Raw genomic sequence first — 72,089 nt, 5'->3', positions numbered from 1 at the left:
CATTTAGGTTGAGGGTTTTAGACGCCCTGCCTCCAAGTAGCGGTGACTCACATTTAGGTTGAGGGTTTTAGACGCCCTGCCTCCAAGTAGCGGTGACTCACATTTAGGTTGAGGGTTTTAGACGCCCTGCCTCCAAGTAGCGGTGACTCACATTTAGGTTGAGGGTTTTAGACGCCCTGCCTCCAAGTAGCGGTGACTCACATTTAGGTTGAGGGTTTTAGACGCCCTGCCTCCAAGTAGCGGTGACTCACATTTAGGTTGAGGGTTTTAGACGCCCTGCCTCCAAGTAGCGGTGACTCACATTTTAGGTTGAGGGTTTTAGACGCCCTGCCTCCAAGTAGCGGTGACGCACATTTAGGTTGAGGGTTTTAGACGCCCTGCCTCCAAGTAGCGGTGACGCACATTTAGGTTGAGGGTTTTAGACGCCCTGCCTCCAAGTAGCGGTGACGCACATTTAGGAGGATTAGGGACGGTGACTGTGGGATGACATCCTGCATTGTGTGATAGAAACATTCCTGGGAAGATATCGGGTCCTTTCTGATGCTAAACGAGACAGGGAGGTCAGGACTAGATCATGACAGCAGTGGACGCCTGGTAACTGACAAGGAGAATGTCGGCCTTCATCCGTGCAGCCGGATGGGGGTAATAAAAACATTTTTGCATGCACGTACTTATGCGTGCGCACACACTCACACTCACATCCACACACCCACACACACGCACGAACACACACATGCTGAGTCAATGGGTTGCTGTGGCGTGTAATTGTCATCTGCCAGTGTCCAAACGGTTGCTTGTCCCCGGCGGCTGTCGTCCTGGGATGAGGACATGTGCGAGTGACACCCACAGCCCGACCATATGGGCCACGCTGTTCAGACCACGCCGGAAAATCCATAAAGCTCCTTAGAGCCCTGGACACCTACATGGGGAAAGAAATACAATGGAGGACCAAGTCAGCTCATTACAATACAGAACGCGTGTGTGTGTGTGTGTGTATGTGTGTGTGTGTGTGTGTGTGGGAGGGGGGGGGTGGGGTAGGTCTGAGGGGGATGTAGTGGCGGGTGGCTACCTGTCTGAGATGATGAACTTCTCCTCAATCTCCGTCCATCTGTCTTAATACTTTTTACAGCGGGCCCCCTCGACCGTATCTCCTTCAGCGTTTCTCTCACAATAATAACCATCCTTTTCCCCAGGCGGCAGAACCGGGACGGCACGTGCGAAAGTTGTGTCCATTAAAGACCTCCATTGCCATCGCCTGTCTAGACCACCGATACACCTCTGAAGGTTTTCAAGGACCCATATGTCACACCCCTGTTACACAGACCGCGGCGTTGCCGGCCATTGAGTCAGCGTTTCCTTTAACTCAGTGAAAGTTGCCATATTCCCTGTGATCCGTTGCGTCTAATGGCTGCGTCAGGGTAACCGTCAGGGTTTGATTCGTCATAATTCCTTAATGTGAATTAAAACAATGAGGGATTGACATGTAAAAATATTTGATTATTAGATTGACATATTAAATATTTGATCATTAGATTGACATATTAAATATTTGATCATTAGATTGACATATTAAATATTTGATCATTAGATTGACATATTAAATATTAGAACACAGTAGATTTAGACCAGCACCCTCAATATAATCATCCAAAACAAAAATGTCATTATCATCCAAGCAAATAAAACAGGAGACAGCAGTCGTATAACGTTGGACACAGCCTACCTGTGTATTATGCATTACGATTGAATCAGTACTAGAAATATGTTATTGTTTGCATCATCGGTGCCCAAGTTAGGGGATGAGGTCTTCCTTTCAAAACCTTAAGTTTTGGATTTATTATATAATGGATGTGACATGGCAAGTACATCTACACTTCTTTAGGGTATAAACAAGCGGTTCATTCCAGTGGAGGAGACAATGCTGATACATATGTGAATATGTTTGGTTTGTCTAGGTCATTGGGAAGCTAAGCTGCAAGTCCTTCTAAAGAAAACAAATGAAATGCTGACTTAGCTTGGAAAATAATTTTCTTATTAGTATAAGTGACTGTTGACTATCATTGGATCTGATCTCTTTCTATAACATAGAATCTGTACAATTCCACTGAGGTTTCATTTTATCATACAAAACATATTTGGAAGTTAGGGGAAATTGGGTATATTATTCTTCTTATGAAACAGCCTATAGAAAACATGTCCAGACTGTTGTTAATCTATGTTGAATTGCGGGACATTGTTTGAAACAACATTGTTTATGTTACTCAATTAAAAAAATCAATAAGCTGGTGGTGGATGTAATTATAAAAAAAACTATAAACATTCGAAAAAGGAGAAAAAATAGGGAACCACTTTAGTGGAAGTTCCAGAAAAACAGAAAAACGAATGTTCATCTTATTCTGATAACTTCCTGCTCTGTTGATGAACTCTGTGGAGATGATGCAAAGTTTGGAAAACTGCAAAGTCTGCAGCGTCTGTTGCAGCACATTCATTGCTTTGTCCACACTGAAATGAATGAGATTAGTTTCCTGCAATGGAATACCTAAATGTACATTTCAACTAGGCTTCAGGGTCTGATCTAGCCTCACCAGACATACAGAACTCAAGGAACATCCAGGCTGCAGAAGGAAAGAAAGTGAGAGAGTGTTCCTGGCCAGTCATTTAGTCTGGACTCTAGTTGATAAACGACCTTGTCTTATTGACTGTGGATTATGGGTGTTTGAGGGATGGAGTCAGAGCTCCACAGCTACAGCGCTGAGGAATGAGCTCTGGAGAACGGCCCCAGCAAATGACTTTAACCCTGGGAGCAGGATGGATTCATCATTAACTAGACCACTGTAGCGTCACAATGCAGACTCTGAGACCTACCAGACAAGGACAAAGCCAGTACTGAACAAGTTGCTTCACCAACCTCTGATTGTCTCTCTCCTCTCTCTCACTGATTATCTTTCTCCTCTCTCCTCCTCTGATTGTCTTTCTCCTCTCTTTTTGATTATCTCCCTCCTCTCTCCCCCCACTGATTATCTTTCTCCTCTCTCCTCCTCTGATTGTCTTTCTCCTCTCCTTTGATTATCTCCCTCCTCTCTCCCCCCATTGATTATCGCTCCACCTCCCAACTGATTATCTCTTTCTCCTCTCTCTCCCACTCTGATTATCTTGCTCGTCTCTCATCCTCTGATTATCTTTCTCCTCTCTTTGATTACCCCCCCCCCCCCACTGATTATCTCTTTCTCCTCACTCTCCTTCACTGATTATCTTGCTCGTCTCTCGTCCTCTGATTATCTTTCTCCTCTCTTTGATTATCTCTCTCCTCTCTCTCCCCCATTGATTATCTCTTCTTTCTCGCCCCCTCTGATTATCTCTCTGCCTGATTATCTCTCTCTCCTCTCTCTCCCCCACTGATTATCTCTCTCCTCTCCCCCCCACTGATTATCTCTCTCTCCTCTCTCTCCCCCACTGATTATCTCTCTCCTCTCCCCCCCACTGATTATCTCTCTCTCCTCTCTCTCCCCCACTGATTATCTCTCTCCTCCCCCCCCCCACTGATTATCTCTCTCTCCTCTCTCTCCCCCACTGATTATCACTCTCCTCTCTCACCCCCACTGATTATCTCTCTCCTCTCTAACTCCCTCTGATTATCTCTCTCTCCTCTCTCACCCCCTCTGATTATCTTTCTCCTCTCTTTCTGATTATCTCTCTCCTCTCTCCCCCACTGATTATATCTCTCTCTGATTATCTCTCTCCTCTCTCCCCCACTGATTTTCTCTTTCCTCTCTCTCTCTATATCCGTCCTTGTTGCCTGTCCCTGTGTTCCCATCTCTCTATTGTCTCTGTGTTGTTGTCTGTCCCTGTGTTCCCATCTCTCTATTGTCTCTGTGTTGTTGTCTGTCTCTCTTCCTCCCTTTGTCTCTCTGTTCCTGCCCCCCCATCTCTCTTCTGGCCTGTCAGTCAGGTTTTATTTTCCAATAAGCTAATGAGAGGAGGCATTGTTAATGATTTCATACATGTCATGCAACACAATGATCTTAATGATTTCATGACTGTGTTTTCACATAGATGCCATCTGATGTGTTTGGCAACTGTTTGGTACTATTGAAAAGCTGTCACTTTTGTTTGGCACTAGTAGGGGAAGCTGTTGTTGAAGGAAAAGCAAAGAAAAATATAGTAACAGGGTAATCAGTTATTAAGCACAACTTCTTCATTAAAGCAACATCATGGTTTGTATACTCTGTGCCTCCCGAGTGGTGTGGCGTTCTAAGTCATATACTGTACATAAGGGGGTGTGGTCTAAGGCCAATATACCCCATGACTAAGAGCTGTTGTTAGGCACAACATATTGCTATCAGACAATCAGCATTCAGGATTTGAAACACAGGGTTTATATGTGAGTGTAAATATAACAGTGTATATTTGCTGTCCCCTCAAAATAACTCAACACACAGCCATTAATGTCTAAACCGCTGTCAACAAAAGTGAGTACACCCCTAAGTGAAAATTTCCAAATTGGGCCATATTAGCAATTTTCCCTCCCCGGTGTCATGTGACTCGTTAGTGTTACAAGGTCTCAGGTGTGAATGGGGAGCAGGTGTGTTAAATTTGGTGTTATTGTTCTCACATACTGGTCACTGGAAGTTCAACATGGTACCTCATGGCAAAGAACTCTCTGAGGATATGAAAAAAAGAATTGTTGCTCTACATAAAGATGGTCTAGGCTACAAGCCAAGACCCTGAAACTGAGCTGCAGCACGGTGGCCTAGACCATTTAGTGGTTTAACAGGACAGGTTCCACTCAGAACAGGCCTCGCCATGGTCGACCAAAGAAGTTGAGTACACATGCTCAGCGTCATATCCAGAGGTTGTCTTTGGGAAATAGACGTATGAGTGCTGCCAGCATTGTTGCAGAGGTTGAAGGGGTGGGGAGTCAGCCTGTCAGTGCTCAGATCGTACGTCGCACACTACATCAAATTGGTCTGCATGGCTGTCGTCCCAGAAGGAAGCTTCTTCTAAAGATGATGCATAAGAAAGCCTGCAAACAGTTTGCTGAAGACAAGCAGACTAAGGACATGGATTACTGGAAACATGTCCTGTGGTCTGATGAGACCAAGATAAACGTATTTGGTTCAGATGGTGTCAAGTGTGTGTGGCGGCAACCAGGTGAGTACAAAGACAAGTGTGTCTTGCCTAGAGTCAAGCATGGTGGGGGGAGTGTCATGGTCTGGGGCTGCATGAGTGCTGCCGGCACTGGGAAGCTACAGTTCATTGAGGGAACCATGAATGCCAACATGTACTGTGACATACTGAAGCAGAGCATGATCCCCTCCCTTCGGAGTGGGCCGCAGGGCAGTATTCCAACATGATAACACCCCCAAACACACCTCCAAGATGACCACTGCTTTGCTAAAGAAGCTGAGGGTAAATGTGATGGACTGGCCAAGCATGCCTTCAGACCTAAACCCTATTGAGCATCTGTGAGGCATCCTCAAACGGAAGGTGGAGGAGTGCAAGGTCTCTAACATCCTTCAGCTCTGTGATGTCTCCAGTGGCAACCTGTGAAGCTCTTGTGAACTCCATGCCCAAGAGGGTTAAGGCAGTGCTGGAAAATAATGGTGGCCACACAAAATATTGACACTTTGGGCCCAATTTGGACATTTTCACTTAGGGGTGTACTCACTTTTGTTGCCAGCGGTTTAGACATTAATGACTGTGTGTTGTGTTATTTTACACCGTTATACATTTACACTATTATACAAGCTGTAAACTCACTACTTTACATTGTAGCAAAGTGTCATTTCCTCAGTGTTGTCACATGAAAAGGTATAATCAAATATTAGCAAGAATGTGAGCGGTGTACTCACTTCTGTGATATACTGTACATGCTGTATATTAAACAAATATGAATACCTTTCTGTAGGGATGCATTTCGGTATTTATTTGCTATTTCCTGTCTGATGATAGGACGGGAGGGTCAAGGTGGAGTCTGGATTGGTTCCAGGAAAAGGTCTCTGGACCCACTGTAGTTACAGTAATTCACTGTTTCCATCCCCGTCCTCACCTCATCCCCTCCCTGGTCAAAGGCACTCAGTCGGGGGACACAACAGGGGTACTCAATTAAATGGAGGGTGGGAGTGATGGCAAAAGTAAATGGTACGCCCCTTCCATTGAACAAGAAAGTTAAAGATTGTGCATATGTATGATGAGAGTGAGTGCATGACTGTGTGTGTGTGTGTGTATGGTGAGAGTTAGACCATGAGTGTGTGTGTATGGTGAGAGTGAGTGCATGAATGTTTGTGTGTGTATGGTGAGAGTGTGTGCATGAGTGTGTGTTTGTGTGTGTGTGTGTGTGTGTGTATGGTTTTCCATGGTTTGAGGTGGCATGTGATCCTATCCCCTCATTCCCACTCCCCTCATCCCCACTTCCCTCATCCCCACTCCCTCATCTCCACTCCCCTCATCCCCACTTCCCTCATCCCCACTCCCCTCATCCCCACTTCCCTCATCCCCACTCCCTCATCCCCACTCCCTCATCCCCACTCCCCTCATTCCTACTCCCCTCATCCCCACTCCCCTCATTCCTACTCCCCTCATCCCCACTCCCCTCATCCCCACTCCCCTCATCCCCACTCCCCTCATCCCTGGTGTCTGGGATGTTTTGGGTGGGCTACTACAACACAGGAGAACTCATGTAACTCACATCAACACATGAACACACTCCTCCTCAACTGGATTGGGCCAGGGTGAGTTTCGTGTCAGTTTGTTATCAGATTCATGACAACACACCAGTGTCCTAACACAGCTGTTTCAGATGACAACCTTATATCGAAGAAATTATTCTCCAAACATGCATGTGTGAATGGAAACACACACACGTACACTTACACACATATAGACCCACAGACAGCTAGTTGGAGAGAGAAAGACAGAGACTCAGGAGACAGAACAGCTCATAGTTGGAGCGTGACTTGCATGATTGAATGAATGAAGCATCTGTTCTCCCTATGGTCTCTGCAATAACAAAGCTTGATTTGACAATCCACAAAGCCATAGAGTACAAGATCCTAAAACGTCAATGACTGGAGCTCTGCCCTCGGCCGTAAAAACCTAAAGCCTCGCCATGTTCATTTTGTTTATAGAGCATTACTATTTAACATTCACAACCTTACATTTCTCATGATATGTTTGTCTGTTCTGGAATGGAGGGAGAATTCCATAAAGAAATTCTCCAAAGTAATTCATGTCATTCCAAAACAATGTTTCTGTGTTGATATTTGAGGTCTGTGTGTTTCTCTTCTGCGGTCAAGATAATGTACTAGAATAGACCAAACAAAGAGTCCGCTGTCATTGAAGGCGTTAAGAAAGGACATTGAGATTCATCAGTGAAGACAAAGAGCGAAGGTCTGGAAGTTTGACAAGGGCAAAAGGGGTTGGGTGGGCTGTAGTTTGCATGTCTGTGTGAGTTTTAGTGTGTGTGGGTGTGTGTATGTGTGTGTGTGTGTGGGTGTGTGTGTGAGTGGGTGTGTGTGCCACAACTTGAGCCAAGGGGACAAATTCCTAAAAAGACTGTGCAAACAGCAGCAACTACGACTACAGCCCAGAGGAAGAGAGAGGAACAAATGTGTTTGTGCGAGTGTTTGTGTGAGTGTTTGTGTGTTGTGCGTTTGTGAGTGTGTGTGTTTGTGTGTGTGTGTGTGTGACACCCCCCCTCTCCCAGCCAGCCAAATTGATTTCAGACCCTCCATATCTGATCCTATTGAATGTATTCTGGTCTCCTCATTCAGCATGGATCACAGTTTGAGAATTATGTAAACTGGATTAATTGTAGGGTCACCAAGTCTCCATAAACAACCTATTTTATCAAGCGATGAACATTAGTGCCAGGTATTTGGTTTCTTAATCTTGGGGTTTAATTCATCTCCATGTGTATTAACCCAGGATGGTCTACACCTCCAGTGTTACCCTGAGATAGCGCTTCCTCTCTGCTGCACAGAAGGCAACACCAGCCTCTCTCAGGCTGACCCCTCAGCTCGTTACAAAGCTGTTGGCTCCCACTGATCTTCAAAAGACCAGGCTTAACGTCCCCCCACTCCCCACTCCTAACCTAATAAACACACTCCAGGTTGTAGTCGTCTGTAAGCGCAGATCTAAGAGCATTTTACCTCTCGAAATCCCACCACGAATCCTTAGAGTGTTAAATGTAAACCTGACTTTCGATCAGTGAACGGGGAAATCTTGATCCTCCTCCAAATAACACCCTCCAATCAACAAGCTAATGGTGGGATTCGTAAGTGTGGAGACGCTAAAGAGAAGCAATCTGTAGCTCATGCAAGACAAAGGCCTGACGGACCAAAATGAGTGGGGCCAATAAAGGGGGTGAAATGTGACGGCACCCTGAAACAGACATAACACTCTGTCCTACTCAAAGGAGTCCGCAGTGTTAGCTCTTTATTTGTTATTATTTATATGGCTGTGTGATGAGGAGGGTCAGAAGAAAGGATGAGCACGGACTAGAAGGTATCGTTGACAGGTACTTACTCATAGGGACAAACAGGAAGTTACACATGAGGGAAAGTGACATGGACATCATGCATTACCGTTCGGGAGGGGCAGTTTGGGGTCCTTTGAAGAGCCATCTGTATAGTACAATATAAGTGTACTGTGAGTTAGTAAGGACTTGTGCGATATGTAGTACTTATAGGAATCACTTGACGTGTGTTTAAAACCTGCTTGGTCTTTTCTAGAATGATTCAGCAGAAGTACTTGCCAGAAGTGAAAAAACATGTCAGGAAGTTTCTGGTTTTCATTATCATATTTGAATAGGACCATACTCATGGTTTTCATAAGCAGTTTTAAGCAGAGTTGCTCCCCTAGATATTATTTATTATACAGTAAATACATTAGTGCAACCAACGTAACATAGCTAAATGTAGCATTCCTTTTCTTTAGTAGCGAGTGGCAATGATTGCTGGCATCTCTGGCCTGCTGGACAACCCAAATCATCTCCATTATTTCCTGGCAAATGATTGTTCAATCCAAATAAACACATATGCCACTTTAGAGCTATTTTAACAACGAATGATTAAGTAGGGCACTTAAATAAAAGTAATAGGGCAGCAGGGCTTGTTTGGGATTCACCAGAGCACGCCTTCATTCTGTTAATAAACATTGCCCACATTGTATTTGTATATGGGTGGTGTTAATAGTGGTCGTTAAAATAAGCAGAGAAACTTTTATTTTGTCAACGATAGTTAATAGTAAATTAACATCTAAATACATGTTCTGTTTGAATGATTTCGGAATCATTTCAAAACAGATTTAGTAATTATTCACCTCTGAATAAAGTCATGAAACATTAATGGATTATGCACATTATTGCAAAGAGATATCAAATTGCAGTTTTCTTTTTGAGAAGGTATGTTCACCAGTGTAAAAGGCTACAGCTGTTTTGTCCTTCATTGTTCACTGCAATGGATCTATCTAGTATTGAAGTCTGTACATACTGTATAGGCTGTATAATAAGCCTGGCCTGAAAATGTGGAGGCCCTAATAGATAATTTATTGATTTAAGAGATGATTTATTAGTGGAGGCACTAATAAATAATTTATTGATTCAAGAGATTCTTGATTAAAGAACTAAATGCAAATATTCTTTGTCATTATTGTATATGATTACATGCGATAATAGGATTAGTCACTCTTGCTGTATAATGATTGATAATGTTACATGCTACTGAGTGACCCTGACTATGTAATACCTGACTGCGTAACTATACGACATCCCATTAAATGTCTGCCTTCTGGGAACAAGTGACCAACACGTGAATATAGAATCAAAGGACTGATCTTTAAGTAATGGCTAAGTAGCTTAACGCCTACTTTCTACAGAGTGTAACTAAGCAACGTAACTAGTTACTTTATGGAAACCTTCCCCAACACGTCTTACGTCCTGAATTGTGTTATAGGCTAAATAGAACAACCTTCTATTGAGATTTACATGGGCTACAAATAAATGCTGTCAGTTATTGAGGTCGGGGAGAAATCTTAGGGCTCTGACATATTCTTGTTTAATGGACCAACCTGGAAAAAGACAGCTTCTGCACTTGTAAATATACAGTACCAGTCAAGTTTGTGCACACTTACTCATTCAAGACTATGTATTCATTTAGACTATTTTCCTCATTGTAGAATAACAGTGAAGTTGTCAAAACTATGAAATAACACAAATCATGTAGTAAAAAAGGTAAACAAATCAAAATACCTATATATTTGAGATTCTTCAAAGTTGCCACCCTTTGCCTTGATGAAATCGTCATGAGGTAGTCACCTGGAATGCTTTTCCAACATTTGAAGGAGTTCCCACGTATGTGGAACGCTTGTTGGCTGCTTTTCCTTCACTCTGCGGTCCAACTCGTCCCAAACCATCTCAGTTGGGTTGATGTTGGGTGGTTGTGGAGGCCTGGTCATCTGAAGCAGCACCCCTCATTCTCCTTTTTGGTTCATTGTCCAGTTGAAAAACAAATTATAGACCAACCAAGCACTAACCATATGGGATGCTGTACAGCTGGAGGATGCTGTGGTGGCCATGAAGGTTGAGTGTGCCTTGAATTCTGAAGAAATCCCAGACTGTCACCAGCACCGCACCGTCACACCTCCTCCTCCATGCTTCACGGTGGGAACCCCATCCGTCCACACATTCTGAATCTCAGAAATACATGATGGCTGGATCCCAAAATCTCAAATTTGGGTTAGTCAGACCATCAGATGATTTCTCTTGTTTCTTGGCCCAAGCCCGTCTCTTCTTATGATTGATATCCTTCAGTAGTGTTTTTTTGCAGCAATTCGACCATAAAGACCGGATTCCGCAGTCTCCTCTGAACAGTTGATGTCGAGATGTGTCTGTTATTTGAACTCTGTGAAGATTTTATTTGGGCTACAATCTGAGTTGCAGTTAATTGCCAATTTCTGGGGCTGTTAACTCATATGAATTTATACTCTGCAGCAGTGCTAACTCTGGGTCTGCCTTTCCTGTGGGGGAAATGGTTTCATCATAGTGCATGGGGATTTTCACAACTAGACTTGAAGACATGTTAAAGTTCATGACATTTTCTGAATTGACTGACCTTCAGGTCTTAAAGTAATGATGGACTGTTGTTTGTTTTTGCTTATTTGAGCTGTTGATGAAGATGTTCTTCTATATACCAACCCTACATTATTTTGAAGTTAAGAAATTACACAAATTAACTTTTAAACAGGCACACCTGTTAACTTAAATGCATTCCAGGTGACTACCTCATGATGCTGATTGAAAGAATGCAAAGAGGGTGGAAAGCTGCCGCCAAGGCAAAGGGTGGCTACTTTGAGGAATCTATAATACGAAATGTATTTTTATCTGTTGAAAACTTTTTTGGTTGCTTCATTGTTTCATATGGGCTATTATTATTGTTATTATTATTGTATATGTTCCATATTATTGTACAATATGTAAATAGTAAAACTAAAGAAATACCCTTGAATGAGTAGATGTGTCCAAACTTATTTTCTGGTACTGTATGTCTTTAATATAATTAACTGCCGGGACAAATGTGAAAGCTTTCTAAAATTGTGATTAATCACGATTCATTTTATTTTAATCGTTGGACATCACTAATAAATATACACATATGCACATTCGTCTTTCCTCGCTGACCTTGAGTGGGTGCTTCGTGGGTTTCCTGACTATAGAGTTGATTTAGTACATACTGAAAGCTCCTCCATTGAAATCCAATCTGTGGCCCATATTACAGAGTCATGAGTGAAACAGTCAACGGCTCTGTCTCAGGAAACCAGTGGAGCTATAACACCTAGAGGCTGCCTGTTTCCTGCACTGGATTACATCTACTTACAGAATGTTACACACACCCGCACCCACACACCCCCTCCCCCACCCACACACACACACAAACATTCACACACACGCATTCACATGTGCTTGCACACACAGTTACAGGCAATTACAAACACACACAGACCTACACGCAGACACATGTACAGACAGCAACACACCTACCATTTCCTTGGCTATATCTCGTGGTTGTAATCCCTGAGAGCTGGCTAGTGTTATGATAATGACAGGGAGCAAAAAAAAACATACCACTCTGAAAAACTGTCAAGACCTTGCTAAGCACCATCCGATCACACACAGTTAGGTGAAGGCTTTTACAGATCTCATATTATGCGTGGGCAGAGCCAAACTGCGCTTACAGCAGCCAGCACCTTTGTTGTTTTCCGTCCAGAGCGGCAATCCTCCGTCGCGGCTTTCCACCATCGGTGTCGGATGAGCCTACCAAAAGGCCTGAGGCCCTCGTTATCAGCTAAAATGACTGTCATTGGCTACCCTTTGTTTATATAATAGTAAGTCTGAGGACTCTAATATCCCCATACCAAATAATCTAATTATTTTTGATGGGCCTTATATTCTTATAGTAACTGGTGTAACCTAGCACATTATAAAGAATGAGTTCATTCTGATTCAAACTAAAAATGGAACGTAATCATGTTTTTTTTCCGCAGACAGCAAGAGCACTAGCTGGTTCGCTACAGCAGCTTTTACCACAATAGTCTGTAATCACTAGTTGTTAGCACTCAGCGAAATACTTTGGATGGTTTCTTGTTGTTTGGTTGACTGTTTGGTTATTAACCCCTACCGCTTCCTAAGGAATGACATATAGCACGTTCCAGGCTGCACAAACGTGCGTATATCAACGTGATGTCTCCTTTTCTCTGAGAGTCTCCTTTTCTCTGAGGGAAATCGACAATACTGCATTACGTTTTCTATCTTGACCCTTCAGGCCTGTCTCTGCCTTAAGCACCCATACAGTAGCTGGATTCATTTACAATTAAGACTGCTCAGTTAAAAGCTATGAGCGTGTGTTTATGGGGGGGGGGGCAGGGTGTAGTCCCGTGATCCTGTGTGTTTGTCACGCTGACCACTTATCCTGCTGAAGAGATTCCCACGTTTCCCCAGTGCAGCTTGGCCATGCCTCAGCCCCGGGCAGTCCCTCCACTCAGCACACTCCCTCAGAGACAAAGAGGGCCTATGTGCCACAGTGTACGTCCCTCAGTGGTCCGCAGCATGCAGGGTTTCCTGAGAAACCCCCTTTACACACACACACACGCGCGCGCACGCATGCACTCACGAGGACATACATGAGCGCACCCGAAACTTCACGCAGCACTTGAATTTTTCACAGGCTCAGACACGTGCACGCGCACCCCCGATTTAACACGCGTGTGTGCGTACATACGCATGCACGCCAGCACACACAAGCAAGCTCGTGCGGAGTAGAGCGAGCGGCGCAGGCACAAAGGTGGCGGTGGGTGGCACTCTTCGGTGACTTTAAGTAATAGAAGTGGACTCACTGTGAAAAGGTCTATTGTGCCTCACTCAGTTGTTCCACGAAGGGAGCATTCCTTCCAAATTGGACAAAAGAATTTTAATGGAGCGGCTAATGGACTGTGATTAGATAGGGAGAGGTAGAGAGAGAGAGGGGGAGAGAAGTGGGGTGTAGAGAGGGGAGAGACTGAGAGAGAGGTAGAGAGGGAAGGTCGTGAGACAGGAGATGTAGAGTGGGGGAGGTAGGGAGACAGAGGATGTAGAGAGGGAAGGTAGAGAGAGAGGAGAGGTAGGGAGGAGAGGTAGAGAGGGGAGGTAGAGAAGGGGAGGTAGAGAAGGGGCAGTCTGAAACCTAGCTGTGCCATGGGAGTAGGGTTAGGGGGCTACCCTGCATCAGGGGGTAGAGTTTCACCAGAGAGAAACGGCCATTGATTACATATTTACCTGCAAACTTTAAGGGGAAAATAGAAGCCAGGTTTGGAGGGAGAGAGACACAGGAGACCAGTCGTATCCATACATTAAACCAGAGAGGGCGTGGGGGTGGGGGGTTCAGTTAGGTAGGTATGGTGGGTAGGAGGGTTTTGCCTTTGACCTGGCTGCAAACAGCCAACATAGACCCATACTATCTGTCAGTCCTACAGCCATATGCAGACAGTAGTCAAGCTAGTCAATGAGCCCTGGTGATTTCCCCAGGAAACCCCAGATAAACTGCCTGGGCCAGTAGCCCCATTTACTGGTCTAAAAGTCCACACATCACACAGGAAAGTCTCACAGAAGGACGGCGCCCGCGCGTTTGGCTGCACACCTCTCATTCCCATGGTGGAGTTCCATGTGTGGGGTCGTTGGGTCAGGGCTTATGTGGGAGGGATTCCTGTCTTATCAGTGCGTTATCTCTAACACCTTTGGGTGCTGACGCTGGACTTGTCAATCATTATCTGAGAAAAAGTTTCTAGTTTAGCTTCTGTTTCCCACCCACCCTGCCTGCTCTTTTTCTCACTCTCTCCCTTTATCTCTCACTCTCTTTTTCTCACTCTCTCCCTTCTCTCTCACTCTCTTTTTCTCACTCTCTCCCTTCTCTCTCACTCTCTTTTTCTCACTCTCTCCCTTCTCTCTCACTCTTTTTCTCACTCTCTCCCTTCCTCTCTCCCTCTCTTTTTCTCACTGATCAGAAAGGGAACCTACTATATTAATTGGAAGAAGTTGCAATCTTCAGAGGCAAACTAATTTAGGTCATGCTGTTTTGTATTCAACAACTAGGCGCTGAACACTTATTTCCATCTTTAACTAACCTAGAATATATACACATATTTATAGTTTTTATCTAAAAACAACAGCCTCCAGTTTCTGAGCTCCATTAAAGAGAGGTTATTTTTCTCTCCATGATGTACTTCCTGTAGCATGTTTAGTTCTCTATCAAGACCAGAGCAATGCCATCTAACCAGCTATCTCCCTCTGCCTTCCAGTTTTACTGGAGTAAAATGACTTCCATGAACCCATGCCACTTCTACACACACATACACACACATTCAGTCATTCTTCTCTAAATTGGATGGAGACACTGTCATGCGATATTTACATAAGTAATACCAGGCTGGTACTCCTGAGAGTAGTCAGTCAACAGAGTGGCTCCTATCTCACTGCACGGCCTGCTGGGTAATTGCTATTTTGGCACTGAGGAGCTACCTGTGTGTGTATTTGTGTGTGACAGAGTATGTTTGTAAGTGTGTGTATGTGTATGCCCTGGACAAACTGCTATTCTATTTGCAGCACACGTCTGGAAAGCTGTTGTGTTTATTTAGATCCAGTGGAGACAGCATCTGTCCAACAGGGCTCTACACTTTCGTGTTGAGGCTGCCCTTGTTTTTCCGTATTTTTCCACCATAAAAGTGTAGGTGTGAGCATGTATGTATTGTTCTCGGACCCCGACACTTTTTGTTGTGTTATAGAAATGCATATTGAGGAAATAAACATATTTTGCCATCAATCTACACACAATGCCCGTAATGATAAATTGGTGTCAGTATGTTGGAAAATCTCATACTCATAAATATTCAGACCCTTTTTTTCATTACTGGACAGATTCTCCCATTCTTCCTTGCAGATCCTCTCAAGCTCTGTCAGACTGGATGAGAAGCGTCAGTGAACCGGAATCTTCATGTCTCCTCACAGATGTTCAATTGGGTTCAGTAGGTGTATGTGTATGTATAGGTCTGCATGTGTGTGTGTATGGGTCTACGTGTGTGTGTGTGTTTATATAGGCCTATGTGTTTGTGAGTGTGGGGGGGGGCCTTCGTTCTAAGCTAGTTGATGAGATTCTCAGTGTGTGCGTATGTGTGTCCATCTGAATAGGTTTATTTCCAGAAACTGTGCTTGATTAAATATGTATGCAGGTGTTTTTAGTACCGACTTGCCTGGGCGTACGTGTGTGTGTGTGTGAATTTGTTTATTTTGATGAAATGTCATTGCCTGTGTTTTTGTGCTGGTTTGAGTGAAGGAGAGAGGGGAAAACGAGGGAGAGCCTGTGTATGTGTGTGTGTGTGTGTGTGTCTCCCTGGGTGCTGTACACAACTCTCTCCTCCACTCTGCAACTCAATAAGACCTGACTGCTGTCATGGTGCAGTGGGACGCCATGGCAACGCCTGCTAAATTTCAATCAGCTCACCTCTGGCCATTACCATGCACAGCACAATCTCACCCCCCCCCCCCCCCTGCCCTCAGGTTCCACCCACACCCAGACAGAGGGAGAGCAAAAAACAGAAAGAGAGAGAAGGATAGAAAGAAAGAGAGGGACCGAAAAAGAAGTTCACGGTTCAGATACTTCCAGGCAGCAGACTTCCTTCCACCACCATTCCAAGGCATTATCAGACTGGCCAGCTATCCACAAACACTTAGGTTACATCCAGGTGAAGGGGTGCTTAAACAATCGAGCAATGGGAACCACCTTAATCCAGTTTAGATCAACACTCTTACCAAATCACACCTCGGTCAACCACACTCACCCATTAATCCGTCTGTCTTCTCGGTCTCATCCGTGTCAAACGTGCCATAGTGTAATTTACTCGCTATCCCTGTGAGCTCTCATTGCAGGTGAGCCTTGTTAAGGGCAAAGCGGGGCGAAGATTTCAATGACTTAAACTCCTTTTCCGACACCCCTGGTTTCCTGATAGAAACTGTATCTGGGACAGACTAAAGATCTAATAATCTTGTCTCCTCTGTCTGCTTCTGTGATTCCCTGGGAGCAAACTGGATCTTTGGGACAAGAGAGCTGTGCAGTATTTGACATCACGCCATAAAAAGACTCACCGACGCCTTAAATCATTTCCTGCAGGGTGGATATTCCTGGCCGCAAATGCCAAACATCTATTTTCTGTCTAATCTTTTAGGTAAAACCTGCCCAAAGTTAAGGCTGATTTGTAGGACTGTGTTGATGGTTAGGCGTTGAATGAATGTGCTGTACTTATGTTTAAACACGTTCCTGACAGGAAATTTTCTCTAGCTGACACCAGATTTACTGGGTCATTAACCTGCTCTTAAAACCACAACGTGATACTTCTACAACAAAATAGGACAGATTAGTTTGATCTTCAATATAGACAAGGATGGGGGGCTGGACTTGTGGCAGAGACACTTCACTGGCAGAATTGATAGCCTACCCTACAGCGTGAGATGGAGATTTTACTTCTCAATATAAACGGTTCTTAAAACTGTCAAGCATCGAACACGAAATATATTAAAAGCAATACAGTTTCAAAGACAAACCATCGACAGTATTGGTCCGGAGTAGCTTAGTTTGTAGAGCACGTAAGGTTGTAGGTTCCATTTCCACGGATGGCGAGTACTTAAATCTGTGCACTCACTACTGTGAGTCTCTATGGATAAGAGCATCTGCTGAATGACTCCAGTGTCGATGTAGAAATGAATTAGGGCTATGAAAGAAGCATCTCCCAGCCTTATGGAGGTTTTGCTTCATCCCTGATGCTGGTAGAGGGGGGGTGAGTGGGTGGTGGGGGGTACAGGGTGATAAAGGGACAAGTCAAGGTGGAATGTAAAGCGCATTCATTCCATGTCCTTCAACAACAGGATAGTACATCTGGTATTGCTGTTTCAACATTGAAATGTGTCTATGCTTTAGTTAAACTTTAAACAGATATTTTGACTGGAAACCACAGCATCTGTGGAATTTGATGACTTGTGTGACTGCCAACACATGAAATGGGTTTGAAGTTTTTATTGAGGAAGGAAATGATTGGAAATAGAATTCACTTCAGGAGATGAGATTAAGGACCGAATGAGACAGGGAGATGCAGATGAAGGATAAGAGTCTGGACCATTAAAACCAGAGTTGGACTGAAGAAGTTGGCTAGGAGTCTCAGAAGATATCATCTTTGGGCTTTAGGAGTAAGGCCAATGTGACAATGAATCTCCCCCAGTTTGAGAAAGAGGATGACCGTATGTTTTAAATAGGTTGGAGATTATGCTTGTTGATTGGCCAATGTTATTTGGTGTTATTCAAGTCTGCTCCTCTCTAAAGACGGTCATTCTTGAGTAACAGCTTAAAGATGCATTCCGGAATTTTCGGCCACTGGATGTAACAGGTCCTTGAAAGTTTTGTTATGGAATTCACTGTATCTGCCAATATGTGTCCAATGTCATCAGAACCACTTCCAGTCAAAGTTAGAATTTCATGGTTAACTGAGATATGATAGTGATTTTATGTCTAGGTCTTATACAGACATAAACAACATACTACACATTCAGCTTAAATCGAATATTTTGAAAAAAGGTCCCAGACTGCATCTTTAAAAGACATGTTGAGTTTATTCTAAACACCATAACATTGTGTTGAGTAAAAGAAAACATATTGACTTCATTCAAAACACCCTGTTGTGTGAAATAAGACATATTGACTGAGATCCAGAGATGTGAGGATCTTCTTCTGTCTACTCTGACACACTGGTTGTTTGGTGGTTAAACACTCTCATACAGCTTCTTTCAACCACTCCACATTTCCTTCTTCTTCTCGAACTCCCACACACCCTGACCTTCAAGGGCTGTCTCTGACAGAATGCCCAGAGAAAACCGCATGAGGCTGGGGTTCGGAGGCGGTAGGCAGGGCCTTTACCCTGGAGGTCAGTTCTCCACAGGGCTCAGGGCTTCAGCACTGCATCAGTAAGTTACGCTCAGCCAGGAATCAGCTAAAAAAAATGACCAAAGCTGTTTCAGCCCAGGGACTGATGGACAAGGGGCAGATGATTTGGGAGTTTTTTCTCAGTTGGAAATTTAAGGAAACTGCTACACACCACTATGGGTTGACAACAGGATTGACTAAGAGTTGAGGTGTGTATGTGTGTGTATCTGTGATTGGCAGACAATGCAGATGTGTAGGCAGTAGGTGCCATCTGGAGAAAACAGAGTGGGCTGAGGAGGGAGAGGGGGAGGGCTACCACCTTTTAAAAAGCGCCTCAGTGTTTCATGAGAGTTTAAAGGAAATTATCAGAGTGTAATCAATCAAGGAACCTGTGACACACATGAACGAAGACCACAAACTTACGCCTCCCCCTCATGTCAGCGACAACCACGCCCGTTCGTCAATAGGCCCCTTCGTTGGCAGCCCCCTCAACTTCGCTGCCATTGCTCGAGCTTGTGAAAAGCGGTTCATTAGGACTCTTTCAAGCTTTATAATCGCTTGGCATGTAGTCAGGGAATACGGAAAAACCGCCATTCAGCTTTTGACGGGTGTTGGACGATCAATGTTGGAACTTAGTAAGTGGCCAATCTCGAGGAATGCCAGATGCTACGCTGACTTTACATTATGTTGATTGAGATGTTTTTCACAAAGCAACCATACCCCAAAGCAAAGACCCAGCAGGACCTCCATGGAGATCCAACATCATATGACCAATATTCTGGCCCATCCACACCATGATCCATCCCGATCCATCCTCTTATCTAATGTCAGTAGTCTTCCTGGTTGCTAGTGGTAAAAATACCCTCACCCTCTCCCGAGACATGAGCTAAACCAAAGCCACACAAGTGGATCAATCTAAACATTGGGGACAAAAACTGGTTTGTACAGAATGAGCTCATCCATAATGAAAAAAACTCACGAGCGATCCAAAACTGCCATTCCAAGCCTTATGGAACTCTGGGGTGGTGTTACAGTTCAAAAGGTGAGATTGTTTTTGTCAAAACAAGTCAGACAATTGCAAAAATGTGTAATTCAGTGAAGAACTAGGTGGGTTGATGAACAGGTAGTGTCTGATGTGTTATTAAAGCTTTCCCACACAGAAAAATGATTGATGATGTAATAGCCCAAGTGAAGGTAATATCTGCTACCCAGAAGGAACATTCTCTCTTGTAATGTCCATGGGAGAACAAGGCGATGGTAGAAAAGGGATTCCGTATTTACCTACTGTTCAAGTCTAAGGTTGTTTTCACACTCAAGGTCTGGGCTATTGTTCGAATCAGTGTTTGATTATTATTAACATTATATTAAAATGTCTCGACTGAAGCATGTGTTCATTTATTTATTGGATAGATTTGTGTCCTTGTGTCCACCCATGATTATCAAGAAGAATAATGTGTAAATAAAATGTCTTATTGTTGTTTTCGCTTTGGTCTCTTATCTACATGAGGGAGGAAATGCTTTAATAACAGTTCTAGTAACACATCAATAGCCAATATTCAGTAGCATAAATTCCCTGTGTATCTGTCTTCCTTTACACTTCCCTAACACAGAGATATCAATTTATGGTATTGCGTGTGTTTCATCAAGTCCTTGTAGTCAAACAATCAATAATATTCAATTTCTCTGGTTGTTAAGCTTTGTTTTGTCTGGTCTGAGTTCTTAGCTGCAGCAAAGCACAGGTAATAAGGGAAAAGGGGGAAATCATACCAAATTTCGGGAACCGCTCCAAACTATTCTGTTGTGAAAACCACCTACGACTAGTCCTGGGGTAATGATTCAGTTTAAGTTATTCTCCCCATTCTGAGTCGTTATGGGCAGCCTTACACAGACAGTGGAGTTGAGGCTAACAGAGTGCTTTTACACTCGTTTACATTTCCCAAAATCTACGAAGAGTACTTGTGCCAACAATACTTTACCAATACTACCAATACTTTCTGATTGGTAAAGTATATAGACAACAGACAGATATGTTACAAGAGATGTAATTAATTTCTTTCTCATCCATCACCAAAACCATCTCCCTCTCTTTTTTATATCTCTTGCATTCACAACGTTTATGTGTATCTTTCCATTTTCTTCTGAATAAGTCAAGAAAGGAAACTCAGGTTCTATTGCTGTATTGATATAAAGGGAGGTCTTTCACAAAATATAATTTCACCCTTGTAATTTACTGGCATACAGTCAAGCAGGGTGGAGCAATGTAGTAGGTAAATTGGTACATTCAAATACTCAAAACAACTTGCAAAAATTATAAATTGTGCTTCCCGCATCAAACTCACTCCTGCAAACTACAACCCCATTTTCAAAAGAGTTGGGATGCTTCATTAAATGCCAATAAAACAGAATGCAATCATGTGCAAATGCTTTTTTCCCCCCATATTTAATTGAAAATAGTTCAAAGACAACATATCAAATGTTGAAACTGAGAAATGTTATTGTTTCTGGAAAAATACATGCCCATTTTGAATTTGAGACCAGCAACACATTTCAAAAAAGTTAGGACAGAGGCATGTTTACCACTGTCTTGCATCGCCTCTTCTTTTAACAATTCTCTCTGTAAGTGTTTAAGAACTGAGACCAATTGCTGTAGTTTTGAAAGTGAAATGTTTTCTTATTCTTGCTTGATATAAGGTTTCAGCTGCTCAACAGTTTGGGGTCTCCTTTGTCGTATATTTTGTTTCTTAATGCTCCAAATGTCTTCAGTGGGTGACAGGTCTGGACTGCAGGCAGGCCAGTTTAGCACCCAAACTCTTTTACTACAGAGCCATTCTGTTGTAATACGTGAGAATGTGCTTTGACATTGTTTGGCTGAAATAAGCAAGGCGTCCATGAAAAAGACTTTGTCTGGATGCCAACATGTTGCTCCAAAACCTTTATATATTGTTCAGCATTAATGTTGCTCAAAATAATTTTACATTTTGATTCGTCAGACCACAGGACAGCTTTCCACTTTGCCTCAGTCCATCTTATATGAGCTCGGCCCAGAGAAGGCGGTGGGGCGTTTCTGTATCTTATATATGTATGGTTTCTTCTTTGCATGATATTTGTGTATGCAGCAACATACTGTGTTCACAGACAATGGTTTTCGAAAGTGTTCCTGAGCCCATATGGTGATTTCCAGTACAGAATTGTGCGTTTTTAACGTTTTTAATGCTGTGCTGCCTGAGGGACCGAAGATCACTGCCATCCAATATTGGTTTTTGGCCTTGTCCCTTTCATACAGAGATTTTTACTGGATTCTCTGAATCTTTTAATTATATTATGTACCGTAAATGATGAGAAACCGAAACGTGATTTTACATTGAGAATTGTTATTCTTAAATTGTTGCACTATTTGCCCACGTGGTCTTTCACAGAGTGGTGAACCCCTCCCCATCCTCACTTCTAACAGACCCATCCTCTCTGGAAGGATCTTTTAATACCTAGGCTAAAACTGAATCATGTTACTGACCTGTTGCAAATTGACCTAATTAATTGAGTGATATTCCACAAAGTTACATTTTTTAGCATTAGGCTACTTTTCCAGTCTTGTGTTGCCTCTGTTCCTACTTTTTTTATTTTTTTATTTCAAGAATTTGATATGTTGTTCTTGTAGTATTTTCTATTGAATACAGGGTTTTAATTGTTGGCACATCATTGAATTATGTTCTTATTTAGCTACATTTTATGCAGCATCCCAAAATTTTTGGAAAAAGGGTTATACATATAGTCAACAGTGAAAAATTTGATTGAGGCTCAACGTAAATTCACGTGTAGTTACGCTAAAATGTAACAAGTTAATTATCACCACTGTCAACTCTAGCTAGTTTTGTGTTGCTTAAATAGCCAGGGTCCTGATTATTTTGACATTAGGAAATGAAACGTTAACACGTGTTAACAACCCTAACGTGTATACAACCCAGCGGTGTCCAAAGAGTTCCATTAGGTACATCTGCTACCAAGCAAACCAGCCAGCCAAGCAAGCAAGGTTCGAAGATACAAAAAATATCGCCGTAGTTTAAATAATATCTAGAGATAAACAACATTTTCCTGGCTACACAACGATTATTATAAAATAACAAAAAATCGTTGATTACTCTAGCTACCTACCATACTTGTCTTCTTTATCGGCAGTCATTGATACATTTTACAAAAAATCTCCCGCACAGCAGCTATGACTCTGTACCCATAGCAACAATGGCAACCGATGACCAACTGTGCGTGACCCTGTTCATTCTACCAGGACCTGGATTCGTTTCTAGCACATGACACACACTGCATGTGATAGAAGTCAACGGAGAATGAGGCGGACAAAGAAAAAATGCATTGATAAAATGTGTAAACGTCACATGTAAGGTCCCATGTTTAATGCGCTGATTGATGTTTAAAGTCCATGTACACATCTTATTTCTCTCAAATTATGCGAACACATTTGTTTCCCCATTCTTTTAAGTGAGCCAAGATAATTTTGCCAAGATAATCTGTGCACCAGATAATGCTTAATGCTTTGCTAAAATAATCTATACACTTGACAGTTGGGGAACCTATGTATAAAAAATTATATTATGTTATGATCATGCAGATTACACAGCATGACCATAACACAAGTGAACATTGTTCTGAGGACAATGGAAGGCCACTCCAAAAGGTCCAGTTACAGCTGTGCTCATAAGTTTGCATACCCTGGCAGAAAATGTGAAATGTTGGCATTGATTTTGAAAATATGACTGATCATGCAAAAAAAATCATATTTTATTTAAGGATAGTGATCATATGAAGCCATTTATTATCACATAGTTGTTTTGCTCCATTTTAAATCATAAAGATAACAGATATCACCCAAATGGCTGTGGTGAAAAGTTTGCATACCCTTGAATGTTGAAAATGGCAATTCAAGGTGAATTTCCCAAACCTGTGTCTTTTTAAATTGCCATTAGTGTCTGTGTATAAATAGTCAATGAGGTTGTTAGCTCTCATGTGGATGCACTGAGCAGGCTGGACACTGAGCCATGGGGAGCAGAAAATAACTGTCAAAAGACCTGCGTAACAAGGTAATGGAACTTTATAAAGATAGAAACGGATATGAAAATATATCCAAAGCCTTGCAAATGCCAGTCAGTGCTGGTCAATCGTTTATTAAGAATAAACATTCTGGGATCTGTTGATACCAAGACAAGGTCAGGTAGACCAAGAAAGATTTCAGCCAAAACTGCCAGAAGAATTGTTCCGGATACAAAAAAAACCCACAGGTAACCTCAGGAGAAATAAGACTGCTCTGGAAAAAAAAACAGTGTGGTTATTTCAAGGAGTACAATACAATGATACTTGAACAAATATGAGCTGCATGGTCGAATTGCCAGAAAGAAACCTTTACTGTGCCAATGCCACAAAAAAGCACGGATACAATAAGCCTGACAACACCTAGACATGCCTCAAACCTTCTGGCACACTGTAATCTGGAATGATGAGACCAAAATAGAGCTTTATGGTTACAACCATGTTTGGAGAGGGGTCAACAAGGCCGATAGTGAACAGAATACCATCCCCACTGTGAAGCATGGTAGTGGCTCACTGATTGTTTGGGGGTGTGTGAGCTCTAAAGGCACCGTGAATCTTGTGAAAATTGATGGCAAAATTAATGCAGTATGTAATCAGAAAATACTGGCAGACAATTTGCATTCTTCTTCATGAAAGATGCGCTTGGGACGCTCTTGGACTTTCCAGCACGACAATGACCCTAAGCACAAGGCCAAGTTGACCCTCCAGTGGTTACAGAAGAAAAGGGTAAAGGTTCTGGAGCAGCCATCACAGTCTCCTGACCTTCATATCAATCGAGCCACTCTGGGGAGATCTCAAATGTGCGGTTCATGCAAGACAACCAGACTTTGCATGACCTGGAGGCATTTTGCCAAGACGAATGGGCAGCTATACCATCTGTACTATTACAAAATACTGCAAGCTGTCATTGATGCTAATGTAGGTATGCAGACTTTTGAACAGGGGTCAGTTAATTTTTTTCTTTGTTGTAGGTATATTAATTAGTTGGAAAAAAGAAACGCGTGAACTACACTACGACGATGGCTTTACGCGGCTCGCAAGAACCTTCCTTGCCATTGTAAAACTTGGCTCATCCCGCGGAAGCATGGGGAAAGATATTGCTTGCGTAGGAGGACGTGAAGGAGTGTGAACTCGTAGAGACAGACGAACAGGCATAACCAAAATACGAGAGACAGCTGGGATTTTTCCAAACAGAATAATGCCTCCATTGTTAGAGGACAAAACACCAAAGGAAAACATTAGACTACTCTTCATCGATTTCTTTCTTCAAAACTGTTGCCTTTTATACTTTATATACTAAATACATAGGCTTTATATTAATGTTTGTTATCACGGCTCCTATTAACTTTAATGAAACACTGACAACAGGGTATTACGAGAATTATATGATCCAATAACACGGGAATATTGCCCACCATTTAACACAAAACTGTTATGATCAATTTCCCAAAGTGGAATTTCGTGTACTGTTATCGGGTCATGGGTTTACTTGTTTCAAAATCCAATAGTCTATCTTAGATTGTATCCGCTAGGTGGCGACCTTGGTCTAGAACGGTTCAGCTTGGACAACGCTGCGCATCACTGGAGACGACATTCGTCAAGGGATCACTACTTGTCCAATGACGAGTAGGCAACGGCGGATAATTATAACATTACAACCAAAATTACATCATATTTGTCAACAGAAATATACTGTTTTGCTTCATATGTATCTGCCTAAACATGACAATAACTTTCGCAACAATTTTTATTTTTTATTTCTAGGATTCTTTGAGTAAGTAAATTTGATGCGAGATCTACACCTAAGACAACAAATGCTGAAAAATAACGCATTTTAGATTAGGCCCAAACTGTAGCAAATGTAATATTCTTTATGAAGAACAATGTGATTACATTATATTGGAAGTTTATTGGTTCTCTGCAACAACATCTCTGAAATGCACAAATACTCCAGTAACAACTTGTCCATTTCCCACTTTTGCACGAATCAGTGTTCACTGGTGTCACTGAAGTGGACAGGGGTCAGTTAACGATTATTTGCCCCTTTTTTCCCGTCCACTGCGTTTCCCATTTGGATTGACTGCGGCGTCAGAGCGCACAGACCCGCCTCCTGGCTGTGTTCGGAGAGTCGCTCTTTCCCTGCTTCAAACACATTATTCCACAGGGAGAGAGAGAGCAAGACCTGTGAGGAGCGAACGAACGACGAGAAAAACCGCAAACGACAAATGGCACTCATGGCCGGGATTTTGTTTACGGTGATCTCTGTACTGCTTGGAATGTCTACGCTGGTTTCTTCGGCACGGATTTACCCCCCAAATGAAGGTAAGACTTGGAATAACAGCGGAGCCGCGTCTTGGACTTTTTCCTTTGCGAGTTTTTACTCCGTGTGAAACGGACCTCCAGCCCGCCGTCCCGTAGTTTACAGCTTTTTTGGAGAATAGCAACGACCTGCAGTCCGCAGAGAAGTAGATAGCACCAATAATTTGCGCAGTATGATATTCTTCTCTGAGAGTGGAATGAGAACAGTTTTTTCTTATGCGTCAAACCCATCGACAGTGTTGTTCGGAAGAGGTCTTCTTGCTATCCAAGTTGCAGAAAGCGCTCGCCAGAAAGCCGGAGCGAATAAAGTCTATATAGGGTACAGCAGGGTTCGAGTGGAATGCTTTTAAAGACGTCTTAACAGGTCTAGGTCAATAAGGTTACATCAGCCAACGTCTTCATCAAAATGTAATTTAGACGAATTCAAATACTATACTTTATACATACAATCATAATTGATTTATAGGGCATGCCTGTGTCTGGTTTGATACAAGGCCGTTGTACAAATGCCCCCTGGGCCATGTTATTTTAGCTCAGAATCATGCTTCGAAAATCGCAATTATGTAGGCCAAAAAAAAGTAATACATTATTTATAATTGTTGATATATATTTCACATCTTCCATTTTCTCGTGCAAAATTTCTATATCAAAAGCTTTCAAATGAAAACAATTGCTGAACAATTAGGCAAGCCCATTTAGATAAATGCACACATTTTAAATTAAATGCACTTCATCACTATCTCCAATGGATATTTAAGCGCATGCAATCATACAATTAGATTTTTCCTTTACTGCGCACAATGGTGGGGGGAAATATAAGGGGCTATTGAAATCGCATTACGGATTATTTTTCCTTTCTCTCTGACGCAAGTTCATTTAGATGTACTTGTTCCACTAATTGAATTCGATTGATCATCATCCAACCCCAGGAGCCGAGTTTAAACAAAACGACTCTCCAATATGTATTTCATAATCAAACATTCAATGGGTTACAATATCAATAGTTGTTTCTGTTTATAAATAAAAATCCATCCAATTGAAATGGAGCGCCACTAAATGTTTTAATCGTCCAGGAAAAATGTATTCACATCATGCATTCGCTTAGTACGCAAATATGACAGCTTTCATGGATTAATACGCGTTGATACAGGACCATGTATTAGTTACTAGATGTAACTTCTGACAGGGTTTTCGTTTAGCTTATTGTACAAAATAGATGGTAAAATACATAGGTCTACCTAGAAACACATCGCTGTACCTGTGTTAGGCAAACCGCATACTTTTCCAGACAACACTATGTCTAATTATTTTGCTATTTGTCGATTAGGCGCTATGAACAGCTTTTAACAGCTCTCTTCTCTCTCCCATTTTTCAGTGACGTTACTGGACTCCAGATCCGTAGCGGGGGAGTTGGGCTGGGTCGCCAACCCGACAGAAGGAGGGGTAAGTGCCCCTCGTTAGGATGCGAGTCCCCGGTTCAGTCAAAATGGAAAGATGATGTCCTCAACACCACCCGCACCGGCCCCCACCCTCCTATTCCTCATTCTCTTCCTCTACTCACCATAATGGTCAGATGCGAGGCCGATACTGCAGCGGGCATCGGGTTTCCTGAATAGACGGCGGATTGAATCGGTCTTTGTGGAGAAACTTTATATCCTTTTCCCCCATTGAGGGGGGAGAGGAACTTGGCAGCGCAGACAGGGCCCTCTGGAATGGATGAATGAAGGAAGGGAAAGGGCAAGCGGGTTACAGTCCTCCCTATGAGGGCTAGATTGGGCCATAAAGCGATAGGGAATGTTATCAGACTAAATACGGTCTAATTGGAATAGGCCTAGGCGTATCTATTAGTGGCGCTGATAAGGTAACAGCGTGCGACTCGTTGGATATGGCGGTGAGGGGCCCCGTAGTACACTCGGCTGTGTCGGGTCTGGAACACCCTCCCGTGTCAGTTGTTCCCTGAAAAATAGAAGCATCGCAGACGTCTGAATAATTGCACGATGTTGCCACCCTGTTGATTAAGTTTAATTCGACTTAACCAATGGAATGGACGCGCTTTATTCTATTCTGGCATATCAACATGTATTACAAAAAGTTGATGGGATACTCTATTTGTGTAAATGAAACGTTCGCCTTTAGTCTTAGCCTCCAACTCATATATTTTGCCTTGTTCACCAGTGGGTTATGTTGGCTCGTGTGAGTTGCTGTGGGTTGCACTCCGATCTTCCTTTATCCGTTCCTCCGAGAGGAGTGGTTGACAGGGTGCTGGCAGCGCCGACAGGCCTGCATTCAGCCTCTCATTAAGACCAATTGCCCCATTCTACCTCTCCACTGCTATCGCAAAAGGTGCGGCCTTATCTGTCGAGCTGCTTGATTTCAACAATAAAGGGCCAAGCATAGGGAAGAAAGCGGTGGAATAGAGCAGCAGGCGTGATGGACACTTTCTCAAATCGAAGCCTCAGCCGTGTTTAGCGTTATCTCCACATCTCCAGGGAATAGGGCTTTAAACGAGATTATTTATGATAACGCGTTAAATCAAATTCAGCGCAGCCTTCCCCGTTGTAATAGCTGTTTAGACGCATTTCTGTTAACGGCTAAACCTCAACAGATACAAGGAGAAGGCTGGTTTGTCTGATTTCGATTTCAAATGCAATAGGCATTAATTCGAAAACGACTATTATTGTGAAAGTATGAGCATAGGGCCATATACTTTCAAAATATCGTCATTTTGTAGTGGATACTTTAGTAAAATAAACATTCTTCCTACAAAAACATACCACAACGTGTTTGATAACGTAATCCACGCACCCAACTGATACACGTAATATACCAATTAGTTCATTTAAATAACATCCGGATGGCACGTGTGCTGTCAAAAACTCTCCTTTCCAAAATCATATATAGCCTTTAGAACACATGCACAGTTTTAGTTTTTTTTCTAATCACTATAAGGCAATCTATAAACCAATACAGACCTGGGTCCCTCATACATTTTAAGGTCATTCTCTCTCTTTAAATGTCTCCCTCTTCTCTCTTTTTAATTCTCTGCATTTGGTAACCTTTAAATTAGTCATGGGGGATTTACATTTACATCATCATTATTTGACACTAAAATAATCATTTTAATTTCCCTTGTTCCCCAAGGATTGGGTTGGTTACCTTTTATGAGGAGTTAACCCCTTCTCGTCATGCTTGAATAGAGCAGGCCTATGTGCACTTATTTCAAACAGGCTAACATGTCCCCAGTATTTATGTTAGCCCTTGTCATACATATTAATTTAATGGCAATTTGGCCATTAAATAGTTGTTCTACTGAGCTATATTATTTCTAAATGTACCTTACCTGAACGTTACTTTTTGTACACGTGGCCTACCTTTGACAAAACATTAATTCAGGGGATTTCCTAATGTTGTCTCTGTGTTTCCCCTCAGTGGGAGGAGGTGAGCATCATGGACGAGAAGAACACTCCCATCAGGACGTATCAGGTCTGCAACGTCATGGAACCCAACCAGAACAATTGGCTTCGAACGGACTGGATCCCCAGGGGCGGTGCTCAGCGCGTATACATCGAGATCAAGTTCACCCTGCGGGACTGCAACAGCCTCCCGGGCGTCATGGGAACCTGCAAGGAGACCTTCAACCTCTACTACTACGAGTCCAACAACGATAAGGAGCGCTACATCCGAGAGAATCAGTTCGGCAAGATTGACACGGTGGCGGCCGACGAGAGTTTCACCCAAGTGGACATTGGAGACCGTATCATGAAGCTGAACACGGAGGTCAGGGACGTCGGCGCCTTGACCCGGAAAGGTTTCTATCTGGCCTTCCAGGATGTTGGAGCCTGCATCGCCTTGGTCTCGGTACGGGTGTTCTACAAGAAATGTCCCCTGGCTGTGAGGAACCTCGCACAGTTCCCCGACACCATCACTGGGGCTGACACCTCTTCCCTGGTGGAGGTCAGAGGATCCTGCGTAGACAACTCAGAGGAGCGTGACGTTCCCAAAATGTACTGCGGGGCGGACGGAGAGTGGCTGGTGCCTATTGGGAACTGCCTGTGTAACCCAGGCTTCGAGGAGAGGAACGCCGAATGCCAGGGTACGTTGAGGAGAAATTGCCCGGTTCCGATTCAATATGTGTGTGTGTGTGTGTGTTTGTTCCCGTTGCCATGGGCAGCGGCACCACGCTGGTCAGTGGGTATTTTTACTCTTCTTTCACCTGACACCTTCATCTTCAAACTCCAGCCTACTTCTTCATCATGTCTCTCGCTCTGTCATTCTCTTTCTCAATGTCTCTCTCTCGTCTCTCTCCCTGGGTCCATTCTCTCTCTCAACGGATCTCTCCTCTGTGCTATCAGACTAATAGAAGTGGTCATGATTGTGAGAGGCGTAATTAGACGGTCCTCAGGGATGTGTTAGAGAGACCAGGGAACAGGCCTGATTGCTGTGCGTCTGGGCTGGATAAAGAGCTCAGGAGAGATCAGGCCATATTGCTCCCAGTCTTTCTCTTTCCTCCCGAGCCCAGTTGATTCCCTGTAGGACAAGAATCAGACCAGGGCTGCTGAAAGAGATAGGCATTCACTCCCTTGGTTTATCATTCTGATGCAGGTGGATGAGAGGTGGAACCAAAAATATACACACACGCTCACACACACCATATAAATGAAACAAAAGCAGAGATACTTGGTGTTGAAAAGATGGTATGGTTGAATAAAAATCAAATTCGGAAACAGTAGGATTTATAAGATTCTAAGTTGTACTGAGAAGGCAGAGCAAAATAAGATGTGTTTTAGAAATATTTTTGGATACTTGCAATGGCTGTTTCTATGTTTATAAGTACGTGGTGTGTGGCCAGTGCATTGTGTTAATTCAACTGTCAGCTGCCCAAAAAGGCAGTTTATTGAACACCCACCCCCCAGTACTTCCCCGTTAAAGGGCAGTGAGCCGCTCCAGCTTGGGGTCAGAGGCTGGCCAGGGTGATTAACGGGGACGGGCCGCTCCACCTCGCTTAATTTACGGGGGAGCCTTTAAGCGCTATCTCAGAGGACTAATTGCATGACAAACAGGCCTGGTGATTTAGGGGCGGTGGGTTTGGCGGCTGAGCAGAACTTACTGAGGTACAACTGATCACAGACGGGGTGTGAGGGTGTGTGTGTGTGTTAGGGTAGGGGAGTATTGTTTTGGGGCAAGAATGTTCCTTGGAATGTTGCCGGGCTCCCCCTGTTGGTTGCTGCGGCTGGGTTTTTTTTTCTCCGGGTCATCTTCAGAGAAAAAGAAGGAAGCGATGGAGGGATGGATGAAAGAAAGACAATTATGCTGGTAGTTACATTGGCAGCAGTCGTTCGGTCCGTTCATGGGATTACTTGCGCGAGTCCGTTCTGGTTTAGTCCTCTCTCCTATCAAACCCCTTAGCGACAACACTTTCAACAGCCGGGTTGCAGCATGACATCGGCGCTGTCCACGGTATTGCTGGCCAGCCAATCACACAGTCCCGTGCTTGCAGTCCCGAGTTTCCATGGCTGCCGGGGCGTCAATCCAGGGTCCACCTCACTATAGCTGGGTTAAAGGTGGAGCTCACTGTCTGCCTTCAAGTGCACCGATGAGCTGGTTCATTGTCCCCTGTGTGAAGACGCAGCAGAGAGCGGGTTCTGACCTTAATATAACCAGGGTGACAAAAATACTAAAGAGGGCCAGAAAGTGTGTGTGTGTCTGTGTGTCTGTGTGTCTGTGTGTGTGCGTGTATGAAGGTTATGGGGGTACCTTGGCCTCTGGTTCCCAGCCAGGATGAGTGAATGGGACCCCTCCATCATTGTTGGAGCAGCGAGGTTAGGGTGTGTGCATGTTGGGTGGGGGGGGGGGGGGGGTTCAGGGGATTGTGAAAACTGGCCGAGGGGTCAAAGGTCACTTAGTTGTTCATCCATCTTGCAAGTGAGTGTGACAGGGTCGCGGGCCACGATTGATTAAGACGTCAGTGTCCTGACAGCTGGATGCTCAAGACCGCCAAGACTCACACACAGCACAGGGGCCAAGAGGTGCCAGGGACAGGGGCCCCTAGCCGGACAAGGGGTAAAGGCTCTGTTTGCTTTCCGGCTCCTTTCTTTTCTTTTCTCATTCCCTCGGTTTCCATGGGTTTGGGTGGCGGGGCAGTGCTCTCTCCCGCTAGTCATCTGCTGAGGGGCCTATTCTCCGGCTGGGGAGGGGGGCGGGGTGGTGTGGCGGAGAAATTTGGGAATTGTTTAACTGTGGGATCAATGTGTGGTTGTGTTTTATGTGTAATTGCGTGTACGTGGATGTGTGTGTGTCAGTTTGCTACATCGCACGTGTCAGTTTTCTGCGTCGTATGTGTCAGTTTACTGCATCCATCTGTCAGGCTGTCGGGGTGTTGTGTTCGTGTGAAGGGATGTGGTGGAGGGGAGATTGGGGAAACAGCACTGCCGTAATGTGAGAAAACACAGAGCTGGTTAAATACCAGTGTCAGACCTGGCATCCACTTAACGTGTGTGTGCTTGGTAGATGAGTGTGTCCCTGCAAAGAAAGCTGAGCCGTCTGTTAGTGCAAAGAAATGCCGTTTTCTGGGAGGGGGTTCTGTATTGAATCCTCTCTAAAGAATGCTCTTCTTGACTGGAATGAACTGCAAAAGAGCCTTAAAATCGACACATTCTTCTCACCTTACTACTTCAAAAATAAATAAATGGGTTGATGTCGAACAACTTCATCTGCTGAATCACTTACTGTCCCAGTGGATGTATGTGAATGTAATGTTCATTGGCGTATTACTACTTCTACTGTATTTTGTCTTGCATTTGAATGTATTTGGCCTGGTCAAATCAATAAAAACAAAGATCTAACACGTGATAATCCTACCCGCAAAAATAAGTAGGCCCGTTCCAGAAAATATTCTAACTTCTAACAAGTGTGCTGTTTAGTGGCCTGAAGTCAGATCGAAGCTACACATCTCGCGCAATGTTCAGCATATTAACAATAAATTACTATTTTACCAGAAAACAAAAGCATACAGAAGCGATGCAGTTTGTCCTTCAATACTGACAACAACGATGACCTATTCAACCGGAGACTTGGTCAGTTCCAGGGAACAAACTTAAAACGATAAATGACGACGCCATCATTTTTGAAGGGGGTGATATTTACTGAACTACTACTCCGGTCTTGCATGTGGATGAGTGTGTGTATGTACTGGAGGCAGGGGAATGGGGAAGTGATCTGTGAAGACCGGAGGACAGAGGGCCAGGAGAGGTGAAGGTGGTGGGGGGGTTGCAGGGCGGCTGAACCGTGAAGGTGGCAGACGCTTTTGACGCCTCTCACTGGGGACGGGGGGGAGGGACGGGGGAGTCAGACTCGGAGCTGACGGTAGAGCTGCGAAACCTTCCCACAATCCCCTCCTTCCCTCACTCCCTAGCTCCTATACAAACGCTTGACCAAAACCACCGCTGCTCTTTCCAGTCAGCCTGCCGGCCGGCCCTCCTGCCCCATGGCGGTAGAAGTAGGTGTGCATGAATTAACGTGTTTGCCGGAGTATCGACCCATTAGCCTCAAACAGAGGAAGGATTTTGGCCAAAGTGTCTTTTTTTATTTATTTTTGCTTCGCTGTAACCTGTTGATCCTAATCGGCTTCACCTGAACTCAGCGTGCTGGATGTTATGGGATTATACCACAAAGCCTTTTTGGTATTATTTTATAAGGATTAGGCCTCTCTCTTTCGTTCTCTCGCTCTGTCGACATTGTTACATATGCGCTAGGGAGACCTTTTTAAATTCACCAGCCAATTCTCTTTAGTCCCTCTCTAAATACTTCACGCAGTGAAAAGCACTGCACGAGGAGTCTCTGTCTTCCTCCTCTCTTCCTGCTCTCTTCTTTTCTTCCACCTATCCCTCTGTCCTTTCCTCTCTCCCTCCCGCTCTCCCTCTGTCCTTTCCTCTCTCTCTCCCTCCCGCTCTCCCTCTGTCCCTGACTGTCTCTCCACACTGGGGGTCGTTAGTGCTCGTCAGGCGGTCTCTGGTGACAGCAGCAGGAAGCGGGTTGAATAATGAGATTATTGTCGCTGTCGTGAGGGTGAGCACCGCGCTGAACATTGTCGCTTGTCTTTATTCCGACGCGCACGCACGGGCTCACACAACAGCGCACGCACGCGCGCAGACGGACAAGCGCGTACGCGGTAAAATTGAAGCATGCCACTTTTTGTGCCTCTCCTGAGATGCTCGTTTCGTGTCATTGAACGGAGTGGCGGGGAATCCATTACCACCTGGGAAAAGAAAAGAAAAAGGATGATAAAGAGGACAAAGCGTCTCGCGAGGATGATGCTTTTACCTCCAAAATAATGGGCGTACCTTGAGGAGGCCTCGTACACGGCGCTTGTTTAGCTTTACCTCTGCGCTTCGCCCCCCCCCCCCAGCCCGCCCTCAGTTGCAGGGTCATTCGGCTATCATTACAGGAGGTGCTGAAAGTCTCTTCCTGCTCCAGCTGCACTTCTGGCTCTGTTGTTTCCCCTTGCCTTTCCTAACACTCGTCACACTCCCTCACACCCCATTTGGGCCAGGAAAAAAAACAGTTCGTCCAGCGTGCCTCGGGCAGAAGGCCATTGCTTTGGCGATGCGAGCAAATCAAAACGCCTCAACTGTAATGCCGCACCCATAACCACACTGTTAGCATTCCAGTAAATATTTCAGCGATCGCGAACTTCCCCTTACATTTAAGGAACTTTTTGGAAAAGCTGGTGGACCCCCTCTCCTCTCGGTTTTTTGTCAGTCTTTCCGCTCCCTCTTCTCTCCTCCCTCATCTTTTTGAAAGCATCCTCTCTTTGAAGGCTGCGATGGGAAGAGGGAACGATTAAAGCAGTCACTAAGCAAATTTGCATGTGAAAGGCCTCAGAATCAATACCCCCGGCCGCTCTCTACCCACACACCCTGGCCCTCCTCTCTCTCTCTCACTCTCTCCTTTCCTCTCCATCTTATTCTCCATCTCTTCCCCACGACCATTTCTGGACGTACACTCGTCCTCTTGCACTCTCACCCCTCTTCAAACCTCTTTCATCATTTTCCTCCTCATGTCCCCCTCCCACGCTTCTTGGCTCCCTCCTGCCTGGAAAAGCTGGGTTGATGGACAGACAGAAGGGAGGTGGGGTGAGGAAAGAGAAAACTGGGAGAGAAATAGACATGGACTCCAATGAACAGAGGGCACGGGTGGAGCGTTTAAATGAAAGAGAGAGAGGGAGAGGGAGAGAGAGAGAGCTAGACAGGGGCCGAGGTTCTGAAAGGAGAACAGGGCCGCATCCACTTTCATTGACTTGACGGAGGAGAGAGAGTACTTCTCCAAGAGGAGAGAGCAGGACAGAATGAAGGGGCATCACAGAGAAGGAGATGGAGACAAAGAGGGGGAGTTAAGTGGGACAGATTTAGTTCCAGCTTGGCAGCCTTCCTCCTCCTCAACTTCATTCCCCTCTCTGCCGTTTCCCTTAAAGCCCTCTGATCAAATGCACCTGATGTGGACGTATGTGTGTGTTGACGCGCGCGCGCGCGTGTGTGTGTGCGATTCGTATCTGTGTAATTGCATGCACCGTGTTGACGTTTTGGGATCCATACGTGGGGTGAGTTGAACCAGTGAACTGCTCCGCCTCTGGGTTCTAACCCTTCTGCGTGAGCAGCACAGCCGAACGCCACACCGACACGACCGCACTTTGATGCTTGTGGCGCCAACTCCACCGTGGGTTCTCACGACACATGCCGATCATGGACACCTTGACAAGCGTGTTTCATCTATCTTTCATACACTGCCGGTCTCATTCCAACATTCTCTCAATCCGTAGTTCTCTCCATCCGATTTCTATCTTAATCTCCCTCTCTCCTGCCAGGAGGAGGAGAGTAGGTGGTCTTTGCTTCCCTCCTCACCTTCGCTCTGAGAGCTGAAATCCTCTGGGAATCAAAGGCCTGGCTGTGCTAATCAGTTTGGGATTTATGACAAAAAGAGGGTCCAAAAAAATCTACTCTGATGGGCCAGAATTGCGATTCAATGGGCATTTTAATAAGAAAAGGCCTTTTCTAATTACGATCTCCATGCCACTGGCACACGAATGCTTTCCTCCTCTCTAAATAACACTGACACACACACACACACACATGCGCATGCACACACACCCATCACACACCGGAGAGATTGTATCAGAGTCTGAACGTAGCGGGTGGGGGTAGCAGTGTGTGTGTGTGTGTGTTTGAGGTTTAGCCCAAAAAGCGGTGAAATGTAATTTAAGAGGATGGGTCTAGGCTGGGACCAGGGAAAAGCGGAATGTTTCCCAGTCACAGAAAGCAAGTTTTCCCAGAAACCTTGATCCATCTTGATCCAAAACACTGTCAAACATATTCAGTCATATCCCTTAAAGGCGACACAAAAATATGATAGAGAGAAGAGCCCATGATAAAAAAGGGAGGCAGAGAGAAACTGAGAGAGAGACAGAGGCAGGTCTTTTAATAAATTGCCTGAGATGTGAGAGGTGAAGCAGGGGGTTACAGGCAGGTGATTGGTCTTTAAACACGCGTTTCCTGGTTAAGTCTTGACCCCTTTTAGGAAGTCAATACTACTTGTATTGGTTTTCCAGCCTCGGATTAGCCCAGAGGAGCCAGCTCTGACTTAGATGGGGAAACAGGCAGGGTGAGCGTATGGCCATTTGATGGGACAAAGAAAGGGCTCAAAAAGACAGAAAGACTGAGAGAAAAACACCCTCGCTTTAGGTGGCGCCCATTTCTAATCACCCTCATCAAAGCTGGCCGGCCATACGTTGTTAATGTAACTGCCTTTTGGGAGTGTTTGGGGCGTCCCTGTCATCGCTCTGGATACTTGTCTGTCCGCACATCAAAGGCGCGGCGTGAACGGCACACATTAGCAGTGTAACCTACCCTAACCGCACCACATTAACCTAAATATCAGGTTACGGCCTCTCCTCATCCCTCCTCACCCCTCCTCAGCCACATTGCTGACCAGCTAGGAGGAAAGCCGTTGGTTAACGGGGTCAGTTCCCATGACAACAGCAGCTGGCAGCATTTTTAGCTTCCAGGGGTATCACTTCCATGTCAACATGGCCTTGTTTGTGAATCTGGAGTGGGCCTCTTCTCAGTGACTGGCTGGGGAGGTAAATGAACGCCAGCGGGGCAGCTACAGGTCTTAGGGATGTGTCGAGAGGTCAGGGGTCAGCAGGAGGACGGCAGTGAGAGTGTGTGATTCCGGGTTGTTATGACGGGATGAGATGGCGGGGTGACACAAGCTGGCTCTACAATAAGGCTGTACATAAACGTGCAGGATGAATGATCACACACACACGTGCGTGCACACACACACACACGCGCGCACACATACAATGGAAGGCGTTTGGGTCCAGACATACTGTCGGCTCGGAGCTACTAGTGGATTACCTAAACAAACAACCTAAAAATACCCTGCTTTACGATCCACCACCCCCGCGCCCAAACCCTAACCCCCTCCCCCGGAGAAATCGCTTCATGTAAAACTGCTCGCTGTGACTCCCTGGTCTGTCTGTGTCTCCTCACAATGCTTATGCCAATGACATGGGCTCACATTTCACCTTGTGTGACGGAACATTGTGGTGATGATGTCATATCAATGATGTTATATTGACCCACATCATCTAGCCCATGGCACATTAGCCCATGACATCAGTGTGACTAGACAGAGGCATGTCGTTGGTGTGGCGTGGGCTGGAGGCAGTAGGTCTCACCACATAGAGTGTTTGCGTGCCTATGTGTGTGTGTGTGTGTGTGTGTGTGTGTGTGTATGTGTGTGTATGTGATCCTATGTGTGTGTGAAACACCTGAATCCCATACTGTAGGCGAGGGATTTGTAACATTTTGGAGGAAACTCTGACCTTTGTTTACCTTATTTATAGGCCGACGCAAAGCACTTCCCTTTCCTCTTCTTCTCTTGTCCTTACAGCCCTGTGTTTGTGTGTGCCCTTTCCTCTTCTTCTCTTGTCCTTACAGCCCTGTGTTTGTGTGTGCCCTTTCCTCTTCTTCTCTTGTCCTTACAGCCCTGTGTTTGTGTGTGCCCTTTCCTCTTCTTCTCTTGTCCTTACAGCCCTGTGTTTGTGTGTGCCCTTTCCCATCCTCTCCGTCCTGTCCCATTCCTGTTGACGCAGAGCAGTAACCAAACCGGGCCGGTCGTTGATCTGTGAATGTCCCTTAGCACAGCCGCATTAGCATACACTATGCTATCTGGCTGTCGTTGAATAATAAGTTATTCGTTGTAAACAATGTCAGGAAAGCATGCCAGGTACCTCCCCTTGGGGACACCGGCGAAATGTAGCGGAGACCATAGTCTGACTGTTGACCTTCTACTGTCCCAAGCAGTACCACAGTACCCTGCTATTAACACAGAAGCCTGATGAATGTATGTGTGTGTGTGTGTGTCTGTCTGTGTGGTTGCAGGTTTTGTCACGTGCGTGTGCAGTATAAAAGCGCAGGAAAGCCTTTTGGGTATGGTTTAGTATGTGCATGTGTCTATGGCAGTGTGTTGGTAAGGGAGTGTGTATCAGGTGCGTCCCGTGACGTTGTTATCGGGGTCCCACCTGCCGTGTGAGTCCTGGGTCAGAGCGGACTGGCAGTGTTCTGGCGTGGTGCCAACCTCAGAACCTGGCATGGCCGCCAGATTGGAACCCGAGCCCCCCTCCACCCAGACGAGCCAACTCGAGCAGTGTTTCCCCACACACAAAAGTGGATCTGTTTAAGCTGCCTGTCACTCTCTCTCCCCTTTATGTCTCTCTCTCTCCTTCTCTTTCCCCCTTTGTCTCACAGTCTCTCCGTTTCTCTCTGTCTTTCTTCATCCCTCCATGTCTCTGTCCTGCCCATAATCAGCACCCCCCCACACAATTTTTTTTTTGTCTCTCTCTTTATTGCCCCCCTCTATCTCTACTTCCCAGAAGTCCCCTCCAAACCCTGTGTTTGTTCTGGAGGGGTGTAATATATAGATCCGTCTGATATAGTCATTGTGCTAATGGGCCACTGTTCTTCATTGCCGTCCAATCCTTAAACAGGCATGTGGGCAGGGGGGAAGTGGAGCCTACGTGTCAGTGAGGACGCCAAGACCCCGGCCTGCGGGAAGTCAAAGAACAATATTTCAATATTAATGTTATGCAATCCAAATAACAATAGTAGACGCCTGGGTGCTATAGCAACGTATTTAAAAACATGGGTGAAAGCAGTCCTGACGGGCCCTCTGAGAAGGGGTCTGGAACTGTTTAACCCAGGAGAACTGTAGTGGTCTGAAATCCTAAGTATTGCACGTTTGAGTACATTAAAGTGAACTGTTCTTCGTTTTTTACCTCAGGTTTCCCCCTGGTTGAGTGAACTCAGGTTTTGAGTTGGCGTGCGTTCAGGTACAGACATTTTAATTAGAGCAGCAGCTTGGGTGGCTCTTGGTGATGGATTGCTTCGGCTGAAAATACACTTATAAATCATCGGTGTCAGACACGCGGACAGACAGACCCCTGGCACCGAGGGGCACCGGTCTGGCATCCGCCGCGTTAGCTCTCCTAGCAACGGCTCGAGTTTGTTAGCCTTTATTGGTTATGATTGGACCTTAATTAGGGGCTAATATGGAGATCAAGCCGCATATTAGCATTGTTAGCCCTGTTAGCGCTGCTCCCCTGGCCCCTTTTCCCACCAAACAGATCAAGGTTAAGACGCGCGGCGAGTGTCTGTCATCAGTCATTGCGACGGGTTTCGGTGGCCGTGTGTCTCTCATCCATCACCCTGATAGGTTTCGGTGGCCATGTCGCTTCGTGTCACCACTGGGGTGAAGGTAATTAATAACTCCGTGGATGGAATGAATGACTTGACCTGTTTGACTCTGCTGCTGTCTCAATGACAGATGCTGTTGGTTAGTTATAGTTAACCCCCCCGCCAATAATGACCGCAGCCTCAGGTGTGTAGACTGGGATGTGCTTCTTGTCTGTTTCTCTGTGTACGTTTGCATGTGCGTGTGTGTGTGTGTGTGCGCGCGCGTGCGTGTGTGGGTGTGCGAAGGGGAGAGTGCGTGTCCGTCAGGCCAACTTTGAAAGCGGTTTTATTCAGGCTGTCTGCTACCAGGGGTTTACAACCTTACTTCTCTGGAATAGTAATGCTTTGGGGGTTGTTGTTGCTGCCACCTAGGCATCCTATCAACTCTGTTTCCTTAAACACAGAAAGAAAGCAGAGAGAGAGACAGAGAGAAAGAGGGAGGAGGGAGAGACCAAGGAGGGGAAAAAAGGAGAAGGATATTGAAAGAAAGGATGTTGTTCAGAACAAGCTGTCTCCTTAAGATAGAGGGACGAGGGTAGAGTCTCTCCTTGCCCCCAGGTTTGAAAAACGATCGCCTCCGCTGTGAAAGAGAAGGCTTTGTGAGTACGCCTCAGTCCCCATCAGGAGAGCTATCCCCCTGTGTTGTGACAGAGACAAGAGAGACTGAATTTCAACGGCAAAAGGGTTTGGATAAAAGAGATATTTTGAGCTGTACTCTTTAAGGATTTAAGGAAGCATTTGGTCTTCCTGGTCAAGACCAGTCTATTATGTACCTTGTGTGTGTTTTTTGTTTGTTCATATATGGGCTTTGGCCGGCTATTTTAGCCCCTTTCTTTATCTCTAGCTTTATGTCTCTGGTAGAGACAGCTTTGTGTCTCCGGCAGAGATAGTTTCATGTCTCCGATAAAGATAGCTTCATATTTCCGGTAGAGATAGCTGTATGTCTCTGGTAGAGATAGCTTTATGTCTCCAGTGGAGATAGCTTTAAGTCTCAGGTAAAGATTGCTTCATATCTCTGGTAGAGATTGCTTTATGTCTCTGGTAGAGATAACTTCATGTCTCAGATAAAGATAGCTTTATGTCTCAAATAAAGATAGCTTTATGTCTATGGTAGAGTTAGCTTTATGTCTCTGGTAGAGATAGCTTTATGTCTCCAGTTAAGATAGCTTTATGTCTCTGGTAAAAATTGCTTTATGTCTCCAGTAGAGATAGCTTTATGTCTCTGGTAGAGATAACTTTGTTCTGCAGGCTTGGTATCTGCCTTCGTGCGCGTGCGGGTCACTTGGTGGAGTTTCAGAAGTTGGCCTCAAAATTTTGGTCAGCTGTGGCAAAGGAGGATGTGGGCTATTAGAAGACCCTTTGCAGGGGTAGTTGTCCCTGTGTGGAGAACTGTGTCCAGTCATTTAGTCGGCGGCTGTGTGTAGGCGGTGGGTTGTCATTGTATCGCCGGCTTTTGTGTGATTTTTGCAGATGGTTGCGTCAGCCGTTTTGTTTTGAACCGAAGTCTCCCCCTTTCCCGTCCTCTGGCCTGGTGAGTCCCAATTCACCAGCAGAATCCCCACAGCCCCAACAAAACTACTCATTAACTCCTACATTCCCCCTCCCCTTATCCCACACCCCTGAAACGTGAATCAGCTAACAGACAAGAGAGCAGAGAGGGAGAGTGACAAAGAAAAGACCAAAGCAATAGAGGACGGTTGAATGAGTGAAAGGAGCGAGGGGGAGAAAGGGAAGAATGTCCCAGTCTATAAGGGATTCCATTTTGAGCCATTCCAGAATAGAACAGTAAGTCACCAGTCCCTTTGTCTGGCTTTGATCTCTCAGCACCAGGACCTGGAAGCTGACAAATCCCTACCTCTCTGAAAGAAGGCCTGGGGAGGTAGAGAAGAGAGAGAGATTGAAGAGAGGGATGCGGGGTTGGAGAGAGATGGAGATGGTGGGGGGGTAGAGTGAAGAAGAGAATGGGAGATGAGAGATGCAGAGAAAGATGTTCGACAGAATATTACAGAGGGAACAGGGAAAGATTTGGGAACCCTGAAAGATAGTCAGATGATCTAATGCGGCCTTCTTAACTGGACCCTATAACAATATGTGCATTCCTGTGTGGGTTTGAATGTGTCCCTGTGTGTTTCCTCTTGCCTGTATGTGTGTCTCACTGCCTGTTAACGTGTCTATCTGTCAGTGTGTGTGCATGTATGTCAAGGCCAGTCCGGGCAGGGATAAATCTGTGCAGTCTTAAGGGAGATTCCTTAGTGAAGCCCTAGTCTTCCCGACCACCCAACGTTGTGGTCTGACTTGCTTGCTCGGGTACACACACGTGATGCACACACACTTCTAATGGGAAGCAAATTTCTTGGATTTAGTAGGATATCAGCCTCTCTTCCTTTTCCTTTCTGCAGGGCAAGACGCTATTAGAAACCACTTCCCTGTGTTTACAACACTTTAACATTTTGTGGGGAGATGCTAATTTCGGGCCACAAACAATGATGGCAAACATGTCTTTGGCATATTGGGATTTTTTGGGAGGTTTGCAAATAATTCTGCTGAATAATTAGTTGTGGGCTAGTTGGTAGATTTCTCTGTCCAGAACAGATTGCAAAAAGCTCATAAGCTGGTCACAGTGTGAGCCAGACCTCTTCTTACACCACTGTCAACCTCTCTTTAGAATAACACAGAGTCCAAGCCTCAAAGGCCTCAGAGGCATGGGTCTCAATTAATTCTCCCCCCAGCTTTCAGTGTGGGCTGATCAGCCTAAACCAGCTGGACCCCCCCTGCTTACTCCCCTGATCAGCTTCCAGTTCACCACACATAAAAAAAAAAAAAGACGTATCTGTTAAAACCCTCAAAATGCTCTCTACCACTTAACACAATACCTTACCGTGTCCTGCATCTGTGACACGTCTGGGCGTTACACATTGTGGAATATCCCTAATGGATATGTAGAAAACACCACCTGTTGAAAGCGTTTTTTACATTATAATAGTTTTATTAAGATGAATGAGACATGTTGCTAGATTTGTGTTGAACATACATTTGTTTATCGTGTAAACGAGTACAAAAAAATGCTAATTGACGCAGGTCACCTTCCAAGAGTATGTGGGACACTTTTACCACAGATACTCCCCGTGGCTACTCAGGTCTAAAGAAGATGTCACGCTAAATGAGTATAGGAGATGAGTGGAAGTCTGGTTCCGTAGGTCCTTCTAGCTCCCCAAACAGAATCAATTCAGTTTGGAATCGACTAAAAACATCTTACACTCACTGAAACAACTCACTGGTTCCATGTAGAGCGCCATGTTAGCTACCAGGCATAAAACAGAACGCAAGCTAATATTCTAGCCAAAACTTTTATGTCCTACCTCTTCGGCACAGCTAGATTTTGTAGTGTGATTTGAAAATCATATATACATATCATGTTAATGTTTTATTAATTCAATTGTTGTGGCCTAAATAGGCTCATAATCCTCCCCTCTGCCTTCCCCTGTCAGAAGATGATTGGAGGCATCCCGCTCAGTTCCTCTCACCCCTGCTGGCATGAATCAAAGAAGCCCTTAGCACTGAGGGTTAGCAATTGAAGCGGGAGGGAATGGGGCTGTTTGACTGGTGGGGGTGGGGTGGGGGGGGGGGGGGTTAAGAACTCAGCAGGTAGTGATCAGTCGGGACGGGTTGGGCCATATCGTGCTACCAGAGGCTCGGGTAACTAGCTAACTCTAATGGGGGAAGAAAAGATACAGCGCAAAGAGCCAATGGTATTTCCGTGGACTTGTGTGTGCCCATGTCGTGTGGTTTGTGTGTGTGTGTTCTTTCTTTGGATGTCAGTGGAATGTGGATTTTCTTTGGAGTGGAAATCCTCTGGTGTGAGGGTGCCGTTTGACTGAGTTTGAGTCACTGTATGCCGGATTCATGTGGGACTTTTTGTAACACTACTCAGAGTCTGCATATGCATGTCATGTCCGATTGATTTCCCTCCATTCACGTGTGTGTGTGTTTATTTGTATTTGAGTGATGTCATCGTTCAGGAGACTGATGGATAGAGGCTTGTATAAAGCAGTTACAGTAATTACACACTTTTATTCCACCAGGAAAATTATCCCTCTCCACCCACACACACACACATACACACACATACAAGCATACACACACACACACACACACTTCCACTTCTCCTAAACCATTAGCCATAAGACCCCAGTGCTCAATGCCATTGGCCAGTTTAGCTGAGTGCCCTGGCTGAATCAACCTCACCTCACACAGAACCCCTATTTCATCTTTCTCTTCTGGTCCAGCGCTCTTTGGTGAAATCCAACCCTCCCTAGACTTCCCAGCTTTTACAGAAACAGACGGAGTGGGGAGAGACTCCTTGAGACTCCTTGAAAGCTGAGGTCTCAAATCGAGCTGTCAGCGGAGACAAAAGAGCAGCGCCGTCGCTGGAGTCGGAGAAGTGTCAGCTGGTTTTCAAATTCAGGCGTGTTTAATGTAGTGGAGGCCATTTAGTCTGAGGACCTGGCCCAGAGGTGTCAGCATGAAAAACACAGTGAAGGGTGTCGCTTCATTCCTGTTGGAATACCGATGGCTTTTGTTCCAACGCACGGGTTATGTGATATTACATTTGAGCGAGAGGAGAGATGTTAGGCGATTTTTAATTCTAGTGAGGGGAGAGATGTCATGTGATACTTAGTTATTGTGAGAGTCGATAAGTTATGTGATATTTGTGCCCCTCGCTTCTCTGTTGTCTGTTACCTCTCTGGTTGCCAGACGTGGGACGGTGTTAGCTGTAGAGTTAGAGAAAATGAATACTAGAAACCGGCGTCTGCTCGTTGACTCACCCAACAAAAGAAAGAGATCTAGCAAGACAGAGAGAGATTGTCTAGATATGAACAAATGAGATCTGCAGCCCAGAGGGTCCGGTTTTATTGTTTTGGGCTGTGGACCATCAGTGTGCGTGTGTGTGTGTGTGTGTTTGTTGATATCCACTAACCTTTTGTCCCTCTGTGTTTTCCCTTCCAGCCTGTAAGATTGGTTACTATCGTGCTCTGGCCACAGACGGCTCCTGCTCCAAATGTCCCCTACATAGTTACTCCACCAGAGAGGGATCCACATCATGTGTCTGTGACAAGGGCTACTTCCGCTCCGAGACCGACCCAGCCTCCATGCCCTGCACCAGTAAGTTTACACTCACACTCACACACACACACAGACACACGCATACACTAATGCACACACAGCACAGTTGCATAGTGGTTGCACACACAGCTGCCTGGTGTTTAATATTTCCATCCAGTTTCCAGGTGGTACCTGGTGATCAGTCAATGTGACAGAGAACTAATGAGGAAATAAAACACTGCATCTAACATACACTTTTCCAAAAGACAGGGAGAGGCTGAGAGACATAAATGCAGAGAGACAAACAGAGAAATTGAGAAACAAGACAGACAGAAAGAAAGACAGAGGAAATGATAAACAGGCAGACAGAAAGACAGAGACAGATAGAAAGTGACAGACAAACAGAGGAGGAAAGAGTGAGACAAACAGACAAAAAGACAGAGAAGATAAAAGAGCTGTGTGACGGGATAGAGAGGGGAGGACAACAAAGAATCAGAGAGACAGAGAAAGCAACAAAAATGGGGAGCGAAGGAGAGAGCAACAGAGGGAGCCGTTCAGCTTGTCTAGCAGGGCCATGTCTTATACGACAGTGTCCTGTCAGCCTGACTCATCCTGGTTACTGGTTACTGTGATAACAAACACATGTTAAATATAATGACCCTTGTCCCCTCTGAATCATCACACACAGACACACACACCCACACACATTCACATGTGCTTAAACACACACACACAAACTCACTCACAATGCCCATATGCTCTCAGATTGGGTGCACAACCAAACAGAGGTTGCGCTTTGTGTAAATAAACACAGATATCTATAAAATCCCACCCTGTCTTTTAGAAGAGAATGTATCTGTTGCTGTCAGGGTTTGATTAAATAGTAAGTTATGGGGGAGCTTGAATCAGATGTCAAAGACCTAAAGTTTAAGGGCTCTGTGACCTGTCTGTGAGTTGTGTGACTTTCGTCATTTGACCCACGTCTGACCGTGTTTTAAACTTCTGTGGAGATCTATGCCACTTTTCCTCTCTCTCAGTCCTCTCAGTCTCTCAGTCCTCTCTCTCTCTGCCTCTCTCTCTTAGTCCTCTCTCTCTCTGCCTCTCTCTCTTAGTCCTCTCTCTCTCTGTCCCTCTTTTTCCCTGTCACTCTTTCCATGTTCTTCTGTTTCTCTATGTCCCTTTTCTTTCTGTCCATCCCTTTCTATGTCCTTCTTTTTATGTCACTCTCTTTCTCTCTCTCTCTCTCTGTTTGTCGCTCTCTCTCTCTGTTCCTGTTTTCACTGCAGTAAATAAATTCCTTGTCACAAACACAGAAACAAAGACAAACGTTTCCTAGTTTGGCCTGCTGATGTGTGTGTCTCCATGGGTGATTGAACAAGGTTTTCCCCTCTCTTAGCTCATTGTCCTCTATGCATTGGTTAATGATTCAACTATAAGCTGTGTAATTCCACAGAGGTGCGCAGGCATTCTATTCTTCCCTCTCTCCATCCTTCACTTCTTTCGTCCTTTAAACATTTTGGTTTTGGTTTTGTTAGTCACATAATTGCCAGGTCATTATGTCGACTAAAAGAATGTCATACATGGGGGTCTCCCTCGCTCATGTTTATGGCTTTTTTCTGCTCTCTCTTTAGGGTTTTCTGTTGGCCCCTTGATGTGTTTTTTCGTTTTCCTAACTGTGGTGTGGCAGTGGGGTAGAGCGAAAGAGGCAACCCAACTCTGGGTTAAATAAATCCCTCTCTGAGGGTAATAACAGGGTCCATGCTTTGGCCAATTTACCCTGTGCTCCCTCATGGCCCAATTCAGCACTCAGCCAACAATTACTGACAGACATAGCGAGATATATAGAGGTGGTGGGGAGAGGGGGATGACAGACATAGCGAGATATATAGAGGTGGTGGGGGGAGGGGGATGACAGACATAGAGAGATATATAGAGGTGGAGGGGGGAAGGGGATGACAGACATAGCGAGATATATAGAGGTGGTGGGGAGAGGGGGATGACAGACATAGAGAGATATATAGAGGTGGTGGGGGGAGGGGGATGACAGACATAGAGAGATATATAGAGGTGGTGGGGAAAGGGGGATGACAGACATAGCGAGATATATAGAGGTGGGGGGAGGGGGATGACAGACATAGCGAGATATATAGAGGTGGGGGGAGGGGGATGACAGACATAGCGAGATATATAGAGGTGGTGGGGAGAGGGGGATGACAGACATAGCGAGATATATAGAGGTAGTGGGGAGAGGGGGATGACAGACATAGCGAGATATATAGAGGTGGTGGGGGGAGGGGGGTGACAGACATAGTGAGATATATAGAGGTGGTGGGGGGAGGGGGATGACAGACATAGCAAGATATATAGAGGTGGTGGGGGGAGGGGGATGACTGACATAGAGAGATATATAGAGGTAGTGGGGAGAGGGGGATGACAGACATAGCGAGATATATAGAGGTGGGGGGAGGGGGATGACAGACATAGCGAGATATATAGAGGTGGGGGGAGGGGGATGACAGACATAGCGAGATATATAGAGGTGGTGGGGAGAGGGGGATGACAGACATAGCGAGATATATAGAGGTGGTGGGGGGAGGGGGATGACAGACATAGCGAGATATATAGAGGTGGTGGGGGGAGGGGGATGACAGACATAGCGAGATATATAGAGGTGGAGGGGGGAGGGGGATGACAGACATAGCGAGATATATAGAGGTGGAGGGGGGAGGGGGATGACAGACATAGCGAGATATATAGAGGTGGGGGGAGGGGGATGACAGACATAGCGAGATATATAGAGGTGGTGGGGGGAGGGGGATGAGCCGGGAATGGGGAGATAAGAAAAAAGTGGAAATGTTAGAGGACAAATAAAGAAAAACAGAATGCTTTTGGATGGTTTTAGCACAGTATCCCCAAGAGCTTCCATGAAACGTACGTTTGGTGATGTAGTTTAATGCCTCTTCCGGACACTGCGATATCATAAAGGTAAGCACATGGTAACGTTTGGGCAGCATTCTGGTGGTGTCGCAGTTTCCTTCCCCACTGTACTCTCAGAGGTTTAATTACACAGTGTCAGTCACAGCTGACGACTCCCCCCCCCTCCCCCATACCACCTGGGGTATTCTGGGTAGACAGGTATGGCCAAAGGTAGCGTGTGCGGAATGTAGAAGACCTGGAAGCTTCTGAGATGTGTGTGTGTGTGTGATTGACAAGAACATTCTATAATTCCCAGTTATAAAGTCACACACCTGCACCACTAACCATGGCAACAATAAGCATTCCGACAAAACCAATCATTACTCACGCATACTGACACACACACACGCACACACACACACACACTCTGAAACCGACACACACACGCACACATTGCACTATCTCCAACGCTCAGACATTGACCCTAACCCCATTGTGCTGGGGAACAAAACCACCGCACATAAATATTACCTTTGTCCTCTCCGATCTGTGACAGAATAGCACTAGGTAAAGATAACTGCTTAATAAGTCAGTGTTCCTGCGGGAAACAGCGGAGGAGATAGAGAGGAGGATGTCTGCATGGACCCTTACGTGACAAAAGACCATTATACTGATGGTTCTGCAGGCACCGCCACCTTAATATAGAAGCCCTCATCTGTATCGGGCTGCTTGTCTAAAGGGGTGTGGAGGATAGAGATGGTTCATCATCATGCTTAATGAGAACTGATAATGGATTTAGAAAAAGGGGGGGGGGGGGGGGGGGGTGATGGTCATATTTATATCAGACACACACACACACACACACACGCGCGTACACACGCACAAAGACAGATACACAGAAAGACACCCGGACAGGCCCACATACAGATGATCCACCAGATTACCCCCAGCTCCCCTCTCTCTTTTCTTCCACCTCCATCCTAAAGGACAGAGCACTGTCCATTTCCAAGTCTGTTGACTCGAAGGGCCCTTTCAGCAGGAACGTGCCCCTCTCCTCCCCCTCTCCTCCCCCTCTCCTCCCCCTCTCCTTCCCCTCTCCTCCCCCTCTCCTCCCCCTCTCCCATTCTCTTCCTCTCCCTCTCTCTTTCTTCCCCAAAACAGAGCACGTCGTCCATACTAATCAGTGGCTTTCTGCTTCCTAGATAAACAGACATGTTTGACTCTCTCACTTCCTGAAGCTCTCCCGCTCACACCTCTCTCACTGTTTCTCTCCTCACTGTTCACCCCCCCCTACTGCTCACCCTGTCTCACTCTTCATCTCACTCTTCATCTCACTCACTCACTCACTAAACACAATCTGTCTCTCTCTGTTGTTCCCCGCATCTTAACAACTCGTAGATTTTGTGGGCTTTTTTCCCAGATTGTAATTTCAAACGCACACAGGCGTGCAGGCATACATACACTAATGACCTAAACAAAAACACAGCCATTTTCTCATGCAAACACTGCACACACGAACACACATACACACTCCGCCAGTTGTTCTCTCTCTCTGTGTTATCATTCATTGTCACGTTGCTCCTCCAAAAATAACACTGGTAATTAATTTCCATTCTGAAATGATTGGTTAGTAGATGGACTGTCATTCATATTTCACCCGTGTCGAACCTCGCATTCGACCATGTGACCTTCATTAGTCAAAGACAGAGAGATGGAGGAGGGTAAGGGAGGGTTCGAAGGGGGGGGGGGGGGGTGACAGGGATGGAGAGAGATAAGAGAGAGAGAAAAGGAGGTAAGAGTGAGGAGGGGGAGGGGTTTATGAATCACTTAATTACAGTTTGCCAAGTTGAAAATAATCATCGACAGAAAATAGGAAGACATTTGAAACATGTTGATGAGGAAGGCACATAGTGTAACGTTTGAAAACGCTTAATTATGGTGTTAAGAACAAACTCTGTCAAAGCCAGGAGTGAAACGCATCCACAGACCAGCAGGGCGTACCGCCTCATCCGACACATGGACTGTACAATGATGTCTAATGGGGTCATGTTCAGTGGTACATTTTAGTTCATGTTTTGAATGAACTGAACTAAAATGTGACTTCCTACCATCCCAGTCCATACGAAAAGAGAGGAAGGCCTCAGCCTTTGTTCCGCGTTGACTCAATTTCACCGGGACAAAAGTTACTGCCAACCACAATTAAGAATAATGACTTTGCTACAGAAACTGCAGACGCTCTCATTGATTTCCCCCCAAACAGCCCCTTTTTAATTCCACCTATTTAGTGTTGTCTTCAGTTGCGACAATAAAGTCAATTCAAAGTCACTTCCACGCTAGTCTCCCCTCTCAGCGGCTATTGGGTTTGATGTTAAAACCCTCCGCCTCTCTGTCCCCAGGACCCCCGACCGCCCCGCTCAACCTCATCTCTAACGTCAACGAGACGTCGGTAAACCTGGAGTGGAGCGCCCCGCTCTCGTCTGGCGGTCGGCAGGACCTCAGCTACAACGTGGTCTGTAAGCGCTGCGGTCCGGAGGGGACCAGGTGTCTCCCCTGTGGGAACGGGGTCCACTTCAGCCCCCAGCAGCTCAGCCTCAGGGGAACCAAGGTGTCCATCAACGACCTGCAGGCCCACACCAACTACACCTTCGAGATCTGGGCTGTCAACGGGGTCTCCCAGCAGAGTCCTGGACCTGAACAGGCTGTATCGGTGACCGTTACCACCAACCAGGCCGGTGAGTCGATGGGGTTGCTGTGAAGGGATTTGGGGACGACCGGATGGCCCGGGCGTGGAGGGGTTGGATCAGTAACCGAGGTGGTTGTTGGCTGGAATCCTCACGTCAAAACAGTGATCCTTGGTGTTCTCGAGTGAGGCGCCTAACATTCATTGCTTTTTTAAGTCATGTTGGATGACAGCATTCGCTGCATTAAATGTAACATTTTGTATAAACGTCCGTGTGTATGTGTTTGTGTGTGTGTGTGTGTGTGTGTGTGTGGTGGGGGGGGGGGTGGAGTTGTTGGCTGTGTCCCATTTTACATGTATAATGTTTTCATTTTACATTTTAAAAGGAATGGAAAATCCGGCAACTGTTCAACTCTAATGAATTGTATTGATCCAGTTAAGCCTGAATGTGGTTTCTGCAGTCCATTGGATTGGCCCGTGACCGAGTGGGTGTGGCTGTAGCCATGTGTGCTGGTTCCAAGGGAGTTGGATTGGCCTATCACCAAGTGGGTGTGGCCGTAGCCGTGTGTGCTGGTTCCAGGGGAGTTGGATCACCAGTATGTGGCTGGACTCTGCCTGGTGGTGCTCTGAAAGGCCCCTGTTGTCTTGTCGTTCCGACATTTTATCTCTCGTTGTTGTGCAAATGTATTTTATGGCTGTGGCCTTTCCTTTCCCCCTGATAGATGATTATTACCTCTGGTTTACTGCACTGCTCTTGGGTGGTGTGCTAAGTGCCTTTTTGTGTTGTTTTTATCACTGATATCCATCCCCGTGAAGAGTGAAAACCTCTTTATGGATGGGACCATGACTGTGTACTGCCTTTTTAAGGACATGATGGCTTGATTTATCTGGTCTGTAGAAGGACCTAAATCCGCTTTGAAACCAGCTGCAATCCCAGCCAGGCCTACGCTATGTTGGTTGGGGTTAGTTGGAGCTCATTTCAACCGCTGCTAGACACACACACAAAATATTTCACAGTCTTTAAATAATAATGAATATAAAATGGATACATTTTAAACCTTTGGCCATTTTTAACCATTCAATCTGCAAGGTTGAGTTTAAGGCAAAGGTTTGGACTATGGTTAAAACAGAATAAATGTCACAGTTAAGTTTAGCTAGTAATTCGTACTGGTTACATTAGAGGCTATGAGGTTTGGTATAGGTTTTATCTAATGACCATCGAGAAGGCTTTGCGTAGACGACGGAGCGGCTTAAACCGAATGCTCCTGCTTCCAAAGTTCACTGGTCCACTCCTAGTCCCAGGCAGTCATTAGACTGTCCCTATTGGTTGGTTTCGGTTTAGGGTTAGCATGTAAGAAAGCAATATTTCTGAATTGCATGCTGTTATTTCCCGGGATGATGCTGAGGTGATCGCCTCACTTAAAACAATCAGGTAGAAAGGTTGCCTTGGGCGCATCACTGAAGCACGTTACACAACGGGCTCCATTCTCTGATACCTCCATTAAGGTGGACAATTGCAGCTGGAGCGATGTGTGATTGTAGGGAGGTGTGTGTGTGTGTAGTGATGTTTGTGTGTATGCACTTTAACTGTGTAAGTGTGCATGCTCCTTTGTATGTGTCTGAGAATGTGTGTGTGTGTGTCTGAGTAGGTTTGTGTGTGTTGAAGAGCACAGCACCAGACTGATTGGATTTCTTTGCAAATACTCAGTAGAGGTTTTCAAGCTTTAGTTTCACCCCCAGTAATCCAGACAGTCATCTGTGCCTGTCCCTCTCTCCACATAACCCATCGAGACACAGGGATTACACATTTATTATGATAGATTTATTGCTATACGCTCCGTGAAAAGACACTAGGGCCAATGCCTTGATCAGGTCTCAAGTTTCTGTTGGGAACGACTGCTGAAGGAGGGGGAGGGATTCCTTATTTCACCATGAAAAATCCCTCTCGTAAATCAGGAAGGGTGTAACCCCGTCACCTCTGTGGATGAAGAAAGGGGTTTAAAGGGCCGGGTCAAGGTTTTGGGAGGATGTTCAGCTTTGTGCTGACCCCAAGCTGTAAATGGAAGTTTTGGAAGTTAGAAGATCCAGCATATAGATCTACATTCTTGGTGTGCGTGCGTGCATTTGGCCTAAATGCGATGTGTTGAAAGGGCATTGAGTTAGTGGTTGCGTAACTGTGTTGTCAAGTGTGTGTTTGTTTCCATCCCTATGCTGAATCGAACATGCACGTAGAGTTTAAGGAGACTTTATTAGCCATCTTGCATGGGGAAACATTTTCTTGACGCCCTAAAGAATAGCTCCCACTTGGCCAGTTTTTCCCCCTCCTCTGTGGCCGTGAATCAAGTGATTCAGTCTGGAACGCCGACTCCAGTATGGGCTCCACATGTGGCCTCTGTCTTCTTAATGTCCAGCCATGATCGACCCTACAGTCCCACTGCAGCCCGTTGACTGGAGTGAATACCTCAGGACGAACATGTTCCCAAAGACAGAATCTTTCACTCGACGTACTCGCTTTTTTTTCCTTTCTTCCTAATCTTTTCTCTCCCCTGCTCTCTCGTTCTCTCCCTCTGTAAGATAAACTAACTCACTCCAGCGCCTCAGGGACTTTCTGACTATGACATACAGACTGAAAAACTAGCTCGGCAAACTTCCCCGCAAAGACATTTTACATTCACCCAGCGGGAAAAATTTCACCAGTCTCAGTTGGTTTTGTGTTGCTGGTTCCCATCCCATTCTACTAATGTGGCTTTGCTGGTTAATGTATGCACGGTCTGTAGTGTGCTGCGGAGATTTTCCTGTCTGTATGAGATAATGTGAGTAGGTGTATGTTTTTATGTGTGTTTCCATCTGTCTGTGTAATGAGTTTGGTTGTGTGTGTGTGTGTGTTTGTGCGTGTCGGTGTGTATTGCGGCGGGCTAGCTGTGAAAGGATTTTTGGAGTGCATTATTGGGAAATTATATTTGAATATTCATTGCTTCTTCCACTTAGTATTCCACAAGGGTTTTCGACCACGCTTTTAGGAGGAGGGGAGACATTACAGACATGCCCTACATTTAGCTCCATCTACAGAGGTGCCAACCAGCCAGTTACCCATGTTATCCTCTAATCTAGCCCTTCGGTTACATCTCTAATCTCCCGCATTGGCTGGTCTAGTTGTACCCTAGCCTTGATGGTGAGGCAGTGTGAGGTGAGTGCAGACATCTTGTGTCTGTCTTTGTTTTCCTGTATGAGTGTATAGTTGTGCGTCTGAAACATGGTCCTGATTGATAGTACAGTATATGTCTTTTCATTGGACCCTTCTTCTCAATACGGAGCCAAGGAATCACTCATCTTTAACTTCACATTAGCAACAAGAGGACCAGAACACGATTAAATAGCCATATCTGTCATCTTTGGAGACAAGATGGATGCGTGGATTACTTAAGGAGAATGGGCCGGGTGACCTTTTGGGGTTTTTTCTGGTCAAGAGCGTCCCCGCCAACCCCCGTGGGGGCCTTCAAATTGGGTCTGGCTGGCAGACGATCTCCAGGAAGATTGATTTTAGGGTTACAAATGGCTGCCGTTCTAATTGTTTAACAGAGACGCAACACTTTAGACCAAATGGCAGAATGACACAACCCAGGGAAATCTAGTTAGCGTAGCTAGCTCCCGACACATCTCCCCCTTCCAGCCCCCACCACTGAAACCTAACCCATTATAGTGCCTGTACCCCAGGCCTGGTTGAACTCAATCCTTCCCTAAAAGCCTGGTTGGGTTAGCATCAGTGTTAGCGCTAGCATGAGGGCTAGCCTCCCTGGAGAGGATCCTCTGGACCAGTCATGGGGAATATGATGTATATAGCCATAGCTAATCCAATCATAAAGAGGACTGGGGGGGTCCCTTCATTAATCACAGTTTGGTAATTGTTTAACAGACAGAAGCAGGTAGACCTTACAGGGAGACAGTGCAGCAGGGGTCATAGGTCAGAGATTCACTTAGTCTCCGCTGTTGGCCTAGCCTAGCTAACCTCACATGGCTGGAAGCAGTGTATAGTTGGGTTGGGGTTGTGGGGACATTTTGCTACCGAGACTGTGTAACAGAGGTTGCGTGGGGGGGGGGGGGGGGGGGGTCATTTAATTCTGTTTCTACTTTATGGGGGCTTTGATTTGGGCCGTTGAGGAAGCGAGAGGCAGGAAGGGGCTTGGAGGTTGTGTGTCTGACCCTGTGAGATGACACCTTCGAATGTCACCGTCCAGCTGCACCTGTCTAACTCAGTGGGTTTGTCCGTCTGTCTGTCTGTCAGTTGGTGTGATCCTCTGTCTGTTAGTTGATGTGTTTAACTCTCTGTCGGTTGGTGTGATCCTCTGTCTGTCAGTTGATGTGTTTAACTGTCTGTCGGTTGGTGTGATCCTCTGTCTGTCAGTTGGTGTGTTTATCTGTCTGTCCGTTGGTGTGATCCTCTGTCTGTCAGTTGATGTGTTTAACTGTCTGTCGGTTGGTGTGATCCTCTGTCTGTCAGTTGGTGTGTTTATCTGTCTGTCAGTTGGTGTGATCCTCTGTCTGTCAGTTGGTGTGTGATACTGTCTGTCAGTTGGTGTTTATCTGTCTGTCGGTTGGTGTGATCCTCTGTCTGTCAGTTGGTGTGTTTAACTGTCTGTCGGTTGGTGTGATCCTCTATCTGTCAGTTGGTGTGTTTAACTGTCTGTTAGTTGGTGTGATCCTCTGTCTGTCAGTTGGTGTGTTTATCTGTCTGTCCGTTGGTGTGATCCTCTGTCTGTCAGTTGGTGTGTTTATCTGTCTGTCGGTTGGTGTGATCCTCTGTCTGTCAGTTGGTGTGTTTATCTGTCTGTCGGTTGGTGTGATCCTCTGTCTGTCAGTTGGTGTGTTTATTTGTCTGTCCGTTGGTGTGAACCTCTGTCTGTCAGTTGGTGTGTTTAACTGTCTGTCCGTTGGTGTGATCCTCTGTCTGTCAGTTGGTGTGTTTATCTGTCTGTCGGTTGGTGTGATCCTCTGTCTGTCAGTTGGTGTGTTTATTTGTCTGTCCGTTGGTGTGATCCTCTGTCTGTCATTACCTTTCAGTGTCCTTGACCATGATTGTGCTGCTCCTTTTATAGACCCGCCTCTCAATTACTGTGTGCTTTTCTACCAGTAAGTGGATTTTTCCCTAGACATTAATATCCCTATGGATTTCTCTTTGTAGTGTCGGCCGTGTCAGACTCTGACCCAATTGGAAGCTTGGCACTGTCACTCGCTGGAACATAGGTTTGATTTGTGCGGCAGAGGTGTCTCCGTGGAGCTAGTGGAGGGGGCAGAGCGTTAGCTGTTATCTGTGTTTTAACCTTCATGCTAGAGGAGGAGCCCAGATGGAGAGAGGCTGTGTGAAATGTGGACTTCCCCTGAAGGGCCGGCAGATAAACATCTCTGTCCAAGTTGAATGAAATCCAACTGATTGGCATACTGGAAGATAAAGAAGACAGCGGCGAAGGCCAGCTCCCTGCGATAGCAACCTACTGGTTACCCAGAGAGTTTTTGGAATTGGTGGGAAGTGAAATGAGTTAGTCCTTGGCTTAGTATCTGCTGTGTATAATAGAAGAAGAGTGACACGGATGTGGAGTTGGGTCGTTTTGATGCAGCAGAACTGTTGGCTCGGGCAAAAAGGACATCTTATATGTAACATGTCCTGATGTGGCATTAGACTTTCTCAGAAGGAGCAAAATGAACGTTTTAGCTGCAGAGTGAAAACAACAAGTCAGTGTGGCAAATGCTAAAATCTGCATTTTCCTCTTTGTTTCTTCCTCTGCCTAGCCCCTTCTCCGATCAACTCCATCCAGGCCAAGGACGTCACCAGACACACCATCGCCCTGGCCTGGCAGCAGCCAGAGAGACCCAACGGGGTCATCCTGGAGTACGAGGTCAAGTACTACGAGAAGGTGGGTTGACCTTTGAGAAATTCACCCGAGGCTGTGAAATAACATCAAACATATTTTTTTTATTTCATTAGTCATTAGTTTAAATTAAAAAAGTGATAATTTGGCCTCTATGAATTCCACGGAAGACCTTCCAGGAAAACAGTCTTTACTGGAAAACATTTGTTGCTCTCCAGGACCAGAATGAGAGGAGTTATCGCATCATCAAGACCTCGTCCAGGAACACTGACATCAAAGGCCTGACCCCTCTCACCTCGTACGTGTTCCACGTGCGCGCTCGCACTGCCGCCGGCTATGGAGAGTTCAGCGCTCCCTTCGAGTTCATGACCAACTCTGGTGAGCAGAGCGCTACCTTCACAGCATCACGCCAGCCACCGGGATGATGTCATAGCGACACCCAGAATGTGTCCATGTGTTTCATTTTAGTCAGAGCTTTGGGCTACCTACTTACTTTGCTCTCTGAGCAGGACGTGCTACACGTATGACATCGCTGTCCTGTCTGATAGCATTAGCGCAGTGGCTGACAATTAGCACATTTACTAAGAAATAGTAGAACAATCAAGATCCTAACTGGGAATTTCACTCATGACTGGCATGAACACCCCTGGGCCCGGTGTCATCTCATCAGCCCCGATCATGTCGGCGGTGTGATGTCTGTTCTGTAGTGTAGTGTGACATCAGGTTCACTCTGGGCACAGGTGTGTCTTTGTCATGCAGATGCAGATAGAGATAGTGGCGTATGGTAATGATACTGCTCTTTGCTCAGTTGAATGGTGTCCTGCATTGTGTCTCGATGGGCCACGGAGAAACACTAGACTTTATGGGGACTCATAAAATGGAGTGGAGGGAAAAGGACAAATAAACACGGCCACACAGAGAGACAGAGAGCGGGAGAGAGAGACAAAGAGAGAAAGACAGAGAGAGAGAGAGAGGGAGAGAGAGAGGGGGGGGGGGGGTGTGTGCGCGGGATCAATGACGAGGACAAACAGAAAATGTACTGTGCATGTTTTGTGTACATTTCCGGACCTAATACGCCCCAATGATGTTGACTTTGCTTTGCGTCTCTGTCCACCCCTTCTTTCATCTTTCCTTTCTTTTATTCCCTTTTTCCCTCACTCACTCCCACCCTCCCTGCTCTCTCCTGCCAGTTCCAGCTCCTGTCATTGGAGACGGGACTAACTCCACGGTGCTGTTGGTGTCCGTTGTGGGCAGTGTAGTGCTCCTCCTCATCCTCGTCAGTGCCTTCATCATCAGCAGGAGGTGAGACTCTCACCCCCTATATCCCTCCCTCCCTTCCACGCTCCCTGTTTTCTGTCTCACTGTCTTTCCACCATCAACAGAATGTCTTGCTTGGCAGCTCTGGAGGAAGGCTTGAAAAAAGTGTTTTCCACACGTCAATGAGAGAACACACACACACACACACACAGCCACACACAGACACACACAAACACACACGCCGGCTCGCTGAGTGATAAGTCGCCCCCACCGGGGACGATTGACGGGGTGACAGCTTGAGAGATGTAATCAGCAACCTCTCTCCGCTTCCCCTTCTCCCAGCAGCTTCATCCCTCTATCTCTCATGCTGGCTGTAATACGGAGCGATAGTTATTTTCCGTGACCCGTGGGGGAGACAGGGACGGGGGTGGGGGAGGGGGGGGGGGAGAAGCGAACGAGGAGGCAGCAGGTGGATTTGCAGTGACCCAATCACACGGTGTTAACTGGCGAACGGGAGGGCAGGACAAAGGGGAGACACGCGGAGGGGATTACATGCAGATGGGGTCTCTCTCCACGCTTCAAACACGCTGTTCCTGGCCAGTGTGCGCACGCACGTGTGCACGAGCACATGCGTGCGCTCTCGCGTGACTGTGGACTCATGCATGCGCATGAGAGAGTCGGGGTGGTCATCGGAGGGGAGGGTGGCCGAGCGCGCCCTCCTCTGAGTGGGTTACTTAGGCTTTTCCAGGCCGAGCAGGTGGCCGTCTCTGATTCATATTCATTGGCGGTGGCTGTCCGTCATTGTGTCCTCTCCGTCCCGTGGCGGAGGGGTGGGCGGATGGCGCTCCCCTCTGCACCAAAGCTGTTTAACAGTCATTAAAGGGAATGAGAGGAACATTGTCATGTTTAAAAGTCATTAGAGTGACATTATCCTGCACATCTGGTGGTCTGGGACAGCCGGCGAACACGTCAATAATGGCACTAGCGCCATGCCGCTCGACCTACCTAACCGTGTCGGCCATGTTGTTTTTGTTCCCAGAAGGAGTAAATACAGCAAGGCCAAGCAGGATGCTGATGAAGAGAAACACCTCCACCAGGGTAGGCCTCTCTCTGAACTCATAAAATGCTAGTGTCAGTGGTGAAATTGGTTAGTAGAGTAAAGGAAACTGCTTTTAAAAACCTTTTAAGAAGTTACCAACAGGGGGGTTTGTTTAGATATCAACAACTCTGAAAGAAGAGCTAGTACCTTTTCAAACAGAAACGTTGTTAAATAAGTTGATGGTTAAGAATAACAGGGAGGCATTAAAGACAACATGTTACTAAATTAATTGACCCGCCTTAATTCTTTTCAGGTGTGAGGATATATGTAGACCCCTTTACCTACGAGGACCCCAACCAAGCTGTCCGGGAGTTTGCCAAAGAGATTGACGCTTCCTGTATCAAGATTGAGAAAGTAATTGGCATTGGTATGAAAATAACTCACTTCTGTCAAAATCTGTTTCTATGGGATTGATTTTACAGTTCTTTTCAGACAGGTTCTGCAACAGTAATATTTGGCCAGACTCATTGGGTCAATAGTGGGAAAAAAACATTAAATACACAGTTCCTGGTTTTCCCTGTCTGCCAGTGGAAAAAGCCAGCCGCTGAACAAATAATGAAAATAATCAATAGCCATTTTGCGCTCTCTTTCTGCTTCACTGAGATGGAGCCGTTGGAGATCGGAGGGGTCAAACAATGATTAAAGTACCACCCCCTTCCCCGCCAGTTCAACCCCCACCCCTGGAGAGATAATTGTGTGGTACCTGTGTTGTTGTGCTTGACCATTTTGAATTTGAGTTTGGTGAAGCGTGTGTGTATGGTCTGTAGTAAATTGTGTTTATATGTGTCCTGTGAAAATTTGTTGAGGTGCGTATATATATATGATTTGTATGATTTGTGTGTATGTGTGTTACAGGTGAGTTTGGCGAGGTGTGCAGCGGTCGTCTCAAGATGCCAGGAAAGAGGGAGATCTGTGTGGCCATTAAGACCTTGAAGGCTGGCTACACGGACAAGCAGAGGCGCGACTTCCTGTCTGAGGCCAGCATCATGGGCCAGTTCGACCATCCTAATATTATTCACCTGGAGGGCGTGGTCACCAAGTGTAAGCAGGCGCCTGACTGAAGGACTTCTGTCTTAGTTACAAATGTTTCGTACACACTATTCAAATGAGTTATTAAGTAAAATTTAGTATTGCGCTAAAGCTAATATTGAAATAGCAGACTACATTCTGCCTTTTAGCAACATATAGTACAAAAATGAGAGCGGGGGGGGGGTTAAAAGTTTTGGAGATATAGAGGGCCCATTCCTTACCCATTACGCAGAGGGCCGTGGTTGGGGGTTGGGGATGCCGTGGCTCCGGACACGGGGCCCATCCTGGGAATCCCCAGGTGGTTGGTAGCCAGATGGAACAGGTCTGGTGCCGGCCCGCTACAGGGGCTAATGTGTCCCGCGCTGGCCCAGGCTCATTAATCATGGTGTCAGCTGTAAATGTGTTTGGGGTTAGAGAGTGATACCCTATCTGCAGGGCAGAGCCTGAACCGCTGCCATGCCAGACGTTGACTCTTCACCCCACCTTCGCTCCTGGTTGCTCAGAGGGTGCGTTGGGGAGGCGGGGTGGATGGGTGCGGAATCAGTTTTGTCTTTGTTACATTGCGTCGGTTTGTGTTTGAGGGGGTGGGGGGGGGTGGGGTGGGGGGGGGGGGGGTGGGGGGGGCTGTTGTGTTTGGTGTCTTCATTTCCTCAGGTCCTTTATGAGGGGTGTGTGGGCCTTTATGGATTTAATTAGTGTGTGTGTGTGTGTGTGTGTTAACGTAGAGACCTTGTCGTCCTAGAGGATGGTTGGTTAGGTGGATTGGCTGGTTCAATGCATTTTGACGTTCCAGCCCAATCTGTTCTCCTTACGAGGACAGCCCCAACCACAGCTGAACAGGGACCATACATCCTCACCAGGACAGATAAGGACACATGAAATCGCTTAATACAAAGAGAGAGGGCGGTGGAGGGAGAAAGAGAAGGAGGAGAGAGACATACATGGGAAGGGCACATCACTGATATTAACATTCTATAGATGGCACAGCCATCTCGCTCCCCTCTTCCCTGAATGGGGACATGTTTAATCCGGAAACGCCATGACATTGCAAAAATAGGCAAAGATTTAGTAAAAAAAACAACAATGTTGCCATGTCATCACATTTACTTAAGAATAGATGTAAAGGTTAGCTAGCTCAGTGACTGACTCCCCTGAATGTTAACTATAGCTAGCTAATGTAAAGTAAAATATGGCAATATCAGTAACGGTTTTCCTTTAAAAAAAAGTTGCCTTTAGAAAAGTTATTATGTATTCAACCCACAGTGATGTATTTTAGACCAAATCTGCCCCTAATGAGGATGTAATGAGTACAATGATCTGTTGGACATCAGTCTTAAAATGAATGTTTGAAACTATACTATAATAAAACGTGCAATCTGTGTAAGAATGTAAAGCGAGAAGGGAACTGCATCCAATGTCCCTCTCATTCCAACTCCCCCTCCTCCCGTCTTTGTAATGACAAAAAGCTTGACGCCCGTTTCTTTGCAATTAGTCCTTCACACTTGAGTGTGTCTTTGGAATCTATTATGAATCCATTATTTGAATTGCAATTTTCCCCCTCCCTGTTCTAATCTAGTTAAAAGGAACTTCCATCTCTCCTCTGTATGGCAGCACTACATGTCCAATAGGCCAATTAAGTCTTATTAATTATTGACAAAGTCTAAATATGCTCTAAATACATAAATACACTCAAATCACTCTAAGAACAAAAGCATAGCCCGAATTGCCTGTCAACTTAGCCCCTTAATTTTTCCTAGCGTCACTGATAGTAATTAAAACCTTGGCCGTCCATCACAAGTCGTTAGCATTTTAAGCCTTTCTAGCTGTTCTTTAGGACGTGATACATATAAATGCCCTCATTTACATAATGTAAGTGCTACTAAATTGCAACGTTTTTTTTTTTTTACAGAAAGGGGAAATAACGATCCATTGTGGGTTATGAGCAGGCCTCTGATGTCTCCTGCCAATGTTAGCTCCCTGTGACAATGTAGAAACAAACGTTGCCTCAACATTCGTCCTGTGTTCTCCTATATGTTGTCCTCTACCCGCCCTAGCCATTATTATTTCTTTTGCCAGGTGATAATCTGCCTTTTGGTGGGGCCCCTGCCCAGAGTTCATTGCCAAAGGCGGCGTGACATATTCAGTAAACTAGACATTAGCATGCAAATGGACTGGGAGGAAGAAGGCGGGATTGGGAAGGGGCAATCTGGAGGTTGTAGGTCAGACGCTCCTCAGACTTGATTGGGGAGCTGTCAGCCCGCGGTGGCCCGGGGGCAGCAGGGTAGAACAAAACAGAACAAAGATGGCTGACAAAGAGGCTCCCCTCTCCAGTTTAACTTCACTTCCTCTTTGGGGCGTCACCGGAGACCTGTGTGCCAATCACGCCCGGGTGCAGTGTGGGAGAACTTCAACTTTAGACCCCTTCAGCAACTAACTAATGCAACTTCTACAAATCTTAAATATATATGGTACCAGTCGAAAGTTTGGACACACCCATTCACTTGAAATTCACCCAAACTTTGAAACTGGTACTGCAGGTGCACGGATTTCTTAGAAAACTTGGGTGAGTTCACGTCTTTCAGATCATCTGTAATCACAGCACAGTATGTAACAATTCCAAGAGGAGATGAAAGTAAACTGTTCGCCATGTGTTGCTGGTACGGCTGGTTAGACAGGCACCATCTTGTTAGCGCCATGGGACAAACACACACTGGCCCTCCATCTCTCCTCCCCTCCTCCCCTCCGCCCCTCCTCCCCTCCTCCCCTCCTCCCCGCAGACTCCCGTGAGCCACACAAAGACACACAAACCTTCACAGAACCACCAGGGAATCTCCCTCCCGCTGAAAGAGAGAGACAGACGCTCAGCCGAGACAGAAAGGAGAGACAGAGTGGCGGGGTGAGAAAGGGCAGAGAGGAGTGGCAGAGATGACGAGTGACATGGAAAGAGAGGAAGAGTAAGAGGAAAGAAAAAAAAGAATGGGAGAAAGGATATGGAGAGTGGCAGACGTACAGAAAGTTGGCGTGAAAGGGCCGCGATGAGGATAATGACAGAAATAGACAGATTGTCACGGATTATAAAAGGGATTGTACATTTTGTGTGTGCGTGGATGTGGGTGAGAGTGATTAGTCTGGTTTGTGTTACCGTGGAGATCCCTGTGTCAGTGTAGAGTGCGGGATGCATGGGTACAGTGTTACACTGAACAAATTATATCGGCTGTGGACAGAGACGGATGGTGTAGCACAGACACAAAACACCAAAAACACACACACCCAAACATACTCCTGAGAACCTGTTGTGCTGCCCTGACATAAGCCTTGTTTACCTTTATAATGTTACGCCTTTCATTTTTTCAACCATAACCTCTTTTATACTCTACCTAATCTCTCCCTCCCTCTCTTTTCCTTCAGGTAAACCAGTGATGATTATCACAGAATACATGGAGAATGGATCCCTGGATGCATTCCTCAGGGTAAGTAAAGCATCTCAGTGTGTGTGGTACGTTTGTTTGTGTGCGTGCAGAGTTGAAGTTATGACTGTGCTATTCCTGGCAAGCTCATAACCTAATCAAGATAACATTGTACGATCCACCTACGATCGTCACGTACTTGACCCGGCGCATCTGTTTCCCACTCCAGAAGAATGACGGGCGGTTCACTGTGATCCAGTTGGTGGGCATCTTGCGTGGCATCGCGTCGGGCATGAAGTACCTTTCCGATATGAGCTATGTTCACCGAGACCTGGCCGCACGCAACATCCTGGTCAACAGCAACCTGGTGTGTAAGGTGTCCGACTTCGGGATGTCACGAGTCCTGGAGGACGACCCTGAGGCTGCCTACACCACCAGGGTGAGTGTGTGTGTTTTGCTGCTTGTGTCTATTTGTGTGAGTTTGGTACTGTCTGAGTGTCGCTAACTGTCATCCGTCAATCACAGGGGGGAAAGATTCCCATTCGCTGGACGGCCCCAGAAGCCATCGCCTACAGGAAGTTCACCTCGGCCAGTGACGTCTGGAGCTACGGCATCGTCATGTGGGAGGTGATGTCATACGGAGAGCGGCCATATTGGGACATGAGTAACCAGGATGTAGGTGTACAAAAATTATCCTATCAGAGATTAACAATGATGGCTAAGTGGTGTAGATGTCAATCTGCCATCTACCCTGAACTTTAACCTCTGCCCTGCCCTGCCTAGGTGATCAAGGCTATAGATGAGGGGTACAGGCTGCCCCCGCCCATGGACTGCCCAGTGTCGCTGCACCAGCTGATGCTTGACTGCTGGCAGAGAGAGAGGAGCGACAGGCCCAAGTTTGGCCAGATCGTCAACATGCTGGACAAACTCATCCGCAACCCTAACAGCCTGAAGAGAACCGGAGGAGAGACCGCACGGTGAGACATTCAGTGCTGGTTATGCGTTACTGAGCCGCTCGTCTGGATCCTGAGCAGCATTACAAGTCATGCTGCATTGGCCGTCACAGACACACCTATTCTTGCCAACGGGGAAATTATCACAGCGCCTCCATAGGATTTTCATGATGCTCATGTTGTTGTCTGAGTTCTCATTGTGTTTCTCCACCAGCTTGTTGTTTCTGCTTGTTTCTAGCTTAAGTTTGACAGTGCAGAGGTTAATTTAGGTAGAGCTGTGTGCCTGTCTGACCTGGAGATTAACTTCTTATGTGCAAACTCCCCTGGCTATACTGTAGGTATCAGAGTGAACAGAGCAAGCTGAGTAGATGAGGACTTTTTTCTAAGACAGGCAAAATCACGCATCAACTATTATCATCATGGACACTTCCAAGTAAATGCCAATAACAAAAGGCTAAAACAAATGAAAACGGAGTTAGTAACTTGTCACACCAGTTGCTTATTTGACATGACTGAGTTGATATCATAGGTTGACTAGCAAGCAAGTAATGTTAGCCAGTCTATATGACCAGTCATTGTTCTTATTAAATATGCAAAAAGAACTGGGTTGCGCCTGTGGCAACATCATAGATGGAAATAGAAACCATATTTTTTTTCTCAACTAAATCTTCTAGTGGAAGAATTAAATTGTACATTTTTACCTATCAATTTATTTCAATATGTGTCTTTGTTATTGTAATATGTTGATGACGTTTTCTAAAAGCAATACAGGATATTGCAGGGCTTTTTCATGAGTACTCTCTATACTGTATTCATGATGCAGCACTGCCTCTTATGCCTTATTGCTTAATTATTAATGTGTGTACTCAGAACTTTATTATGAACTTCCACACAAGATGTTACACTCTGTAAACCACTAATAAACTGTGGAGTTATGGTGGTTGCTAGCAGTTAATTAAATACAAACAGGACCCTTTAAACTAGGAGTCATAATCCTTTAAACTAGGAGTCATAACCCTTAGGACAACCAGCGTGAGCCTGGGACAGAAAGCTTTTCCACTTGAACAGACCCAGAAAATGCACACTCACCCTCACAGAGTCGAATGTGACAGACAGAGGGAGAGAGAGATGGAGAAGATGAGTCCTGAAGGAATAATGAGTGGAACTGAGGCCAATAAACACAGCTTTTACGGTTGTAGCAAGAGATGTAGGGAGGGAGGAATGTTCTATGGAGAATAGTATGCGGGGGGTGTTATGCAGCTAGGAAGTAAGCAGGGCATGGTGGGTTTGGGGGGGGGGGGGGCAAAAGACGTATAGTCCCTGGTAACATATCAAATCCACATACTAAGTTACATTGCCTGTGGAGGAAGGGGGGGTTGCGTTATAACTTTTACAGTGAAGAAGGTGGGGCTGTGTATTACCCTAGAACCCTCCCCATGACACCACCACCCCCAATCCAACCCCCCTGTCCCCAATGGTCCCTCAGAACTCCTCAGCCGAACCAAAGCCATGTTTGAACCCGGCAGCCCCTCTCTGCCAACACCTGTTAAATTATGGAGGAGGGGAGCAGTGAAGTGGGACTGTTGTGAGAGCCCTCAGTCCCTCACCTCGGCCACACAGGCCCTGGATAAATATTTGATGGCAGACATCTTGGGGAAGCTAGGGAAGGAGGGATGGAATGAGGAAAGGGAGGCTTGTCCTGTGTCAAGGTGTGTGCGTGTGTGTGGACAAAGGTTACACGTTTTATTTGAACACCTTAATTTCTGTTATGTTATGCCCTAGTGTTTAAAAAAGAATGATCTTACTATGGGGAACTGTGTTTCATTTGGCCATTGTCTGGGAGAGCACATCATTATGGGACACATGCTAGCATAGAAAGAAAGAAGCTAGGCTGAAAAATCACAATTCCTATTTCAAAGTCTCTGGGTTGACGATAACTCTTCAACTCCTACTGATAGACTAACATCAGCTGATGAAAAAACGTCACTACCCATAAGGCCAGAGGACACAGCCTTTCTTTCTCCTCAGGTCCCAATTTAATTGGTTGTTCTGATGTGGTAGACCTGTCTGAGTGACAGGTGGTAAGAAATCTGGCAGAGCAGTACCATTCCAACCTATGCTTTTCTGACTGCCAAGTTGTTTGACAAAACCTTCTCAAAATGGCAGCTTGATACCGATGGTGCGTAGTGAGATTTCTTAAAATGAAAGATGTCGTGTTAGCTGGTTGTCCAAAAGAAAAAAAGCTTACTGATGATTTGTGTTAGACAAACTGTCGCTTCACTATATTCTACAGCTCCGGATAAAATTAAGAGACCACTGCACATTTTTCTTTCCTTTCCAAAAAAGTCGAAAAGGAAGGTTTTGAGAGAGGAACAGAAGTGTTCAATTTGCAGTGGTCTCTTAATTTTTAACCTTTCTGTTCCTCACTCAAAACCTTCCTTTTCAACCTTTTTGGAAAGGAAAGAAAAAGGTGCAGTGGTCCCTTCATTTTTACCCGGAGCTCTATATTGAAAGCTGTGTGACTGCGGACTGAGCCTCTCTCCTTCCATCCCCAGACCCAGCACCACTCTGCTGGAGCCGGTCAGCCCAGAAGTGTCCTCGGCCCTGGGCTCTGTAGAGGACTGGCTGCAGGCCATTGGCATGGAGAGATACAGCGACAACTTCACTGCAGCAGGGTACACCACCCCAGAGGCTGTGGTCCATATGACACAGGAGTGAGTAACCATTAGCTTACTCAGCAATCCTGGGCCCAGGAGAGGACTGTCTGTGTTATTGTACAAATGTCTTATATGTGAACCAAGGAAAACAATGATCGCATGAATCAGGAAATGTTTCCAAGTCCATAGGTTTTATTTTTCTCCTCTTGTTAAAACAGGGACATGGGCCGAATTGGAATATCCTCAGCTGCGCACCAGAATAAAATCCTAACCAGCGTCCAGGGAATGCTCTCCCAAATGCAACAGATGCAAGGCAGAATGGTTCCTGTCTGATCTACAAGAAGGAAACAATGTCATTTCTTACGGATAATTTAAATAAAATATCAAAAGACAATTGAATGATAAAATAGTTTACCTCATCCATGCACTTTAAATTGGATTAAAAAAAAAAGAAGAAACTACAAGAAAAGTGGGTAAAAAAAATGGCACTTTTTCACAGACCTTAGGCCTTGCCCTAGGAAGAATGGGATATTTTTCTGTTTGAACGCCGCTGGGAATCGGACGGATGGAAAGATTTTCGAGAGGCCAACTGGAGTGCCTTCAACGGTTTGGAAGGAATTCCAATGGGATCACTCCTCTGGGCAAGAGTGTGTTTCTGGAACTTTCTTTTTGGAATATCCAAGGAGCATATTTTTTCCTGTAACTGTGTTCTGTTAAGTTTGTTTATGAATTGTTCTCTGTGACTCTCTGCCATACCCTCCATTGTCTTTCTCAGCTGGATCCGTTCGAACGCCAACAGACAAAATGGAGAATTCCAACCTTCAGATAAACATTGTTTGGAATCTGAGCGGTTGAGGGAGGGAAAGAGGAGGAGGGAAGGGGCTAACTTTGAGAGGTTCTGTATTTTTGCTCTCTTCTAGTCTTGTTTTGTCCCAGATTGGGCTGTTTAGTTGCCCTCGGGACATCGAACATTTTCCTCAGAATGTCTTTGATCTTAAGAGATGCATCCCTACCCCCTGTGCTCCCAAACCACCATGATCCCCTCCTTACCGCTGCCCCCATTTTATTTGGATCATCCATCTTTCCATCACCCCCTCTGGATTAGAGTCCACCCCCTGGGTCACATTACAGCTCTCCTGTTTTTGACTGACAGGTGTTTGGACCACACTGATTTTTTCTGTGAAATTGCTCCCTAAATTTGGGACTGAGCGCAAAGGAGCATGGGATATATTAGGCCCAACTGTTACCCACTAGGGAGGCTCGGATGGATACGTAAAACAAACAACTGCAACGACACCCGGATGAACAAAAGAACACATGCTGGACAATATTCTGTCGTCATCCACCATGGTAAGTGGTTGGAAGTTATGCTGTCCTCAGACTCATTTTCATCTCAGTTGGGTTTAGCACAAAAAGGCTATTTAAGAATATTGCAAAATTCATGTCTATATAAGGCATGATTGTAATTCTACTAATAGATCGTGCACATAAATCACATATTACACATTATGATCAAAATCGGAGGTTAAAAATTAATCTGGACTGTAGAGCTTTTTAAGACTGAGCTGCATCATTCTATAAGTACTGTAGAACTATCTAACAGTCTGAACTGCATCATTCTAAATACATTCTATATATACTGTAGAACTATCTAACAGTCCGATCTGCATCATTCTAAATACATTCTATATATACTGTAGAACTATCTAACAGTCCGATCTGCATCATTCTAAATACATTCTATATATACTGTAGAACTATCTAGCAGTCCGATCTGCATCATTCTAAATACATTCTGTAAGTACTGTAGAACTAACAATCTGATCTGCATCATTCTAAGAACATTCTATAAGTACTGTAGAACTATCTAACAGTCTGATCTGCATCATTCTAAGTACATTCTATAAGTACTGTAAAACTATCTAACAGTCTGCAGTGTGTGAGCTCATTGAGTGTTGAGCTGTTTGAGTGGTGTGTTAATTAACAAGCAGCCCAGCACCTGAGGCTGTAGAGCCAATCAATATGACCTGTTCTCAGATCAGTCACTCCTGTACCTCCCCAGGCAAGTTAATGAGGACAATTAATCACATACAGACTCTGAGTCAGCAGACAGCGCACCACAGCTGGTCAGACCTGGGTTCAAACACTATTTGTGTTCACCATTTCTAATGCTGGGCCTGAGTCAGCTTGAATCCAGCGATTGAACATATAATATAGTCGCACATACAGTGAACCCAACCCATCCAGCACTGTAGGCAGGATATGGTAAACTCTATAAGGAACTGAAATAATTCATATAATTGCTGAACCCAGGTCTGCTGCTGATCAAAGTGACAGCTCAGGATCCGTTCCCATAATTAAGAATAGGTTTTTTCCTGTTTGTTTTGGCCAACCAATAATGCGATGATATCATTGTATTGGTTGGTGAATTCTGATGTTTTTGTTTAGCTATGTATGACTAGAACTTTCCATACACTGGAACTGCTATGTTTCACCATTGTTGGGTATGACAGGGTAGATTGAAGTAGGCCTAGGCCCGGCAGAAATTGGCAGTCAAATTAAAACATTAAAATCAACCTCTCTCTCTCTCTCCTTCTCCCTCTCCTTCTTTCTGTCTCTCCCACCATCACTCTGTCCCTCGACCACGCTTCTCCCTATATCTACTCCAGCTGCCGCTGTCTGTCAACAACAGGATTCCTCCCTCTCTCCCCATGAACACAATTCCTGCTCTTCTTGGAGTCGCCTCCAGCTCCATGGGAGAAAACCTGTTTCTCCATGTCCGGGATGTTTGCCGTTTATCGTCACTCAGAATGGACAAACAGACTTGACGTTCCACGTGCCGCCACCATCAGCTTAAAGACACCATATGAATGATTCTGCAACGCTTAAAAACATTAAAAGAATGTAATATAAATTAGACCCTGCTCCAGCAGATGATGTACTTGTTTTATGTAATGTTGAAGTTTGTTTTCTTTCGTGTTTTTCGGTTTGCACGTTGTGTGTGAGAAAAGAATGTGGGATTGTGCAGATGTGGGTGCGTGTGTGAGATTGAACGGGTGTGCGTGTGTATCTGTATGAGGGATGTTTTTTTCGAAGTACTATCAGTAGTTGTGTCTGTTTTATGCCACTGCGGAGAGGATTTATGGATTTGCTTTTTGGAAACTTGTGAATTGCTTTGTGTGGGCAAAAACAATGTTAAGTGTGCCATTGCACCTAGTCTGCAGATCCGCCTCAGCAACAACATTTCAAGAGCTTTGAAGTTTTGAACACATCCACACCCACAACTGCATTGGCTGTGATAGTGGTTTGCAGATGGGCAGAAGAACAATATCCTCCTGTACCGACAGAAAGACGTTTGGCAGTCAGAGGCACAGGTTCTCGCACTAAATAGAAAAGGACTCCGAACTGAAGCGAACAGGCTGGAAGCGTATTTCTGGACTTGGAGCGGGGCAGGGCGTTTTAAAAATGATGCACCTATGTTGTCATCTAGGACTTCATGGTGGAGAGGGTGATACGAAAGGAAAGTCATGGGCCTTGTTTCTTTTTTTTTTATATTCACCAAATGACAGTCAGGTTTTATTCAAAGGACTTTTTATTTTCTAAAGCCCTATTGATATTTTTGGAACGTTTTTTTCAATCATATGTGATGGTTCACATACTACAGATGCCTCCGTCCTCAATACCAGGCCACCTGAGTGCTCTACTCTGCGATGGAGTTTGGTTTGAATCCGTCAAGTACCTGTTATGTGGAAATATGCAAGGCGTGTGAGGAGGAGAGGAAAACAGAATGTACTGTACCATACTTTCTTCATTTAGTTAACGATGACGGACGATACGATAAGAAAACCCTAACAAAACACAAATTAATGTTTGTCATTGTATGCCTTCTGATGCCATATGATCTAGCTACGTAGATCTAACATTATTTCAATCTCTTTGTTTCATGTTTTATTTTGATTTTTTTTTGTCAAGCATTTTAGGTACATGTAACTTATGTCATTATTTATGGTCTTTTATATCTAGTTTGTAAAATGATAGTAAAAGTGAAGAAAATGAAGGGGTGCCAGGGTGCATTCTTATTAAAGTAGAAACCATTCAACGGTCTTTGTTTCCTGCTTATTAGAACTGTGTGCACACATATACACACACATGCTAATAATATGCACAAAACCATGGACACGTATATGCACTCTGACCTTCTCCTTTGAGTTGGCGTCGGGTCACGTTGCACCACATGGAGACCGGATTTATAGAAATCTAGTGGACTCTGCTGCCTGCAGGTTGCGTCTTGGTCCACAAGGCGTCCGAGGGCTTTTGGCAAGGTCTGTGTGTTTAATAAGAACAACATCTGTTTCCTGTGCTCATTTCCAGAGGTGATAAAACAATGTCAGAGGCTTTGATAGGGAGAGGAAAAGTGGAGAAAGGAGAAAACGGGTGAAAAGAGGCCATTTTTAGAATGCAGGTGAAGTACCAAAATGGTGTCGTGCAAGTTTTGTAAGAAATCACCATAACCACGCATGAATACATGAACACCAGAAGAACAATTGCAGGAGATGCTTTTTGCTTTTGAAGGGAACCTGAGAAGTTGTTTATTGGTGTAGAAAAGGACAAAACAGCAAAACACTACTTCTACCACTTGGCAGAAATGGTAGAAGTAGTGTTAGCTGCCCCAAAAAGCCCTCGCAGCCGAAACAACTTTCTCATGGTTACTGGACAAAGATTCGGCCAATCAGAGCCCGAGTAGTCTCTAATGGGGTTTGAGTAGCAGACACTTTCTACAGGCAGCCCTGAATACCTGAAAAAACTAGATGATCATATTTTGTTTACCAGAAGGCAGGGCCACCAAAATAGAGCCCAACCTGTGGTTGGTGATGTGAAGTCAAGGCCTTGCAATTATAGAGAGTACCGAGATATTGAAATCCACATTAGCAGTAACAATGTTAGGATGAAACGGTCAGAGGTTACAAAGCAGAACTTATTTTGTCGACACATCTTTCTAGTGCGCAAACTATCTAGAAAGATGTGTTGACGTCAAGCATTTGTCTCTGGCCCCCTTCCTCTTAGGGGCAGTGATGAGATCTACAACACACTGACTAAAAACGGTGTTCTGCCGTCGCATGTCAAAGAGTTTATAGATGACAGTCTTTCTTTTTGGGAGTTCTGGGACCAGCTGAAGATTTTCCTGTTTCCTGCCTGGTTGGCCCTCTCCAGGATTATCTCCGGTTGGGGCCACAGTGTCTCTGGATCCACCCTCCCCATCTCAGTCGCAACTCATATGTGTTATGTTTTTCTGTGATGGGAGACTAGTCTGAATTACACGGAACAAAATTAGAAACACTTTTGGTTTTGCCCCCATTCAACATGAGCTGAACTCAAAGATCTAAGACTTTCTCTATGTACACAAAAAGCCTATTTCTCTAAAATATT

General features: G+C 45.3%; 1 protein-coding gene across 2 annotated transcripts; it reads left to right on the top strand.

Annotated features, from left to right (window-relative positions):
* The first annotated feature begins 25,751 nt into the window (after window positions 1–25,751).
* Window positions 25,752–70,761, top strand: epha4l (eph receptor A4, like). 2 transcript variants are annotated; one of them, XM_010882898.3, is made up of 18 exons: window positions 25,752–25,910; window positions 27,283–27,350; window positions 29,337–30,000; window positions 44,705–44,860; window positions 50,113–50,448; window positions 56,181–56,305; window positions 56,479–56,638; window positions 57,457–57,562; window positions 58,557–58,615; window positions 58,870–58,983; window positions 59,472–59,657; window positions 63,054–63,115; window positions 63,282–63,491; window positions 63,578–63,727; window positions 63,836–64,029; window positions 66,561–66,719; window positions 66,881–68,012; window positions 69,332–70,761. In XM_010882898.3, exons 1-17 carry the CDS (start codon window positions 25,814–25,816, stop codon window positions 66,993–66,995), a joined length of 2,961 nt encoding a protein of 986 aa, XP_010881200.1. In that variant the 5' UTR covers window positions 25,752–25,813; the 3' UTR covers window positions 66,996–68,012; window positions 69,332–70,761. The 2 variants fall into 2 exon arrangements, with proteins under 2 accessions (XP_010881200.1, XP_010881111.1); XM_010882809.3 differs by having other exon boundaries at window positions 57,451–57,562.
* The last annotated feature ends 1,328 nt before the right edge of the window (window positions 70,762–72,089 follow it).

The sequence above is a fragment of the Esox lucius genome, chromosome 1 (assembly GCF_011004845.1).
Source record: "Esox lucius isolate fEsoLuc1 chromosome 1, fEsoLuc1.pri, whole genome shotgun sequence".
Lineage (NCBI taxonomy): Eukaryota > Metazoa > Chordata > Actinopteri > Esociformes > Esocidae > Esox > Esox lucius.
The sequence above is the reverse complement of the archived record's forward strand: the minus strand, read 5'-3'. Positions and strand labels throughout refer to the sequence as shown.

Excerpts from the sequence above, each read along its gene's own strand:
- epha4l (XM_010882809.3), top strand. The coding sequence starts at position 25,814 with ATGGCACTCATGGCCGGGATTTTGTTTACGGTGATCTCTGTACTGCTT. Across the intron at positions 44,861-50,112 it reads AGCCTCCATGCCCTGCACCA|GACCCCCGACCGCCCCGCTC; the intron begins GTAAGTTTACAC and ends CTCTGTCCCCAG. Across the intron at positions 57,563-58,556 it reads GCCTTCATCATCAGCAGGAG|AAGGAGTAAATACAGCAAGG; the intron begins GTGAGACTCTCA and ends TTTTGTTCCCAG.